Below are 72,089 nucleotides of genomic sequence, written 5' to 3'. Positions count from 1 at the left end.
AAGATTATCCTCGTTTTTCATCATTTTGGACCATGGGCTATAGCCCACATCGTACGGCATACAATAGCACGCCGTTTTTCATCATTTTTGAGGATTTGAAAAAAATGAAAAAAAACAATGGGTTATAGCCCATTGTTTTTTTGAAATTTTGAAAAAAAAATTATCCTCGTTTTTCATCATTTTGGACCATGGGCTATAGCCCATATCGTACGGCATACAATAGCACGCCGTTTTTCATCATTTTTGAGGATTTGAAAAAAATTAAAAAATTAAAAAAACAATGGGTTATAGCCCATTGTTTTTTTGAAATTTTGAAAAAAAAAATATCCTCGTTTTTCATCATTTTGGACCATGGGCTATAGCCCATATCGTACGGCATACAATAGCACGCCGTTTTTCATCATTTTTGAGGATTTGGAAAAAATGAAAAAATGAAAAAAACAATGGGTTATAGCCCATTGTTTTTTTGAAATTTTGAAAAAAAAATTATCCTCGTTTTTCATCATTTTGGACCATGGGCTATAGCCCATATCGTACGGCATACTATAGAACGCCGTTTTTCATCATTTTTGAGGATTTGAAAAAAATGAAAAAATGAAGAAAACAATGGGTTATAGCCCATTGTTTTTTTGAAAATTTGAAAAAAAGATTATCCTCGTTTTTCATCATTTTGGACAATGGGCTATAGCCCATATCGTACGGCATACAATAGCACGCCGTTTTTCATCATTTTTGAGGATTTGAAAAAAATGAAAAAATGAAAAAAACAATGGGTTATAGCCCATTGTTTTTTTGAAATTTTGAAAAAAAAATTATCCTCGTTTTTCATCATTTTGGACCATGGGCTATAGCCCATATCGTACGGCATACAATAGCACGCCGTTTTTCATCATTTTTGAGGATTTGAAAAAAATGAAAAAATGAAAAAAACAATGGGTTATAGCCCATTGTTTTTTTGAAATTTTGAAAAAAAAATTATCCTCGTTTTTCATCATTTTGGACCATGGGCTATAGCCCATATCGTACGGCATACTATAGAACGCCGTTTTTCATCATTTTTGAGGATTTGAAAAAAATGAAAAAATGAAGAAAACAATGGGTTATAGCCCATTGTTTTTTTGAAAATTTGAAAAAAAGATTATCCTCGTTTTTCATCATTTTGGACAATGGGCTATAGCCCATATCGTACGGCATACAATAGCACGCCGTTTTTCATCATTTTTGAGGATTTGAAAAAAATGAAAAAATGAAAAAAACAATGGGTTATAGCCCATTGTTTTTTTGAAATTTTGAAAAAAAGATTATCCTCGTTTTTCATCATTTTGGACCATGGGCTATAGCCCACATCGTACGGCATACAATAGCACGCCGTTTTTCATCATTTTTGAGGATTTGAAAAAAATGAAAAAATGAAAAAAACAATGGGTTATAGCCCATTGTTTTTTTTGAAATTTTGAAAAAAAAATTATCCTCGTTTTTCATCATTTTGGACCATGGGCTATAGCCCATATCGTACGGCATACAATAGCACGCCGTTTTTCATCATTTTTGAGGATTTGAAAAAAATTAAAAAATTAAAAAAACAATGGGTTATAGCCCATTGTTTTTTTGAAATTTTGAAAAAAAGATTATCCTCGTTTTTCATCATTTTGGACCATGGGCTATAGCCCATATCGTACGGCATACTATAGCACGCCGTTTTTCATCATTTTTGAGGATTTGAAAAAAATGAAAAAATGAAAAAAACAATGAGTTATAGCCCATTGTTTTTTTGAAATTTTGAAAAAAAGATTATCCTCGTTTTTCATCATTTTGGACCATGGGCTATAGCCCATATCGTACGGCATACAATAGCACGCCGTTTTTCATCATTTTTGAGGATTTGAAAAAAATGAAAAAATGAAAAAAACGATGGGTTATAGCCCATTGTTTTTTTGAAATTTTGAAAAAAAGATTATCCTCGTTTTTCATCATTTTGGACCATGGGCTATAGCCCACATCGTACGGCATACAATAGCACGCCGTTTTTCATCATTTTTGAGGATTTGAAAAAAATGAAAAAATGAAAAAAACAATGGGTTATAGCCCATTGTTTTTTTGAAATTTTGAAAAAAAGATTATCCTCGTTTTTCATCATTTTGGACCATGGGCTATAGCCCATATCGTACGGCATACTATAGAACGCCGTTTTTCATCATTTTTGAGGATTTGAAAAAAATGAAAAAATGAAAAAAACGATGGGTTATAGCCCATTGTTTTTTTGAAATTTTGAAAAAAAATTATCCTCGTTTTTCATCATTTTGGACCATGGGCTATAGCCCACATCGTACGGCATACAATAGCACGCCGTTTTTCATCATTTTTGAGGATTTGAAAAAAATGAAAAAATGAAAAAAACAATGGGTTATAGCCCATTGTTTTTTTGAAATTTTGAAAAAAAAATTATCCTCGTTTTTCATCATTTTGGACCATGGGCTATAGCCCACATCGTACGGCATACAATAGCACGCCGTTTTTCATCATTTTTGAGGATTTGAAAAAAATGAAAAAATGAAAAAAACAATGGGTTATAGCCCATTGTTTTTTTGAAATTTTGAAAAAAAAATTATCCTCGTTTTTCATCATTTTGGACCATGGGCTATAGCCCATATCGTACGGCATACAATAGCACGCCGTTTTTCATCATTTTTGAGGATTTGAAAAAAATTAAAAAATTAAAAAAACAATGGGTTATAGCCCATTGTTTTTTTGAAATTTTGAAAAAAAGATTATCCTCGTTTTTCATCATTTTGGACCATGGGCTATAGCCCATATCGTACGGCATACTATAGCACGCCGTTTTTCATCATTTTTGAGGATTTGAAAAAAATGAAAAAATGAAAAAAACAATGAGTTATAGCCCATTGTTTTTTTGAAATTTTGAAAAAAAGATTATCCTCGTTTTTCATCATTTTGGACCATGGGCTATAGCCCATATCGTACGGCATACAATAGCACGCCGTTTTTCATCATTTTTGAGGATTTGAAAAAAATGAAAAAATGAAAAAAACGATGGGTTATAGCCCATTGTTTTTTTGAAATTTTGAAAAAAAGATTATCCTCGTTTTTCATCATTTTGGACCATGGGCTATAGCCCACATCGTACGGCATACAATAGCACGCCGTTTTTCATCATTTTTGAGGATTTGAAAAAAATGAAAAAATGAAAAAAACAATGGGTTATAGCCCATTGTTTTTTTGAAATTTTGAAAAAAAGATTATCCTCGTTTTTCATCATTTTGGACCATGGGCTATAGCCCATATCGTACGGCATACTATAGAACGCCGTTTTTCATCATTTTTGAGGATTTGAAAAAAATGAAAAAATGAAAAAAACGATGGGTTATAGCCCATTGTTTTTTTGAAATTTTGAAAAAAAATTATCCTCGTTTTTCATCATTTTGGACCATGGGCTATAGCCCACATCGTACGGCATACAATAGCACGCCGTTTTTCATCATTTTTGAGGATTTGAAAAAAATGAAAAAATTAAAAAAACAATGGGTTAATTGTTTTTTTGAAATTTTGAAAAAAAAATTATCCTCGTTTTTCATCATTTTGGACCATGGGCTATAGCCCATATCGTACGGCATACAATAGCACGCCGTTTTTCATCATTTTTGAGGATTTGAAAAAAATGAAAAAATGAAGAAAACAATGGGTTATAGCCCATTGTTTTTTTGAAATTTTGAAAAAAAGATTATCCTCGTTTTTCATCATTTTGGACCATGGGCTATAGCCCATATCGTACGGCATACAATAGCACGCCGTTTTTCATCATTTTTGAGGATTTGAAAAAAATGAAAAAATGAAAAAAACAATGGGTTATAGCCCATTGTTTTTTTGAAATTTTGAAAAAAAGATTATCCTCGTTTTTCATCATTTTGGACCATGGGCTATAGCCCACATCGTACGGCATACAATAGCACGCCGTTTTTCATCATTTTTGAGGATTTGAAAAAAATGAAAAAATGAAAAAAAACAATGGGTTATAGCCCATTGTTTTTTTGAAATTTTGAAAAAAAAATTATCCTCGTTTTTCATCATTTTGGACCATGGGCTATAGCCCATATCGTACGGCATACTATAGCACGCCATTTTTCATCATTTTTGAGGATTTGAAAAAAATGAAAAAATGAAAAAAACAATGGGTTATAGCCCATTGTTTTTTTGAAATTTTGAAAAAAAGATTATCCTCGTTTTTCATCATTTTGGACCATGGGCTATAGCCCATATCGTACGGCATACTATAGCACGCCGTTTTTCATCATTTTTGAGGATTTGAAAAAAATGAAAAAATGAAAAAAACAATGGGTTATAGCCCATTGTTTTTTTGAAATTTTGAAAAAAAGATTATCCTCGTTTTTCATCATTTTGGACCATGGGCTATAGCCCACATCGTACGGCATACAATAGCACGCCGTTTTTCATCATTTTTGAGGATTTGAAAAAAATGAAAAAATGAAAAAAACAATGGGTTATAGCCCATTGTTTTTTTGAAATTTTGAAAAAAAGATTATCCTCGTTTTTCATCATTTTGGACCATGGGCTATAGCCCATATCGTACGGCATACAATAGCACGCCGTTTTTCATCATTTTTGAGGATTTGAAAAAAATGAAAAAATGAAAAAAACGATGGGTTATAGCCCATTGTTTTTTTGAAATTTTGAAAAAAAGATTATCCTCGTTTTTCATCATTTTGGACCATGGGCTATAGCCCACATCGTACGGCATACAATAGCACGCCGTTTTTCATCATTTTTGAGGATTTGAAAAAAATTAAAAAATGAAAAAAACAATGGGTTATAGCCCATTGTTTTTTTGAAATTTTGAAAAAAAGATTATCCTCGTTTTTCATCATTTTGGACCATGGGCTATAGCCCATATCGTACGGCATACTATAGCACGCCGTTTTTCATCATTTTTGAGGATTTGAAAAAAATGAAAAAATGAAAAAAACGATGGGTTATAGCCCATTGTTTTTTTGAAATTTTGAAAAAAAATTAACCTCGTTTTTCATCATTTTGGACCATGGGCTATAGCCCACATCGTACGGCATACAATAGCACGCCGTTTTTCATCATTTTTGAGGATTTGAAAAAAATGAAAAAATTAAAAAACAATGGGTTATAGCCCATTGTTTTTTTGAAATTTTGAAAAAAAATTATCCTCGTTTTTCATCATTTTGGACCATGGGCTATAGCCCATATCGTACGGCATACTATAGAACGCCGTTTTTCATCATTTTTGAGGATTTGAAAAAAATGAAAAAATGAAGAAAACAATGGGTTATAGCCCATTGTTTTTTTGAAATTTTGAAAAAAAGATTATCCTCGTTTTTCATCATTTTGGACCATGGGCTATAGCCCATATCGTACGGCATACTATAGCACGCCGTTTTTCATCATTTTTGAGGATTTGAAAAAAATGAAAAAATGAAAAAAACAATGGGTTATAGCCCATTGTTTTTTTGAAATTTTGAAAAAAAGATTATCCTCGTTTTTCATCATTTTGGACCATGGGCTATAGCCCATATCGTACGGCATACAATAGCACGCCGTTTTTCATCATTTTTGAGGATTTGAAAAAAATGAAAAAATGAAAAAAACGATGGGTTATAGCCCATTGTTTTTTTGAAATTTTGAAAAAAAGATTATCCTCGTTTTTCATCATTTTGGACCATGGGCTATAGCCCACATCGTACGGCATACAATAGCACGCCGTTTTTCATCATTTTTGAGGATTTGAAAAAAATTAAAAAATGAAAAAAACAATGGGTTATAGCCCATTGTTTTTTTGAAATTTTGAAAAAAAGATTATCCTCGTTTTTCATCATTTTGGACCATGGGCTATAGCCCACATCGTACGGCATACAATAGCACGCCGTTTTTCATAATTTTTGAGGATTTGAAAAAAATTAAAAAATGAAAAAAACAATGGGTTATAGCCCATTGTTTTTTTGAAATTTTGAAAAAAAGATTATCCTCGTTTTTCATCATTTTGGACCATGGGCTATAGCCCATATCGTACGGCATACTATAGCACGCCGTTTTTCATCATTTTTGAGGATTTGAAAAAAATGAAAAAATGAAAAAAACAATGGGTTATAGCCCATTGTTTTTTTGAAATTCTGAAAAAAAGATTATCCTCGTTTTTCATCATTTTGGACCATGGGCTATAGCCCATATCGTACGGCATACAATAGCACGCCGTTTTTCATCATTTTTGAGGATTTGAAAAAAATGAAAAAATGAAAAAAACAATGGGTTATAGCCCATTGTTTTTTTTGAAATTTTGAAAAAAAGATTATCCTCGTTTTTCATCATTTTGGACCATGGGCTATAGCCCATATCGTACGGCATACAATAGCACGCCGTTTTTCATCATTTTTGAGGATTTGAAAAAAATGAAAAAATGAAAAAAACGATGGGTTATAGCCCATTGTTTTTTTGAAATTTTGAAATTTTTTTAATCCTCGTTTTTCATCATTTTGGACCATGGGCTATAGCTCATATCGTACGGCATACTATAGCACGCCGTTTTTCATCATTTTTGAGGATTTGAAAAAAATGAAAAAATGAAAAAAACAATGGGTTATAGCCCATTGTTTTTTTTAAATTTTGAAAAAAGGATTATCCTCGTTTTTATCATTTTGGACCATGGGCTATAGCCCATATCGTACGGCATACTATAGCACGCCGTTTTTCATCATTTTTGAGGATTTGAAAAAAATGAAAAAATGAAAAAAACAATGGGTTATAGCCCATTGTTTTTTTGAAATTTTGAAAAAAAGATTATCCTCGTTTTTCATCATTTTGGACCATGGGCTATAGCCCATATCGTACGGCATAATATAGCACGCCGTTTTTCATCATTTTTGAGGATTTGAAAAAAATGAAAAAATGAAGAAAACAATGGGTTATAGCCCATTGTTTTTTTGAAATTTTGAAAAAAAGATTATCCTCGTTTTTCATCATTTTGGACCATGGGCTATAGCCCATATCGTACGGCATACTATAGCACGCCGTTTTTCATCATTTTTGAGGATTTGAAAAAAATGAAAAAATGAAAAAAACAATGGGTTATATCCCACTGTTTTTTTGAAATTTTGAAAAAAAGATTATCCTCGTTTTTCATCATTTTGGACCATGGGCTATAGCCCATATCGTACGGCATACAATAGCACGCCGTTTTTCATCATTTTTGAGGATTTGAAAAAAATAAAAAAATGAAAAAAACGATGGGTTATAGCCCATTGTTTTTTTGAAATTTTGAAAAAAAATTATCCTCGTTTTTCATCATTTTGGACCATGGGCTATAGCCCACATCGTACGGCATACAATAGCACGCCGTTTTTCATCATTTTTGAGGATTTGAAAAAAATGAAAAAATGAAAAAAACAATGGGTTATAGCCCATTGTTTTTTTGAAATTTTGAAAAAATAATTATCCTCGTTTTTCATCATTTTGGACCATGGGCTATAGCCCATATCGTACGGCATACTATAGAACGCCGTTTTTCATCATTTTTGAGGATTTGAAAAAAATGAAAAAATGAAGAAAACAATGGGTTATAGCCCATTGTTTTTTTGAAATTTTGAAAAAAACATTATCCTCGTTTTTCATCATTTTGGACCATGGGCTATAGCCCGTATCGTAAGGCATACTATAGAACGCCGTTTTTCATCATTTTTGAGGATTTGAAAAAAATGAAAAAATGAAAAAAACAATGGGTTATAGCCCATTGTTTTTTTGAAATTTTGAAAAAAAGATTATCCTCGTTTTTCATCATTTTGGACCATGGGCTATAGCCCATATCGTACGGCATACAATAGCACGCCGTTTTTCATCATTTTTGAGGATTTGAAAAAAATGAAAAAATGAAAAAAACAATGGGTTATAGCCCATTGTTTTTTTGAAATTTTGAAAAAAAGATTATCCTCGTTTTTCATCATTTTGGACCATGGGCTATAGCCCACATCGTACGGCATACAATAGCACGCCGTTTTTCATCATTTTTGAGGATTTGAAAAAAATGAAAAAAAACAATGGGTTATAGCCCATTGTTTTTTTTAAATTTTGAAAAAAAAAATATCCTCGTTTTTCATCATTTTGGACCATGGGCTATAGCCCATATCGTACGGCATACAATAGCACGCCGTTTTTCATCATTTTTGAGGATTTGAAAAAAATTAAAAAATGAAAAAAACAATGGGTTATAGCCCATTGTTTTTTTGAAATTTAAAAAAAAAAATTATCCTCGTTTTTCATCATTTTGGACCATGGGCTATAGCCCATATCGTACGGCATACAATAGCACGCCGTTTTTCATCATTTTTGAGGATTTGAAAAAAATGAAAAAATGAAAAAAACAATGGGTTATAGCCCATTGTTTTTTTGAAATTTTGAAAAAAAAATTATCCTCGTTTTTCATCATTTTGGACCATGGGCTATAGCCCATATCGTACGGCATACTATAGAACGCCGTTTTTCATCATTTTTGAGGATTTGAAAAAAATGAAAAAATGAAGAAAACAATGGGTTATAGCCCATTGTTTTTTTGAAAATTTGAAAAAAAGATTATCCTCGTTTTTCATCATTTTGGACCATGGGCTATAGCCCATATCGTACGGCATACAATAGCACGCCGTTTTTCATCATTTTTGAGGATTTGAAAAAAATTAAAAAATTAAAAAAACAATGGGTTATAGCCCATTGTTTTTTTGAAATTTTGAAAAAAAGATTATCCTCGTTTTTCATCATTTTGGACCATGGGCTATAGCCCATATCGTACGGCATACTATAGCACGCCGTTTTTCATCATTTTTGAGGATTTGAAAAAAATGAAAAAATGAAAAAAACAATGAGTTATAGCCCATTGTTTTTTTGAAATTTTGAAAAAAAGATTATCCTCGTTTTTCATCATTTTGGACCATGGGCTATAGCCCATATCGTACGGCATACAATAGCACGCCGTTTTTCATCATTTTTGAGGATTTGAAAAAAATGAAAAAATGAAAAAAACGATGGGTTATAGCCCATTGTTTTTTTGAAATTTTGAAAAAAAGATTATCCTCGTTTTTCATCATTTTGGACCATGGGCTATAGCCCACATCGTACGGCATACAATAGCACGCCGTTTTTCATCATTTTTGAGGATTTGAAAAAAATGAAAAAATGAAAAAAACAATGGGTTATAGCCCATTGTTTTTTTGAAATTTTGAAAAAAAGATTATCCTCGTTTTTCATCATTTTGGACCATGGGCTATAGCCCATATCGTACGGCATACTATAGAACGCCGTTTTTCATCATTTTTGAGGATTTGAAAAAAATGAAAAAATGAAAAAAACGATGGGTTATAGCCCATTGTTTTTTTGAAATTTTGAAAAAAAATTATCCTCGTTTTTCATCATTTTGGACCATGGGCTATAGCCCACATCGTACGGCATACAATAGCACGCCGTTTTTCATCATTTTTGAGGATTTGAAAAAAATGAAAAAATGAAAAAAACAATGGGTTATAGCCCATTGTTTTTTTGAAATTTTGAAAAAAAAATTATCCTCGTTTTTCATCATTTTGGACCATGGGCTATAGCCCACATCGTACGGCATACAATAGCACGCCGTTTTTCATCATTTTTGAGGATTTGAAAAAAATGAAAAAATGAAAAAAACAATGGGTTATAGCCCATTGTTTTTTTGAAATTTTGAAAAAAAAATTATCCTCGTTTTTCATCATTTTGGACCATGGGCTATAGCCCATATCGTACGGCATACAATAGCACGCCGTTTTTCATCATTTTTGAGGATTTGAAAAAAATTAAAAAATTAAAAAAACAATGGGTTATAGCCCATTGTTTTTTTGAAATTTTGAAAAAAAGATTATCCTCGTTTTTCATCATTTTGGACCATGGGCTATAGCCCATATCGTACGGCATACTATAGCACGCCGTTTTTCATCATTTTTGAGGATTTGAAAAAAATGAAAAAATGAAAAAAACAATGAGTTATAGCCCATTGTTTTTTTGAAATTTTGAAAAAAAGATTATCCTCGTTTTTCATCATTTTGGACCATGGGCTATAGCCCATATCGTACGGCATACAATAGCACGCCGTTTTTCATCATTTTTGAGGATTTGAAAAAAATGAAAAAATGAAAAAAACGATGGGTTATAGCCCATTGTTTTTTTGAAATTTTGAAAAAAAGATTATCCTCGTTTTTCATCATTTTGGACCATGGGCTATAGCCCACATCGTACGGCATACAATAGCACGCCGTTTTTCATCATTTTTGAGGATTTGAAAAAAATGAAAAAATGAAAAAAACAATGGGTTATAGCCCATTGTTTTTTTGAAATTTTGAAAAAAAGATTATCCTCGTTTTTCATCATTTTGGACCATGGGCTATAGCCCATATCGTACGGCATACTATAGAACGCCGTTTTTCATCATTTTTGAGGATTTGAAAAAAATGAAAAAATGAAAAAAACGATGGGTTATAGCCCATTGTTTTTTTGAAATTTTGAAAAAAAATTATCCTCGTTTTTCATCATTTTGGACCATGGGCTATAGCCCACATCGTACGGCATACAATAGCACGCCGTTTTTCATCATTTTTGAGGATTTGAAAAAAATGAAAAAATTAAAAAAACAATGGGTTAATTGTTTTTTTGAAATTTTGAAAAAAAAATTATCCTCGTTTTTCATCATTTTGGACCATGGGCTATAGCCCATATCGTACGGCATACAATAGCACGCCGTTTTTCATCATTTTTGAGGATTTGAAAAAAATGAAAAAATGAAGAAAACAATGGGTTATAGCCCATTGTTTTTTTGAAATTTTGAAAAAAAGATTATCCTCGTTTTTCATCATTTTGGACCATGGGCTATAGCCCATATCGTACGGCATACAATAGCACGCCGTTTTTCATCATTTTTGAGGATTTGAAAAAAATGAAAAAATGAAAAAAACAATGGGTTATAGCCCATTGTTTTTTTGAAATTTTGAAAAAAAGATTATCCTCGTTTTTCATCATTTTGGACCATGGGCTATAGCCCACATCGTACGGCATACAATAGCACGCCGTTTTTCATCATTTTTGAGGATTTGAAAAAAATGAAAAAATGAAAAAAAACAATGGGTTATAGCCCATTGTTTTTTTGAAATTTTGAAAAAAAAATTATCCTCGTTTTTCATCATTTTGGACCATGGGCTATAGCCCATATCGTACGGCATACTATAGCACGCCATTTTTCATCATTTTTGAGGATTTGAAAAAAATGAAAAAATGAAAAAAACAATGGGTTATAGCCCATTGTTTTTTTGAAATTTTGAAAAAAAGATTATCCTCGTTTTTCATCATTTTGGACCATGGGCTATAGCCCATATCGTACGGCATACTATAGCACGCCGTTTTTCATCATTTTTGAGGATTTGAAAAAAATGAAAAAATGAAAAAAACAATGGGTTATAGCCCATTGTTTTTTTGAAATTTTGAAAAAAAGATTATCCTCGTTTTTCATCATTTTGGACCATGGGCTATAGCCCACATCGTACGGCATACAATAGCACGCCGTTTTTCATCATTTTTGAGGATTTGAAAAAAATGAAAAAATGAAAAAAACAATGGGTTATAGCCCATTGTTTTTTTGAAATTTTGAAAAAAAGATTATCCTCGTTTTTCATCATTTTGGACCATGGGCTATAGCCCATATCGTACGGCATACAATAGCACGCCGTTTTTCATCATTTTTGAGGATTTGAAAAAAATGAAAAAATGAAAAAAACGATGGGTTATAGCCCATTGTTTTTTTGAAATTTTGAAAAAAAGATTATCCTCGTTTTTCATCATTTTGGACCATGGGCTATAGCCCACATCGTACGGCATACAATAGCACGCCGTTTTTCATCATTTTTGAGGATTTGAAAAAAATTAAAAAATGAAAAAAACAATGGGTTATAGCCCATTGTTTTTTTGAAATTTTGAAAAAAAGATTATCCTCGTTTTTCATCATTTTGGACCATGGGCTATAGCCCATATCGTACGGCATACTATAGCACGCCGTTTTTCATCATTTTTGAGGATTTGAAAAAAATGAAAAAATGAAAAAAACGATGGGTTATAGCCCATTGTTTTTTTGAAATTTTGAAAAAAAATTAACCTCGTTTTTCATCATTTTGGACCATGGGCTATAGCCCACATCGTACGGCATACAATAGCACGCCGTTTTTCATCATTTTTGAGGATTTGAAAAAAATGAAAAAATTAAAAAACAATGGGTTATAGCCCATTGTTTTTTTGAAATTTTGAAAAAAAATTATCCTCGTTTTTCATCATTTTGGACCATGGGCTATAGCCCATATCGTACGGCATACTATAGAACGCCGTTTTTCATCATTTTTGAGGATTTGAAAAAAATGAAAAAATGAAGAAAACAATGGGTTATAGCCCATTGTTTTTTTGAAATTTTGAAAAAAAGATTATCCTCGTTTTTCATCATTTTGGACCATGGGCTATAGCCCATATCGTACGGCATACTATAGCACGCCGTTTTTCATCATTTTTGAGGATTTGAAAAAAATGAAAAAATGAAAAAAACAATGGGTTATAGCCCATTGTTTTTTTGAAATTTTGAAAAAAAGATTATCCTCGTTTTTCATCATTTTGGACCATGGGCTATAGCCCATATCGTACGGCATACAATAGCACGCCGTTTTTCATCATTTTTGAGGATTTGAAAAAAATGAAAAAATGAAAAAAACGATGGGTTATAGCCCATTGTTTTTTTGAAATTTTGAAAAAAAGATTATCCTCGTTTTTCATCATTTTGGACCATGGGCTATAGCCCACATCGTACGGCATACAATAGCACGCCGTTTTTCATCATTTTTGAGGATTTGAAAAAAATTAAAAAATGAAAAAAACAATGGGTTATAGCCCATTGTTTTTTTGAAATTTTGAAAAAAAGATTATCCTCGTTTTTCATCATTTTGGACCATGGGCTATAGCCCACATCGTACGGCATACAATAGCACGCCGTTTTTCATAATTTTTGAGGATTTGAAAAAAATTAAAAAATGAAAAAAACAATGGGTTATAGCCCATTGTTTTTTTGAAATTTTGAAAAAAAGATTATCCTCGTTTTTCATCATTTTGGACCATGGGCTATAGCCCATATCGTACGGCATACTATAGCACGCCGTTTTTCATCATTTTTGAGGATTTGAAAAAAATGAAAAAATGAAAAAAACAATGGGTTATAGCCCATTGTTTTTTTGAAATTCTGAAAAAAAGATTATCCTCGTTTTTCATCATTTTGGACCATGGGCTATAGCCCATATCGTACGGCATACAATAGCACGCCGTTTTTCATCATTTTTGAGGATTTGAAAAAAATGAAAAAATGAAAAAAACAATGGGTTATAGCCCATTGTTTTTTTTGAAATTTTGAAAAAAAGATTATCCTCGTTTTTCATCATTTTGGACCATGGGCTATAGCCCATATCGTACGGCATACAATAGCACGCCGTTTTTCATCATTTTTGAGGATTTGAAAAAAATGAAAAAATGAAAAAAACGATGGGTTATAGCCCATTGTTTTTTTGAAATTTTGAAATTTTTTTAATCCTCGTTTTTCATCATTTTGGACCATGGGCTATAGCTCATATCGTACGGCATACTATAGCACGCCGTTTTTCATCATTTTTGAGGATTTGAAAAAAATGAAAAAATGAAAAAAACAATGGGTTATAGCCCATTGTTTTTTTTAAATTTTGAAAAAAGGATTATCCTCGTTTTTATCATTTTGGACCATGGGCTATAGCCCATATCGTACGGCATACTATAGCACGCCGTTTTTCATCATTTTTGAGGATTTGAAAAAAATGAAAAAATGAAAAAAACAATGGGTTATAGCCCATTGTTTTTTTGAAATTTTGAAAAAAAGATTATCCTCGTTTTTCATCATTTTGGACCATGGGCTATAGCCCATATCGTACGGCATAATATAGCACGCCGTTTTTCATCATTTTTGAGGATTTGAAAAAAATGAAAAAATGAAGAAAACAATGGGTTATAGCCCATTGTTTTTTTGAAATTTTGAAAAAAAGATTATCCTCGTTTTTCATCATTTTGGACCATGGGCTATAGCCCATATCGTACGGCATACTATAGCACGCCGTTTTTCATCATTTTTGAGGATTTGAAAAAAATGAAAAAATGAAAAAAACAATGGGTTATATCCCACTGTTTTTTTGAAATTTTGAAAAAAAGATTATCCTCGTTTTTCATCATTTTGGACCATGGGCTATAGCCCATATCGTACGGCATACAATAGCACGCCGTTTTTCATCATTTTTGAGGATTTGAAAAAAATAAAAAAATGAAAAAAACGATGGGTTATAGCCCATTGTTTTTTTGAAATTTTGAAAAAAAATTATCCTCGTTTTTCATCATTTTGGACCATGGGCTATAGCCCACATCGTACGGCATACAATAGCACGCCGTTTTTCATCATTTTTGAGGATTTGAAAAAAATGAAAAAATGAAAAAAACAATGGGTTATAGCCCATTGTTTTTTTGAAATTTTGAAAAAATAATTATCCTCGTTTTTCATCATTTTGGACCATGGGCTATAGCCCATATCGTACGGCATACTATAGAACGCCGTTTTTCATCATTTTTGAGGATTTGAAAAAAATGAAAAAATGAAGAAAACAATGGGTTATAGCCCATTGTTTTTTTGAAATTTTGAAAAAAACATTATCCTCGTTTTTCATCATTTTGGACCATGGGCTATAGCCCGTATCGTAAGGCATACTATAGAACGCCGTTTTTCATCATTTTTGAGGATTTGAAAAAAATGAAAAAATGAAAAAAACAATGGGTTATAGCCCATTGTTTTTTTGAAATTTTGAAAAAAAGATTATCCTCGTTTTTCATCATTTTGGACCATGGGCTATAGCCCATATCGTACGGCATACAATAGCACGCCGTTTTTCATCATTTTTGAGGATTTGAAAAAAATGAAAAAATGAAAAAAACAATGGGTTATAGCCCATTGTTTTTTTGAAATTTTGAAAAAAAGATTATCCTCGTTTTTCATCATTTTGGACCATGGGCTATAGCCCACATCGTACGGCATACAATAGCACGCCGTTTTTCATCATTTTTGAGGATTTGAAAAAAATGAAAAAAAACAATGGGTTATAGCCCATTGTTTTTTTTAAATTTTGAAAAAAAAAATATCCTCGTTTTTCATCATTTTGGACCATGGGCTATAGCCCATATCGTACGGCATACAATAGCACGCCGTTTTTCATCATTTTTGAGGATTTGAAAAAAATTAAAAAATGAAAAAAACAATGGGTTATAGCCCATTGTTTTTTTGAAATTTAAAAAAAAAAATTATCCTCGTTTTTCATCATTTTGGACCATGGGCTATAGCCCATATCGTACGGCATACAATAGCACGCCGTTTTTCATCATTTTTGAGGATTTGAAAAAAATGAAAAAATGAAAAAAACAATGGGTTATAGCCCATTGTTTTTTTGAAATTTTGAAAAAAAAATTATCCTCGTTTTTCATCATTTTGGACCATGGGCTATAGCCCATATCGTACGGCATACTATAGAACGCCGTTTTTCATCATTTTTGAGGATTTGAAAAAAATGAAAAAATGAAGAAAACAATGGGTTATAGCCCATTGTTTTTTTGAAAATTTGAAAAAAAGATTATCCTCGTTTTTCATCATTTTGGACCATGGGCTATAGCCCATATCGTACGGCATACAATAGCACGCCGTTTTTCATCATTTTTGAGGATTTGAAAAAAATGAAAAAATGAAAAAAACAATGGGTTATAGCCCATTGTTTTTTTGAAATTTTGAAAAAAAAATTATCCTCGTTTTTCATCATTTTGGACCATGGGCTATAGCCCACATCATACGGCATACAATAGCACGCCGTTTTTCATCATTTTTGAGGATTTGAAAAAAATGAAAAAATGAAAAAAAACAATGGGTTATAGCCCATTGTTTTTTTTTAAATTTTGAAAAAAAAATTATCCTCGTTTTTCATCATTTTGGACCATGGGCTATAGCCCATATCGTACGGCATACAATAGCACGCCGTTTTTCATCATTTTTGAGGATTTGAAAAAAATTTAAAAATGAAAAAAACAATGGGTTATAGCCCATTGTTTTTTTGAAATTTTGAAAAAAAAATTATCCTCGTTTTTCATCATTTTGGACCATGGGCTATAGCCCATATCGTACGGCATACTATAGCACGCCATTTTTCATCATTTTTGAGGATTTGAAAAAAATGAAAAAATGAAAAAAACAATGGGTTATAGCCCATTGTTTTTTTGAAATTTTGAAAAAAAGATTATCCTCGTTTTTCATCATTTTGGACCATGGGCTATAGCCCATATCGTACGGCATACTATAGCACGCCGTTTTTCATCATTTTTGAGGATTTGAAAAAAATGAAAAAATGAAAAAAACAATGGGTTATAGCCCATTGTTTTTTTGAAATTTTGAAAAAAAGATTATCCTCGTTTTTCATCATTTTGGACCATGGGCTATAGCCCATATCGTACGGCATACAATAGCACGCCGTTTTTCATCATTTTTGAGGATTTGAAAAAAATGAAAAAATGAAAAAAACGATGGGTTATATATAGCCCATTGTTTTTTTGAAATTTTGAAAAAAAGATTATCCTCGTTTTTCATCATTTTGGACCATGGGCTATAGCCCACATCGTACGGCATACAATAGCACGCCGTTTTTCATCATTTTTGAGGATTTGAAAAAAATTAAAAAATTAAAAAAACAATGGGTTATAGCCCATTGTTTTTTTGAAATTTTGAAAAAAAGATTATCCTTGTTTTTCATCATTTTGGACCATGGGCTATAGCCCACATCGTACGGCATACAATAGCACGCCGTTTTTCATAATTTTTGAGGATTTGAAAAAAATGAAAAAATGAAAAAAACAATGGGTTATAGCCCATTGTTTTTTTGAAATTTTGAAAAAAAGATTATCCTCGTTTTTCATCATTTTGGACCATGGGCTATAGCCCATATCGTACGGCATACTATAGCACGCCGTTTTTCATCATTTTTGAGGATTTGAAAAAAATGAAAAAATGAAAAAAACAATGGGTTATAGCCCATTGTTTTTTTGAAATTTTGAAAAAAAGATTATCCTCGTTTTTCATCATTTTGGACCATGGGCTATAGCCCATATCGTACGGCATACAATAGCACGCCGTTTTTCATCATTTTTGAGGATTTGAAAAAAATGAAAAAATGAAAAAAACAATGGGTTATAGCCCATTGTTTTTTTGAAATTTTGAAAAAAAGATTATCCTCGTTTTTCATCATTTTGGACCATGGGCTATAGCCCACATCGTACGGCATACAATAGCACGCCGTTTTTCATCATTTTTGAGGATTTGAAAAAAATGAAAAAATGAAAAAAACAATGGGTTATAGCCCATTGTTTTTTTGAAATTTTGAAAAAAACATTATCCTCGTTTTTCATCATTTTGGACCATGGGCTATAGCCCATATCGTACGGCATACTATAGAACGCCGTTTTTCATCATTTTTGAGGATTTGAAAAAAATGAAAAAATGAAAAAAACAATGGGTTATAGCCCATTGTTTTTTTGAAAATTTGAAAAAAAGATTATCCTCGTTTTTCATCATTTTGGACCATGGGCTATAGCCCATATCGTACGGCATACAATAGCACGCCGTTTTTCATCATTTTTGAGGATTTGAAAAAAATGAAAAAAACAATGGGTTATAGCCCATTGTTTTTTTGAAATTTTGAAAAAAAGATTATCCTCGTTTTTCATCATTTTGGACCATGGGCTATAGCCCACATCGTACGGCATTCAATAGCACGCCGTTTTTCATCATTTTTGAGGATTTGAAAAAAATGAAAAAAAACAATGGGTTATAGCCCATTGTTTTTTTGAAATTTTGAAAAAAAAATTATCCTCGTTTTTCATCATTTTGGACCATGGGCTATAGCCCATATCGTACGGCATACAATAGCACGCCGTTTTTCATCATTTTTGAGGATTTGAAAAAAATTAAAAAATTAAAAAAACAATGGGTTATAGCCCATTGTTTTTTTGAAATTTTGAAAAAAAAATTATCCTCGTTTTTCATCATTTTGGACCATGGGCTATAGCCCATATCGTACGGCATACTATAGCACGCCGTTTTTCATCATTTTTGAGGATTTGAAAAAAATGAAAAAATGAAAAAAACAATGGGTTATAGCCCATTGTTTTTTTGAAATTTTGAAAAAAAAAATATCCTCGTTTTTCATCATTTTGGACCATGGGCTATAGCCCATATCGTACGGCATACTATAGCACGCCGTTTTTCATCATTTTTGAGGATTTGAAAAAAATGAAAAAATGAAAAAAACAATGGGTTATAGCCCATTGTTTTTTTTAAATTTTGAAAAAAAGATTATCCTCGTTTTTCATCATTTTGGACCATGGGCTATAGCCCATATCGTACGGCATACAATAGCACGCCGTTTTTCATAATTTTTGAGGATTTGAAAAAAATGAAAAAATTAAAAAAACAATGGGTTATAGCCCATTGTTTTTTTGAAATTTTGAAAAAAAAATTATCCTTGTTTTTCATCATTTTGGACCATGGGCTATAGCCCATATCGTACGGCATACTATAGCACGCCGTTTTTCATCATTTTTGAGGGTTTGAAAAAAATGAAAAAAACGATGGGTTATAGCCCATTGTTTTTTTGAAATTTTGAAAAAAGAATTATCCTCGTTTTTCATCATTTTGGACCATGGGCTATAGCCCATATCGTATGGCATACAATAGCACGCCGTTTTTCATCATTTTTGAGGATTTGAAAAAAATGAAAAAATGAAAAAAACGATGGGTTATAGCCCATTGTTTTTTTTTTATTTTTAAAAAAAAATTATCCTCGTTTTTCATCATTTTGGACCATGGGCTATAGCCCATATCGTACGGCATACAATAGCACGCCGTTTTTCATCATTTTTGAGGATTTGGAAAAAATGAAAAAAACGATGGGTTATAGCCCATTGTTTTTTTGAAATTTTGAAAAAAAGATTATCCTCGTTTTTCATCATTTTGGACCATGGGCTATAGCCCATATCGTACGGCATACAATAGCACGCCGTTTTTCATCATTTTTGAGGATTTTAAAAAAATGAAAAAATGAAAAAAACAATGGGTTATAGCCCATTGTTTTTTTTGAAATTTTGAAAAAAAAATTATCCTCGTTTTTCATCATTTTGGACCATGGGCTATAGCCCATATCGTACGGCATACTATAGCACGCCGTTTTTCATCATTTTTGAGGATTTGAAAAAAATGAAAAAATGAAAAAAACAATGGGTTATAGCCCATTGTTTTTTTGAAATTTTGAAAAAAAATTATCCTCGTTTTTCATCATTTTGGACCATGGGCTATAGCCCATATCGTACGGCATACTATAGCACGCCGTTTTTCATCATTTTTGAGGGTTTGAAAAAAATGAAAAAATGAAAAAAACAATGGGTTATAGCCCATTGTTTTTTTGAAATTTTGAAAAAAAAATTATCCTCGTTTTTCATCATTTTGGACCATGGGCTATAGCCCATATCGTACGGCATACTATAGCACACCGTTTTTCATCATTTTTGAGGATTTGAAAAAAATTATAAAAATTCAAAAACATGGGTTATAGCCCATCGTTTTTTGAAATTTTGAACTTTTTTTTTTAACCTCGTTTTTCATCATTTTTGAACATGGGCTATAGCCCCTACCGTAGGGCATACTATAGCACGCTTTTTTTCATCATTTTTGAGGATTTGAAAAAAATTAAAAATTAAAAAAAACATGGGTTATAGCCCATCGTTTTTTGAAATTTTGAAAAAAAAAATTTACCTCGTTTTTCATCATTTTTGAACATGGGCTATAGCCCCTACCGTAGGGCATACTATAGCACGCCGTTTTTCATCATTTTTGAGGATTTGAAAAAAAATCAAAATTTCAAAAACATGGGTTATAGCTCATCGTTTTTTGAAATGTTGACTTTTTTTAACCTCGTTTTTAATCATTTTTGAACATGGGCTATAGCCCCTACCGTAGGGCATACTATAGCACGCCGTTTTTCAAAAAATCAAAAACATGGGTTATAGCCCATCGTTTATTGAAATTTTGAACTTTTTTTTGAAGATGAAGAATCGCGCACTATAGCGTGCCGCTCAATGACCTCTGAGACCATGGACCAATGAACCATGTAAATACAACACATTGAGCAGGGGACTGCAGGGAGTTGAACCCCGTTCCGGTAAACCAGAAGTACGACACCAGTGCCTTCGTTTTTGTGTCGTCCTTTACAGGTCCTTTCGTTGAAATGTAAATTTTACATTTCTCGATTTTCCATTTTCTCGATTTTCCGTTTTCTCGATTTTCCGTTTTCTCGATTTTCCGTTTTCCCTTTTCTCGGTTTTCGGTTTTTCGTTTTGGCTGGGGACCCCCTGAAACCCCAGAAGCACAATGACCGTGGAAAATCGAGAAAACTGAAAATCGAGAAAACTCCACGGTCATTGTGCTTCTGGGGTTTCAGGGGGTCCTTAGCCAAAACGGAAAACCGAGAAACTGGAAAACGGTAAATCGAGAAAACGGAAAATCGAGAAACGGAAAATCGAGAAAACGGAAAATGGAAAATCGAGAAAACGGAAAACAGAAAATCGAGAAAAAGAGAAAACGGAAAATCGAGAAAACGGAAAATCGAGAAACGGAAAATCGAGAAAATGGAAAATCGAGAAAACGGAAAATCGAGAAAACGGAAAACGGAAAATCGAGAAAACGGAAAATCGAGAAAACGGAAAATCGAGAAACGGAAAATCGAGTAAACGGAAAACGGAAAATCGAGAAAACGGAAAATCGAGAAAACGGAAAATCGAGAAAACGGTAAATCGAGAAAACGGAAAAAGGAAAATCGAGAAAACGGAAAATCGAGAAAACGGAAAATCGAGAAAACGGAAAATCGAGAAACGGAAAACGGAAAATCGAGAAAACGGAAAATCGAGGAAACGGAAAACGGAAAATCGAGAAAACGGAAAATCGAGAAAACGGAAAATCGAGAAAACGGAAAAAACGGAAAACGGGGAAAACGGAAAACGGAAAATCGAGAAAACGGAAAATCGGAAAATCGAGAAAACGGAAAACGGAAAATGGAAATGTAGATGTCTATTTTTAGACGTTTTGGGATAAAAAACGTCTAAAAATGGGATAAAAACGTCAAAAAATAGACGTCTAAAACACGTCTAAAAATAGACGTGTTTTAGACGTCTATTTTTTGACGTTTTTATCCCATTTTTAGACGCTTGTCTAATAGCCCATACCGTACGGCATACTATAGTATGCCGTTTTTCATCATTTTTGAGGATTAAAAAAAATAAAACATGTGTGTAGCCCATCGTTTTTTTCTTATTAGATTTTTTTTCAAATCCTCAAAAATGATGAAAAACGGCGTGAAAGTATGCCGTACGGTATGGGCTATAGCCCATGGTCAAAAATGGGATAAAAAACGTCTAAAAATAGACGTCTAAAACACGTCTATTTTTAGACGTGTTTTAGACGTCTATTTTTAGACGTTTTTATCCCATTTTTAGACGCTCGTCTAATAGCCCATAGCCTGACCCAGAGCGAGACATTTCTCGTCTAGAGGGGCGGGTCGCGCCTCAGAAATGCGCGCACCCTGATTGGATCTCATCGATCTGTCCGTCACCCCCGGCCCCTCCTCTCCCCCCTAGTGCAGCGCTACGTCACATCATTTAGAGCGACGCCCACCCGGAAGGGTTGACTCACACTTTTAGACTTGTTCAGCCCACGGCTTTTTCCAGGCTTTCATCTTTCGCGCAGACGAAATGAAAGCCTGGCTATCGAGGCTAAATAGCCCATATCATACGGCATACTGTAACACACCGTTTTTCATCATTTTTGAAGTTTTAAAAAAAATAAATAATAAAACGATGGGTTATAGCCCATCGTTTTTTGATTTTTTGAATTTTTTTTGAATTCTTGTTTTTCATCATTTTTGACCATCCCACTGAGCAATAGCCGGCTATTAGACGTGCGTTCTGTACTTTAGCTACATAGAAATGTCTATTTGTATGTCTCTAAATGTTTGTATGTCTTTAAATGTTTTGATGAATTGAACAATGTGGACCCTGTTGTAAACAAGTGTAATGCTTAATTGGGACAGTCTTTGTATTGAGTTTGTGCTTAAAATGTACTGTTCTATTCTACAAACTGTTAATAAATATTTCCATCAATCAAATCAATCGTTCAAAAATGGGATAAAAAAACGTCTAAAAATAGAAGTCTAAAACACGTCTATTTTTAGACGTGTTTTAGACGTCTATTTTTAGACGTTTTTTATCCCATTTTTAGACGCTTGTCTAATAGCCGATATCGTACGGCATACTGTAGCACACTGTTTTCATAATTTTTGAGGATTTGAAAAAAATGAAAAAAACAAACAAACGATGGGTTATAGCCCATCGTTTTTTTTTTTTTTATATATATATTTTAATCCTCGTTTTTCATCATTTTTGACCATCCCACTGAGCAATAGCCGGCTATAGACGTGCGTTTAAAAATGGGATAAAAACTTCTAAAAATAGACGTCTAAAAAACGTCTAAAAATAGACGCATCTATTTTTAGACGTCTAAAACACGTCTATTTTCAGACGTCTATTTTTTGACGTTTTTGATCCCATTTTTAGACGCTCGTCTAATAGCCCATATCGTACGGCATACTGTAGCACGCCGTTTTTCATCATTTTTGAGGAGTGGAAAAAAATTCTAAAAACGATGGATCGTTTTTTGAATTTTAGATTTTTCTTTTATCCTCGTTTTTCATCATTTTTGACCATGGGCTATAGCCCATACCGTACGGCATACTATAGCACGCCGTTTTTCATCATTTTTGAGGATTTGAAAAGAATGGAAAAAAAACGATGGGTTATAGCCCATCATTTTTAGAATTTTTTTTGAATCCTCGTTTTTCATCATTTTTGACCATCCCACTGAGCAATAGCCGGCTATTAGACGTGCGTTCAAAAATGGGATAAAAAACGTCTAAAAATAGACGTCTAAAAAAAGTCTAAAAAATTATGAAAAACGGCGTGCTATAGTATGCCGTACGATATGGGCTATAGCCCATGGTCCAAAATGATGACGTTCTCTCTACAGCAACATACTAAGTATAGCGGTGTATGAGAATGGGTGTTGCGGAGGATGAGAATCATTAGCATGTTTCGCTAACAACAGAGACGCCTACATACTTACACCTAGCAACCCAAATCTAGCCTACTTAGGTTCATCTTTGAAATGTTTCATAGTTTTAGAAATATAGTGCTTTCAAATTTGAGACTTTTAACATGGCAGATTTTGGCACTTCAAAAAATCACTTTCACCTAGAAACTCCATTCACACTTTTTATTATTCAGCTTACTGTGGAGACACATGCTGGAACGTTTTACTTTGAAATGTTTTGCAGTTTCTGAGTTATTTAACTTAAACGCCCAATGCATTCTCTATGGCAATAGCACAAACTTTGGCATGCTACTAGTCCTACATACTTAAACCTACCAACCCCATTCTAGCCTACTTAGGTTCATCTTACGGTGGACATGTTTGCCTGAAAAGGAATCTTTGAAAGGTGTCATAGTTTTAGAAATATAGTGCTTTCAAATTTGAGACTTTTAACATGGGGCTCAATGGCAGATTTTGGCACGTCATAAAATCACTTTCACCTAGAAACTCCATTCACACTTTTTATTATTCAGCTTACTGTGGAGACACATGCTGGAACATTTTACTTTGAAATGTTTTGTAGTTTCTGAGTTATTTAACTTAAACGCCCAATGCATTCTCTATGGGGTTAGGGTTAACCATGAAAAGAAAAAGGTTAGAAATAAAAATAAAAACATTCTCTCCAGCCACCCGAAATGCTCCTTGAGAGCGGTTTTCATCGGAAGGAAAACTCAAAGGGATTTTCTCTTGGCAATAGCTGTAGAGGTCGCAGTGGAGTCACTAAAGGTATTTTTTCTTCCTGTGAAAAGTTTTTATTTTCTGGCCACACACATTTTATACGTGTGGTGGGGGGCTCAGTGTGTCCACGGGGGGAAAGTAGGCTTTTTCGTCACAAAACATGTCTGTATTGGTGCGTGGACCAGAGCTAGTGGTCAATGTAAAAACTATTTTGGCCCAGGCCGTAGCGTAACGGTCTGGGCACCGGACTGGTGATCCAGTCGCGGTGTGCCGCGGGTTCGACTCCCGGACCCGACACGGCCTTTACCGCATGTCATCCCCCCATCTCTCTCCCGTTTCCTGTCAGCCTACTATCTGTCCCTTAAAAAATCAATAAAAGGCGTAAGCCGCAAAAAAAATATCTAAAAAAAAAAAAAAAAAAAAAAAAAAAATTATCAAACAAAGATTTGGCGGCCACCCTGTAATAACTCTGAGGACCCCCGAATTGAAGACCCCTGGTTTAAATGAACAAAGTGAAGGCTCCATACATTTAAAAACAATACAATTTATTCACAAGTATATTCAGTATTTCTCATGTTTATTCTTTGTATGTCCCCCCTCCCCCCAAGCTTTTTACACAGTGGACAATTAATCTAAATTCAGCCCAAAATCTACAGGCAATATACAACTTTCTCCATAGGGAAAAACATAATTATTATAAATAGTCATTTCAGAAAGTACTGTAACCCCTTTAGCAATAATCCATTTTGTTTTGATACATAATTATTAACTGTTTGCTTTAGATCTATCCAAAATATGATCCCCCCCCAAAAAAGTTACATGGATTTAGATTCTTCCACAAATTTGCATTTGAATACTTTGCAGACCTATAATAAAATAAAACATGAAGTGCCTGTTTTAATAACAGCACAGTAAAATGTTAAATAATAATAATATTACAGGGGTGGAATACTTTCCTAAATGACAGTGATATCAAAGTGGAAAGTGGTCTGTCATAGTTGACCCATATACAGTACTATACATGGTCCCAGAAAGCTATAGAATAAACAAAAGTGTACACAGGGAAAACTATTCCATATGCAGGTGAAACAGGCAACCATTATTGTATAAAACAAAAAAACATTTAAGTGTTAACCACTTAAACCCCAGCATCCGTATTGTGGGGAAAGCTTTCGTTGAACGTGTCACGCGCTGCAGCTATTTTCAGTAAAAGCTTTCCCAACGATAACATCACATAAAACAGAAAAGACACTAGCATAGATAGGGCCTCCGCACAACTATGGGGTTTAAGTGGTTAATGTATATTGTATACTTACACTTAACACAGGAAAAAGGAAAAGAAAACAAGTGCTCTTTTTGTATTCAGTCACAGATTTGATACATTCTGATCGACCACTTCCAAACCTGAATTCTCCGTTTTGTCATTATAGGCAAAACCTTTACTTAAAGCAGATAATCTACAAGCTTACAACACATCACAATGCAACGCGTTGTGAGCTTGTAGGCAGGCCATTTTCATAATGTTTCCAACCAATAATGTCACAAAATGTGGACATATCACTTGAAAACAGGGCATAAGGCTAAATCTTTTCATGTCCTGCAAAGGACTTTTCTACTGCAGAACTGTAAGTGAGGCGAGTCCCCCCTCCCATTTGAGTTTAACGCAATACCACTTGTCAATCAGTAGTTGTCCTACCTGAACATAGGATGTAAATGTGCTATTGTATTGTATTACCATAAAGATTGCAGCGTTTCCCAACCTGTGGTATATGCACCCCTAGGTGCGACATGACATCTTGGGCTATATCTTGCACCACCCCTTAACCCTTATCCCTAAACTTATTTGCCATGTTTTACTATTTAAAAAAAACATTTTAAAATAGTTCAACTTGCCTTTCTACAAGCTCACAACGTGTCGATCTAGATCGGCTAGTAGAACTATTTTAAATTTATTTTCAAAGTAGTAAACAATGGCAAATAAGTTTAGGCATAATGGATAAGGGTGGTGCAACATAGGGCCCCTTGTCTGTTTAGAGGTTTAGTCCCAAATTTTAAACATGTTGCATACAATCTAAAATAAAATTAAAAGTTGGAAATTGCGTACATAATGCATTTTACAAGATTTCTCTAAAATGTTTCAATAAGAGCAGAAATAGCTGTTCTACAACCCACATGTTCATTGTGACGTGTTGTGAGCTTGTAGATCGGCTATTTCTATCGTATGAGAAGTAAATAGTGCTTATTGCAGTTAACATGGTTGAAAAGAACAAGAGCGTGCGTGCATGTGGGGGGTCTCAGCTTTTGTCAGATATAAAAAAGGAGACTGGGAGGTTGGCAGTCACTGTTTTAAGCTAGGGGAGCCCTGCAGTTGTGACCTCTGTTTAGCTTCTCAAAATGGGGCTTTCAATTTATCACAGTGCTATAATTGTAAAGTTTCATGTCTAATACATAGAGATGGATAATTTCTCTCTGTGCCAGCTATTTCATTAGTTTTCAACGACTGGTCCTGACACTGGGCCAGACAGAACCACACCTAATAAAGTTCAGTGATAGCAGAGCTATTATAGGTCAGAAATCTTGTATGTCCAAAACTTTTCAGACTCAAAAAGAAAAGATAACCTGTGTTCCAATGGAACCAATGTAGTTGTAGTAGTCACAAGCTCCCTTGTTACTCTTTTGTCGATACTTTCCATTGGTTCAATATTTATAAACCCCACAGACAGACAACTCTTTCTTTTTAATGCTCCGTTTGTTGTTTTTGGTTTTATACGTCGTTTGTTGTTGAAACCTTTGTATTGCTACTACCCTGACTGGACACATCCTCCTCGAAAAATAAATGTTGTATTTCAGCAGAACCTTTACCTGTATAAAACGTGGCGATACAAGGTTTCTCTGCCCAACCAAATGTTGGCAAACCTCGCCTTCTGTAAGTAAACACAATGTAAGTAACATCAACTGCTGATGTGCAAGGATGAACCACATGGACATATTGACATACTAGTAACAGTGAGTAACATAGTGTGACATACAGTAGTGTCTCTTAGACATTTGACATGGACAAAGTACAAATACAGAGCATTATTTTTGTTGTGTAAGAAATGAGGAATTCACATCATAATGGCATGATTGTCTTTTAAGCATAACTCATATAGCCATCGCTAACTAGTAAATAACTGCCATTTTCTGTGTACAGCAGCACAGCGTCTTCCTTTTAATAAAATGATGATAGGGTTGTCGCCACTCGCCACCCGACTAGACTTGATATGGAACTTCATAGGCCCCTTCCAGACCTGAGCCGAAAAAGATTTTGCGCTGCCGACAGAAAAAGCTGCGCACACGTCGTGTGCGCAGCTGTTTTTAGACAGCTGGTGGATGGGAATTAAGCTCCACCTCCGCCGACGATGGAAGCTGAGGAGAGCGTCAGATGTAAGCTGGCCGTCGCGGAAGTCGTCCGCGGAAGTGGAGCATTTTCTCCATCCACCAGCTGTCTAAAAACCCGGTTTTTCGGCTGCCGACAGCCGAGACTGTCGGCAGCGCAAAACGGGTTTCTGCTCTGGTGTGGCAGTACCCATAGTGTCCACAGAACAGTTCAGTTATCAATAGTCTCCACATTTGTATGCAGATTAAATCAAATTCAAAGTGATCTAATGCAGTGGTTCTCAACAAACCTTTTTCCATTTTAATAAATAGTTTGACCACCCCATAACTCTGAGAGAGAGGGAACAAATGGAACCAAAGTTACCAAACGCACCTGTAAAGGGCCATTCACACAGGGCACTATTCTAGCATTGCATTCTTTTAGAGTTGGTTTGAACTCTGCCATCCACTTGGGTCCCTTTGGTTCCATTTGTACATTCTCAGATCAATAAGGGTCCATTTGGTTCCTAACAAACAACAATCATATCATATCTACCATAACTATCATATCTCAAAACAAATGTGGTGACATCAACTTCAAATAAGTATGAGCAGAAAAAAGAAAGGTTTACATTCATTTTTCTCCTCGTTTTTTTAGGCCATTGTGGCATTCTCACAGCAGGGGGTGCAAGTGCTGCATGATGCAGCATTACTGCATACTGTAGTGTAGGACTGTATACCACACAGCAGGGTTCAGAGAGAGAGAGAGAGAGAGAGAGAGAGCGAGAGCATATCATATCTATCATATCTCAAAACAAATGTGGTGACATCAACTTCAAATAAGTATGAGCAGAAAAAAGAAAAGTTTACATTCATTTTCCTCCTCGTTTTTTAGGCCATTGTGGCATTCTCACAGCAGGGGGTGCAAGTGCTGCATGATGCAGCATTACTGCATACTGTAGGGGGAGAGAGAGAGAGAGAGGGAGAGAGAGAGCGAGAGAGATAATTCCAATCCAGGCCCGGGTTTTCTTTCTCACCCGCCGGCCACGTGCCTCCACTGGAGAGGAGGAGGAGCTTGTGATCACATTTTCAGTGTGCTCTGTTATGGCGCCATGCACACCCTGGGCTGTATTTTGCGTGTCTTAAAGTACCAGGTCTTATTCCCTAACTTGAGAAAACTAAAGACCTGGAGGCGTGATCAATGCTCTTTGGCCACGCAGAATAGCCAAATGGCATTGATCACGCCTCCAGGTCTTTAGTTTACTCAAGTTAGGGAATAAGACCTGGTACTTAAGACACGCAAAATACAGCCCCCTAGCTGACTCTATGCTGTCACACCAACAACGGTCAATGTACACTTGGTTGTGCTCCGTGTTGCACCCATATACTCTAAGGTTACACCCAGAAAATATGTGAGCTTGTAGATCAGATATTTTCAGTGCATGACACCGGCGTGCAACGTTTAAGTATAAATCACCCTAACACAGTGTACAGACAGACTCAGGCTACTAGTACTACTGAATGACACACACACACACACATGGACGTGGATCTGTGCCAAATGAATGGTATCTAAACAGATATTGACATGCAAAGGGGCCGGTTTCTTCATGCCTCTGCTTTTGACATCCCCACCCTTCATTATGGCTTGTGGGGTTAAACGTTCGGTTTTTATCCCTGCTCAATATGGTTAGATAATTAATCTGAATTCAATACATGCATTTCCTTTCGCAAAATGTAGACGATGTTTGATATCTACGTTTGATAATATCATAATTTAAGTTAACGTGAACCACATTAACACCTCACAGCCAAAAGAGGAAAATCAAACCATTCTATAAAGTAGATTGGAGCTTGTAGATTGGCCATTATATTTTACAGGGATTAAAGTGGTTTAGAAAATGAATGAACAGTGGCAACAATTGGGTTTTGTTCAGAACTTGTCACAAGGCCAGCGGTGGTGCTAGCCATCCTCAATAGAAACGGAGCTCCAAATCGCTCTCGTCATTATAAACTGCTGCTCCAGTATCTGCAGCTGTACGTGGGGAGTGAGGGGGGGCACATGAGGATACCTTATCTCTATGCATCCTCGTGACACCAGCTAATACCTGGACACTCTCTACCGCCATGCATCCTACCACGTGATCACATGACCAGCGCAAGCCATCGGCCTCGCAGACACCCTCTCTGCTTCGGTATCCAGATTTGCATTCACCTCTTGAGAAAAACCACAGGGAAACAAACGTTGCAGAAACTGGTTTATGTGCGTCCTTTTGGAATGTTCCGAGTTTATCTTCAGCGGCGGTTAATGCTTTTCGAGTTGTAATGCAGTTAGTTCTGCGGATCGGCATGTCTCCTCTCCCCCCCCCTCTCTCTGTGGGCTCGGTGGCCGTCTTGGTTATGAGGGGCCTTGCGGTTTCCCCCACGGCCTGGAGGTGGGCACTTAACTGGGCGCGTCTTCGGCCCGCCTGCCTGGCGGCCTGGTTCTGAACAAGGCTGGGGTTCAGGCCAGCTTCAGGGTGCTGACGGGGTAGGAGGGCATGGTCACCATAGTCATAGTCTGACCCACCAGCTGTGGGTGGTGGGCCACCACCTGGGTGCCCACCGCCGCCTGCTTGCCCACCATGGTGGTCGTGAGCTGGCCAGGCACTGTGCCGTTCACTTGCGCGTGGGTGAGGGTGTGTGTGATGTGGCCCAGCATGGCCGGCAGCATGGCCGGCTGCAAGGCCGCCCCAGGCTGCGGGTACAGGGTGGGGAGATGCTGGCTCAGGTGGGCGACCGGTAGAGGGTGCACCGTGATGTGGCCGGCGGTCAGATGCACGCCACCGGCCGTGGCGGAAGGCACCAGTTGGGAGATGTGTTTAGGACCCCCAGCCTGGATGTAGGGGTGAAAAATCATTGATAATTGATAGTATAATACAACTAGAACAATGGTGCAATTATGGGGAATTGCCAAGTGTGGTTGCAATTTCCTTCGTACAGTACGATGATGAATGATGTATTGACCCACATGAGTTTATAAGGAATAGAAAAACGTAAAATAAAGTAATAAATAAAGTCAGGCAAATACTATAGTCTGGTTGCCTACTGCAACCACAATAATAAGCAATCCGTATTTTGGACATATCATATACACACAAATAAAAAAATAAAACATAAAGGTTCCACGAGGTTCCAACATGTCTCAAGCCTAAATCAGGCTAGTCCGGTGCATCTCAGAAGACACATAAAGTTGAATGGAGAAGGCACAGGGAGCAACTCAGATGATTGGAGCCTTTTTCTTTAATAGAGGGTATGTGCGTGACATCATCATACCCCGGCCATAAGTTATGCAGGAACACCTACTGAGTGTCATGAAAACGACTTTCTGGTCTTAACAGCCCACACATTTAAACAGAAAAATCATATCTGATTGCATTGAATGACGTTAAACAACATTAAAGGGACACTTCACCATTTTTGCAAAAAAATATATGTTAATGACGTTTAGAAGCTTTAGAACACTTTCCTGGAGATCTTTATGTGTGTAATATGTGGTTTTAGATATTTTAGATTGTAGCAGTGAGCCTGTTGTCTCTGATGTCATGGACACTGGGCTCACTTCCTTCCTGGACTACATGTTGTCTCAGTAAGACAGCTCTCCCCCTATCCACAAGGAGGAGCAGTGCACCAAAGAATTATGGGAATTGTAGTCCAGGAAGGTAGTGACTAGTGAGACCAGTGTCCATGACATCAGAGACAACAGGCTCACTGCTACAATCTAAAATAACTAAAACCACATATTACACACACAAAGACCCCCAGGAAAGTGATCTAAAGCTTCTAAACGTCATTAACATATATTTTTTTGCAAAAAGGGTGAAGTGTCCCTTTAAACTCACTTTGCCACTCGATTTGCCACTAACTAACGTTATGCGTGTGAATACCCTATATAGAACAGGGCACAAGGCAAGAATGACAGTGTTTGGATGTCTATTACATGATTCATCAAAGAACAGAACAGCTTTGACAAAATTAACCAGACAAATTAGCGTGTGTGGTGGTACCAGTACATGTCAACCGCCACAGAGTTTAGTGTTTCGATCTGCTACTTTTAATGCTTTTGAATTTGAATCCTGTAAAGTAACAGTTTTGGACATACTGTATGAGGTTTCCACCTCAATATATTTTTTTAGGTGACCTCCAATGCATTGCTTTCCAAAATGACGTCATAGCCAGCCTAAAGTCTATGGCCTTTAATGTTTGTCTAGGCCAGGGCAGTAAATGACGTAAGACGTCATCTGGTTGATATACATCTTGTAATAAATGTATTTAATTTTTAACAGACATGAGAACATCAACATGGACCCAAAAATCAAGGTGCCCGTCAATTCACACAAGTGTGATTTTTGTTATTTAAGCACAGATCAGAGTTTCATCATCTGAACAATGGACTCAACATAGGAACGTTTTGTTCTTTCATAGAACGGATGCAAGGCAAGAACACAGCGGTCCTATGTCTATTAAATCTAAATGTCAGGTCATCAAGACCCAGACAGCACCAATGATACGCAACTACTTGCAAGTAGTTACATGAAACCATTATCCCCAATGGCAGTTGCAAGGCATTGCATTGGTGTGGTTTGGGCCTAAAAGACATTGAAACATTGCCGTACTTGCCTTGTGCCCTGTTCTATTAAAGGAAAAAGGCTCCACTCATCTGAGTTGCTCCAGTGCCTTCTTTATTCAGCTTAAAAAGGTAAAAACTAAAGGTTTGTCAGTAATGAAGATAGCCGACTCATTGGAAGAAAAAAGGCGGATTCTCAGTTATTTGATTTATCTTAAAAAAGGACACAATGGATTATTTACAGCCCTTACCTGGATGACGTGGTTGACCGCTTGGATGACCGAGGTGTGGGAGGCTGCGGTGTGGGCGATGACGGTGGGCTGCAGGGTGGTGTGGGTGGGGAGCACGGCCTGGATGGGTGCTGGGGTGGAGGTGGGGGCTGCAGCGCTGGGGGTGTAGGGAGCGGTGGGCTTACTGGACAGGGGCTGCTGGGGAGAGAGTGTCACAGGCCGGGACGGTGGAGGCTGAAGAGGTTGGCGCTGGATGGAGACGTGCTGTGTGACCAGGGTGGTGGTGGTGGGTGGGATGGACATCAGGTTGGGGGCCACATATGGCTGCAAGGCTTGAGTGGTGGTACTTGGTAAGGCAATGGTGGTGCCAGGGGCGGGGGGCGGCACTCTGGGGGAGGGGGGCGGCACTCTGGGGGCAGGGGAAATCACTCTGGGGGCGGGGGGCGGCACTCTAGGGGAGGGGGGCTGCACTCTGGGTGCGGGGGAAATCATTCTGGGGGCGGGGGAAATCACTCTGGGGGCGGGGCTAATCACTCTGGGGGCGGGGCTAATCACTCTGGGGGCGGGGCTAATCACTCTGGGGGCGGGGCTAATCACTCTGGGGGAGGGGGGCGGCAGTCTGGGGGAGGGGAGCGGCAGTTTGGGGGCGGGGGAAATCACTCTGTGGGCGGGAGGCGGCACTCTGTGGGCGGTGGCATCGTCCAGGTCATCGTCCATGAGGTCTTCCCCTTCTGCAGGATGACAACCAGAGGTGGAAAAAGTATTTTTTTACTAGAAGTAAAAGTATCAATACTGCAATGTGACATATCGATGTACTCTGTAACAAGTAAAAGTTGAATAAAAGTACACATGTATTGGTATCAAAATGTACTTAAAGGTTTTATGACATTCATTTATTTTTCTTTTTTCTTTTAGGTTTTATGACCTCAATTACACCCAAAAAACCTGAACTTTCAACATTCAGTGGATTTTCTGTGGTCTGAAGTTTTCTTTGGGGTTTGGAAGCCTTTTGAGCTACAATGAAAACAGGCAACACAGTGAAAACAGTGACATCTGCTGGCAAATCCCATTGACATATATGGGATTTGCAGGATCTTACATCACAATCTGCCGGCAAATCAGAGCACCTGTTTGAGCCAGAAAACCCCAGATCACAGAAAATCTACTGAATGTTAAAAGTTCATGTTTTTTGGGTGCAATTGAGATTAGAAAACCTAAAAAAAAATAAGAACAATTCCAAAACCTTTTTTTTAATGTCACAATCCCTTTAATTAACGTGTATTTCATGAAATCCCAGGTGGCCAACGTCTTTTTGAGCTTTCTATTAATTAATAATCGTCTCGATCATATTTACCCTAATGCAGTCCCAGATCGGCAGCTCTGTGCTCAATTGGTTTTGCCTGTTTCAAGATGGCGGCCTGACACAATGCTGTTATCTCGAAATTACGGCTCAGATTGAGCTGGATAAAACAAACCACGCACCGATGTTAGCGGCTCAATAATAAATCCTGTTTACCGCACGTTTAAATTATTAATGCTTCTAAAGACTCTTAAGTACAAAAGTATAAAGTACTCATTATGCAGGACATCCCGTTTCACACATTTTCAAATGTACGGTATACAATGTCCAAAAATCGTTTGAAAAAAGCAGATCTACAAGCTCATAATGTGTCACATCGCAACGCATTGTGAGCTTGTAGATTAGCAATTTTCAAATGGCCGAAATATAGGGCTGAAGTGGTTCATATAATCAAAATCTGCAAAGTAACTAGTAAGTTGTCAAATAATTGTAGTGGAGTAAAAGTACAATATTTGCCTCTAACATGTAGTGGAGTAGAAGTAGTATAGTATAAAGTATTGGAAATTGTAAGTACTAATTGTACTTTACACCACTGACGATGACAACATCAACACATGACATATGGTCTGTAATAACATCTGTTTTCAACATACAAAGCACAAAGCTGTAGAACGGTGGTTCTAAATGTGGGGTTTCCAGGGGGTGGAAGTTAGGAACCAAATCGACCCTTAAAAGTTCTGCAAGTCCATGGCCTAATTCATACCTAACTTCTTTTTTCTTCTGATTATTATTATTATTATTATTTATTAAATACTTTTGGGAAATGTTGGAATTGTTTTTAATCTATGATAATGTGTGATTTCTTCTGAAATTATATATATATATATATACACACACATATACACAGTATAAATAAAGGTGTTACTTGTGACCCATAAACAGTGCGGTAGAAGGTAGAAGGTACCTGAGGCGGTGGAGGTGGAGGCCTGGTCCTCCTCAGGCTGCACCGTCTGGCGCAGCACGCGCTCCATCTCCATCACGTCCATCCACTGGCCCAGCTCGTTCTTCAGCTCGGCCAGACGCTGCTGCGTGGCAATCTTCTCGCGCGCCAGGCGCTCCATCTCGTGCTCATACTCCTTCTCCTTGCGCTTTAAGGTCTGTATAATAACACACAAAGCAGAGGGGGAAAAAAAAAACATCAGACAGGACATCAGAAAGTGATATGGGTTTTGGAGTGGACCAGCAGCATTGAAGAGTGATGTCTGAACGCTGACCACTAGCAGCCTGAGCTGGTAGTGGTCAGTTGTCCGTCCCTTTGTATGCCCTCTAACCCAGAGGTTCTTAAAGGACAACTTTAGATTTTTTCAACCAAGGTTCATGTTTTAGGTTGTTATTAGAGAAACTAAAAGATGAGTGTTATTTTTTTTTTCATTTGCTGCTTTCTTTAGTTTTAGGGATTTTAGCTGTTTTTGACAAGGGGGCTGGGGCATTCGAGCATGGGGCTTAATATGTATTTTTTTACAACATTTTATAGTGATTTATTTTTTAATTATTTACTATAGTCCTAATAAACCCCTGGAAATTTCATCTGGCCACAAAACATCACGAGATCTACTGAATGTGTCAAACTGACATTGAACCTATGACACACAGTGTGGCTTCCCCCCAGTAGGCTACCTTCACATTCAGTAGATCCTGTGATTTATTTGTGGCCAGATGTAATTTCCTGGGGTGTATTAGGGCTATAGTAAATAATAAATAAAAAAATCTCCATAATATTTTGTAAAAATAAATACATATTTAGCACCATGCTCGAAAACAGCTAAAATGCCTAAAATGAAAGAAAGCAGCAAATGGAAAAGAAATAACACTCATCTTTTACTTTCTCTAATAACAACCTAAAACATGAACCTTGGTTGAAAAAAACTAAAGTTGTCCTTTAAACATGTTCATGTCAAGGACGGCCAAATTGATCTGTATTTGGCCGCAACCCCACATCAACCTCCAGTCCACACAACCTCAAAACATGTCGCATCACAAGATGTTGAGCTTGTGAGCAGCTTGTAGATCGGCTATTTAGTATTAAATGGGGTTAAAGTGATTAAACTGCTTTTGATGCTATGTTAACAAACGTATAGGGAACCCCATGGCATCAAGGAACATCATTTGCTTTGCAAGGATTGTTTTTTAAGTCCCTTTTTTGGTGGTGGTGGTGGGAGGGGGGTTCTTGTCAGGTCAGAGGAAGAGGTTTTAATCTTCTCTCGTCCCTTTGTCAATATTCATAAGTTAACAATATTGTTGAGTGGCTCTCCTCTGCAATGACATTCATGATCATCCCCTTTGACTTTATGAATTAAAGCTCATAAGCTCTTATGAAAGCCACCAGCCAGCCAAAAGGACTCCACCAACAGTGCCTCTGAAATCTTCCTTTCTTCCGCCATTAACTCCTCGTTGGGGAAATATTTTTTTCCTATCCTATTTTGTAAATCCATGATAATCTGCTTTAACATAATCCATGTCGCAGCAGCCATGACACCATGTAAACATATTTTCATAACACCCTCGATGGAGAACACAGTTCTTCATGTCGCTGTTATCGGTGCAGAAACCTCACATCTCCATACTTTTTCTTTCTTAAATTAAAGACGGGGTATAACAGGTATTATGATTATAGGCTACTAGGAAGATTTATTTCAAAATAGTGTCACACACAGACAGACACACAAAGGCCAGGGATGAGGGCTTGTACAGTACAGTACAGTACAGTACAGTACAGTACAGTACAGTACAGTACAGTACAGTACAGTACAGTACAGTACAGTACAGTACAGTACAGTACAGTACAGTACAGTACAGTACAGTACAGTACAGTACAGTACAGTACTCACTTCATTGAGGCGGCCATGAAAACACGGACGGAACAGAGCATGTCCGTCTGATATGTGTGTACCGTGTACAGGGCCTTAGAATGACTTAACAGAATATGCCTGCTGGCTGAGGGAAGACATTACATTTTGACCTTCAAGCAATACCACATGTCAACCAGTAGTGGTCTAAATGTGTCAATAAATGAAAGAGCAGGGAGACCAAATACAACCGTTCATTACACTACATCAAGATACAGATTGGTCCAAATTAAACGTTTGTTCACCACTCTCTGTGGCGACTGTGGCTCAGGAGGTAGAGCAGGTCGTCCAATGATCCATGGGTCGGCGGTTCGAATCCCGGCTCCTCCTGTCTACATGTCGAAGTGTCCTTGGGCAAGACACTGAACCCCAAATTGCTCCCGATGTGCTGGTTGGTACCTTGCATGGCTTCCGCCGCAATCGGTGTATGAATGGGTGAATGTAATGCACAATCTATGTAAAGCGCCTTGGATAAAGGCGCTATATAAATGCACCATTTACCATTTACCATTTACTCTCTCAAGTAATGGATTTAAACAGATCATTATTAGACCACTTGAAGAGGGAAGGAGCAACATGTCTCTGTCGGGTGGAAACCTCGCAGTATGTCCAAAACTCTTACTTTTCAGGATTTTAATTCAATAACAGCAAAAGTATCAGATCTACAAGCTAGAAATGTGTCGCTTCGAGCTTGCCGATGTGCTACTTTTGCCATTTTTATGTGAGGCTGTACTGTAGTATGATCAAGTAAGGTGTTAATTTACGGGAAAAAACCCCACGAAAAGTTAAATATGGAGATAAGAGATTTCTAACCAGCAACAACGGACACCAAAACATTGACGTTATAAAACTCTGTCTCTGACTGAAACCAAAAAAGGGTTTTGCTACAAAAGCCCCAATTTGACGAGAGCAAAACAACAGACTCAGAGTAAACTGCACATGATGAGGAGGGCAGGGAGGTGGAGTCAAACATGGAAAGTGGGTGGATCTTCCAGGCAACAGCTCTCTGTGACCCAGTTTCCCGTAAGAGGTCAGCTGATACAGGAGATCCAAACAAACTGGTGTGTGTGTGTGTCTGTCTGTCTCTGTGTGTGTGTGTGTGTGTGTGTGTGTGTGTGTGTGTGTGTGTGTGTGTCTGTCTGTCTCTGTGTGTGTGTGTGTGTGTGTGTGTGTGTGTGTGTGTGTGTGTGTGTGTGTCGGTCGTTGTGGAACTCCCCTGCAGCAAAGCATGGGAGATGCAGTCCAACAAAACATTTAATAGAAAACTCAAACGGAACGGACCATTTCAAACATTGTGAAATCATAACAGAATGTATGACTTCACACAGCCAGATGAGTACAAGTTTGACCCGGGAAGTGAAACCTACTGTATACAGCTATTGCTGCCTTCAATCTTTTTCCCCTAAAAGTCCTCAGTGTGGCACTAGTGGTTAATTACAAAACAGCTGTCATTGATTGTGACTTTGTCCTCTAATGATAATCTATACAAACCATTGGGCTGAGCATCAGTTAGACTACTTGAGTCTTCTCCCTCCGGAATACTATAAGGAGGATGAACCTTTTACAGATTTTATTATTTTTTTCTCCCAAGATATACAAGGAAAAAGTCTAGAACGTCCTTGAAATCACAACCGTCCTCCTGTCTCTAGGCAGGGCTGTAATGTGTGAAATCATTGCTCTAGCTCTGTTTCCGGGCGGCTGAATGACTCACAAGACATAATAAAAGGCATTTACCCGAAGGCTGAACTTAAGACTTAAGAATGGATGAATGGTAAGATGAACAAGGAGTATGAGTCACACATGCTCATCTTTTCTAAACTGTTACTTTTCAGGATGCAAACATTTAAAAATAACAAAAGTAGCATATCTACGAGCTCAAAACGCACCACTTCGCGCCGCATTTGAAGCTTGTGGATCTGATACTATTGTGTGACGTTGTAGCATGATCAAGTAGGGCGTTAATATACCAGAGGAAAAAATAAATTAAAAAAAGAAAAAGAAAAAGAATAATAATAAACAAATAATCTGTGTTCAAATAAATCCAATGTAGATCATTAGGTAGTCATACCGTAATTAACGCTCTGGTTAATACTTTGAATTGGTTCAATATTTATAAAACCCACAGGCGACCACTTTCACTTTCAGAATAGTTCGAAAATAGCAAATATAGTCAACATAACTAAAGAAAAAAAGCCTGACACTGTTGTACGACAAAGTAGGTTATTAATCTACAAATAAATAATACAAAAATAAATAGCGTATGGAGATTAAAGGTTTCGCACAGCGACATCGACAACGTATAAATAGCCATGAGGGACAAAAGGCCCGACCCGCCTAATTCAGCACCTGTTTGTAGCCCTGATCCAGGATTAGAGTTAGTCCTGGACCCCGTCCCACTGGGACAGTAGTCACCAAAGCATGCAAACACAACATACTCCACAGGTACCACCTCGTACCACCCGTCTCAGTAACAGTTTTTACCCCCAGGCAGTCAGGCTGCTGAACAGCTGACCTTGAACTGTATTGCACTTCACTTCACTTGCACTTTTCTTTTCCTGTTTTTGTCTTTTCTTGCACTATAGATGTTTGTTTATGTCCTGTGTATGTAAGGCTGAGAGTGCTCTGAGCAAAATAAATTTCATTGTATGTATACTCTGTATCTATACAAATGACAAATAAACCTGAACCTGAACCTGAACCTGAGGTTTATGACAGCTCCTTGCTGTCGGGCATGTCTGTATTTGATCTTGAACAAAAGCAGCAAAACCAGCTGATCTCAAATCGTTTTGAGCTTAGCTGCCTGCATGGGGAACCACGCCCCCCCCCCACTTCCCAGTTTGTCCCCGGAACGATTCCAGGCCTGGCCAGCAATGTGTGGAATGTGACTGGTTGAACGAGACACATAACCCTAACTGCACTGCTCTCTGGGTTGAGCTGAAACCCAATTTCGTCCACATGAGCAAGTAGGTCAATACTACATTTTTTCTTATTTTTTTAACACATTCCCTCTCCGTTACCCTAGGTGGGATCGTGAGGCCAGTGAAATGTGAAACCAAAGAAGAAGCAGAGTAGTGTAGCCCTCCACAGCTGTAGTGTAGCCTAGGCTGTGGATGATCGCCCAGAGGATTGATGTTTTAGAAGCTCCCAAACATCGTACTTTGTCTCGTTTTGAGTAGAAAAACGACTAACAACGTGCTCGGCCGCGTGCACGTTGGATTTGGATGTAGGCTGTTTCTAAAAGTAAAAAATAAAATAAAAAATATTATTTTTAAGAAACCACACATGCACGCACGCACGTATGCATGCATGCCCGCCCAACCAACCACCCACCCCCGGCCCACACTACCCCCCACCACAACTTCTGTCTCCAACATGCCAAAAAAGCAGCTTCTGAGTTTCAGCAAATTAGGTAGTACTCAAGTCAAGTGGCACGTTTTGTTACTATGGCAACAGCTGAAACCCCTCAGTAGCTCTGATGACGTGCATGTATAGTACGACTTCTTCTTTTTTTCACGAAATTAGTTACGAGCATTTCACTGACTTAATTTATACTTGTGCATCGTGCACTGAGAAAAAACAAAGAAGCTGATCTGATTGTCCGCAACTAAGTATTAATGAGGCATTGCATACTAATTAACACACACACACACACACACACACACACACACACACACTCACCTAAAGAACCAGTGAAAGACTGCAGAAATACTGCAGAAAAGAAAAATGTTGGCCCATTGTGGATTCATGATACAGAAACAAGACTATCTCTCTCATCCTGAATGCCTTCACTGCTCTGCTCTCCTGCCCACATGGAACAAACAGCAGGCAGTGTGGCATTGTACACAGCTGTGAATGCCACCGACTATGAGTCATCAGGCATGACACACACACACACACACACACACACACACACACACACACACACACACACACACACACACACACACACACACACACACACACACACACACACACACACACACACACACACACACACACACACACACACACACACACACACACACACCCTTGCTGAGTTAAGTGCCATACTCTGACATTAGATTCTAAAGATTTGCAGGGCGAGACAGCAGGAGCGGAGGGGGGGGGGAGAAATGTATATGTACCATGACGTAAATAAAAGGTTGAAACTATGCATGGAGATTGGATATGTAGAAAGCGTGCGTGCACTCCTCACCCCAAACGCACGTGAAAATATGCTTCCGTTAGTATGCGTGTCATGGCCTTTAGCCACCCCCTTGCAGTCAGTGGCATGATGCTGCTGGGTCTGAGCTGAGCCAAACTATATTACACCGACCACACGTCTGCTTCATGTCCCGCTTTCAAACTGGGCGTCCCCTGCAAAACACTAACCCATTCTGACCTGAGATCAGATTCATACGAGGTTTCCGCCGGACACACACTGGTCTGATGAACCCATTCTGACCTGAGATCAGATTCTAAAAATGTCAGTCAGTCTCTTCGATTTTTCAAAAATAGCAGACCTACAAGCTCGTATCGCGCCACTCGGTGGCGCGATATGAGCTTGTAGATCTGCTATTTTAAATAGCTAAAGCATAACATGATGCTGACACCAAAATGGGTGCTAAACACAGTCAAGCTGGGCTTCCCAAGTCCATAAAAAAAATGTGATCCCAGTTTCTAACGTTCACTAGTCAATTGTCCCGGTTTTCACCATGTTGCTGGGTGTGTGTACTGTAGTGTACATACAGTAGATCATGTGTCATGTTGTGTTCTGGTGAAAGAAATGTGCATCTAAGTATTAAAGTAATTGCTCTCTATCCTGATGAAAACACCAGCAAGGCTATTTTTTGCTATTCGTCCCTGTCGGGGTGGAAACCGCAAATGTCCATAATTGTGACTTTTCAGGATAAAAAAACAGCAAAAGTAGCAGATCTACAAGCTCAAAACGCATCGCCTTGAGTCACTCTGCTACATTTCATGCTTTTGTGCGACGCTACTCTGATCAAGTAGGGCGTTAATTTATAAAAGAAACACAAAAAATAAAATATAGAGATTTCTGCCCAACAGCAACCAATTGTTGAAATCGGGTATTATTTCCAGAGTAGTAAAAGATGGGGGGGCCATAGTTTTGTAGTTTTGTATGTGTCCATGTCTATGGAGTTAACATTACTACTCTAATCTAAACCCAGGTATGGTTATAATATGCAAATATGTCTTCCCTGTGTATTTTTGGGTTCTTCCTGAAAGTTGAAAGCCTTTGAGTCAAAAGGCCTAATCGAAATACACCGCCCCTCCCCTTATTACCATACAACAGCTGTGGGTGAGGCTTAAAGGTATATTCAGTGATTTCACTTAATTCAAATATCACTTATTTTTTTGTTTTGTTGTAATAATCCTCCCTACTATAGAGTGTGCTGGCCATATAAGGAGTTCGAGTTCCTCCCTGTCCCCAGCTAACCCCTTAGGTTTAGTTTTTGACTCTCTATCCTGATTGGACGAAAGGCTGGGTCCCACAGCCAAAAATGAAACCTAAGGTTTTTTGAGTGAAATCACTGAATATACCTTTAAGTTCAGGTGGGTTGCGCTAAGGTGAAAAACAGCTATACTTAATGAACTGGTGGGTGTGGCCATGGGTGGGCCATGGGTGGGCCATGGGTGGGCCATGGGTGTGGCCATGGGTGTGGTCATTCGCGGCACCGCTGGTGGTGCATAAAGAAAGCCTCCGATTGGCCCCCTCCTACTAGTAGTAGTAGGGCAGTACAGGTAAGAAGCTATAGGTTATGTAGCGTGCATCAGCGGACACCTTGTTATGTAGGAGCCGAAGGAACAACGTGGGGGAAGTCATGTCATAGCAGGCAACGCTAGTATGAGAGGAGGCTCCAATTACCCTTTGTTTCCTCTTCATGGAAGAGAGAGAGGTGAGGAGGCACCGCCTAGAGATCCTGTTTGTGTTTGACAAGAAGTAGAGCAGTGCACGAGGACAGACTGCATCGTGTGTGTGTGTGTGTGTGTGTGTGTGTGTGTGTGTGTGTGTGTGTGTGTGCGTGCTGTGCTGTGCTACTATACTTGTGAGGACCAAATGTACACCATAAAGCATAGTACCAGAATTTGAGGAATAGACATTCGGACACATGATTTCACAGTCCTCACAATTGTAGGATTCCACACTTGATTGAGGTATATCGTGCACCAGAAATAGCCGATCTACAAGTTCACAACAGGAGGTCGCAGCAGCACGATGCGCTGGGTAGCTTTCAAAACAGATTTTGGCTTCAAAGTTCAAGTTTTATTTTAAAAGAGGTAAAACCTATTATTATTATTGTCTTAATTTATTTTTTATTTTTTATACATATTATTCTTTTATTATTATTATTATTTGTTTGCATACTTCTATTAGTCTTCTATTATGTCTATGTATATTTGTATGTGCCTTTTATTTCATATGGTGCAAGATACCGGGGTTGTGGCTCTTTCAGAGCGGGAACTCTGGGGGAGGGGAGGGAAAAAAGGGGAAGAAAATGTTCGAAAAATGTTGTATAATATTTTCGTGTGAACATTAATAAAAAAAACTTTGATCAAAAAAAAAATAGGTAAAACTTTTTACTAAATAAGAAAAAAAGGGGGAAAAAACATTCATTCATAAAATCATCGCCGTCTTAACATGTTGCTGTCCTCACAAGTATAGTAACACAAACGTGTGTGTGTGTGTGTGTGTGTGTGTTAGGTAAACACTGTTCAGGCACCATCTCGCATTGGGAGTGCTGAGCACATGGCCCCGCAGGGGGGGGGGGGGGGGGGGGGGGGGGGTGGGGGAGGGGGGGCAGCCTGAACACGCTGTACTCACTGACTCACAACTGCAGCAGCCAGAGACACACTGCGCTAGGCGGGGGGGGGGCTTTCTTAAAGGGCCGGCGGCAGCCAAAAAGCCACGTTGCAGACATTTTTACAAATGCATTGCAGGGTAGCCCGCCCCCCCCCCCCCCCACCACCATCCTCTGGGGTGAATCATATTACTTTATTTTTTATTTTTTACACATTATAAGTATAGGTCACAATCACATAACTGTACTGTACTGTACTGTACGTGTACGACCTACAAAAGCCTCTCATTGACCCGCACGCACACACATATATGAATTATATATATTTTCATGGGCATTCCACGTGGTCTAGGAGTGGAGTAGACGTTGCACGTACACGTACACATTGCAGACATTTTACAAATGCATTGCAGGGTAGCCCCCCCCCCCCCCCCCCCCCCCATCCTCTGGGGTGAATCATATTACTTTCTTTTTTTTTTTACACATTATAAGTATAGGTCACACAATCACATAACTGTACTGTACTGTACTGTACGTGTACGACCTACAAAAGCCTCTCATTGACCCACACACACACACACACACACACACACACACACACACACACGCATATATGAATTATATATATTTTCATGGGCATTCCACGTGGTCTACCTACTGTACCGGCACAGCCTTCTTGATCTACTGTAGATCACAATCTACATTTTGGGCATCCCTGCCATAGGTGATATTTAAGTGATATGAGCGCTCCTTCATATTTTAATATATATATATATATATAGTTGTTGTTTTTCAAACTGGCATCCCCTATTTTGAATGAGTCATTAAAAAGGTGAAAGTTATCCAATATATATACACACCGGTATATATATTTAAAAAAATTACTTATTTTTTAGTGCTTCTTTTTTATACAATATACATGTTATAAAATAGCGCTTTAAAAGGTGGTGAAAGTGATATTTCTGGTGGTCCAAACCGTATAGTAATCATTGCTTTAGAGTTTGTTCAGTAACAACTAGCAGGCGTCTCCCCATCTCTCCAGCTCTTTAGTAAACAGAAAATAAATAATAAATATATTGGGATACCAATTTTATCCAATAAAAAACCCATTTAATAACTCCTCAGAGTTATGAAACTTTGCACACATGCACGCACACACACACACACACACACACACACACACACACACACACACACACACACACACACACACACACACACACACACACACACACAAGAAATGAGAAGCCTTTCTCCTTACATAAAAACAAATAAACTGCTTGATGATTATCAAGCATTAATAAAGATGTAGATGTAATAATGTCTCAACCTTGCCATTAATGATCACTGGCATAACTTATAGTGGTTGTATTTTGTCATCCCGCTCTTCTATTAAGACATTTAGATTGGGTCAAAGGTCATGCCCCCCCCCCCCAAAAACACAGGATCTGACACCAATTTTGACATGAAGGTCAAAATTCAATGTATCCCCAGGCAGGCTGTTAGCTCAATGGTAAAACAGAATACTGCAGATTACCATGTTTTAATATCCGGGTTAGGGCCGATTCATACTCCTATTTTACCGCTGTTTCGGCACTGTAGTGCCGAAATGATTTCGGCTCGTCAGAAATTTTCAGTAGCACCGAAGAGCCGACTTTAGGATGGTACCCGCCCCCCGAACCTCAAATGACGTCAAATTGTAGGCTCTACAGCGCCGAACCGACTTTTATTCGGCTTTAAAATAGGAGTATGAATCGGCCCTTACTCACTCACAGGAAACTGTGATTCCGATCGCGGAAGTGGCTTATGTGTCGGCTCAATAAAATAAATCATGGGACTATTTCAAGCGGATTTTCCTCATAAAGAGGTAGAATTACGACGCTTTGATGCTTCAAAGGTAATTGTAAACACTGGCAGTAAGCGTAACATGTCATTTACACTATAAAGCACGGTAACATTTTTCTTGCTACTGCTACCGACACAGCTATATCATTTAAATGTATCATTTAATGTGTCAAACTAAGATTTGTTTGTTTTATAGAGAATATTGTTTACTCTGTTAATCGTTGGTCCCAGAACGCCATAACAAAAAAGCCATAACCCCAGGTTGAGGTCGAAGACAAACTAAGTCTTTGTTCATTGTGAACATCAAAAGTAGCAGATTCACAAGCTTGAAACACTGCACAAACCAACGCGTTTCAGGCTGGTCGAATTTGAATCTTCAGATTTGGACATGGTTTCCACCCGACATAGACGATATCTAGCTCTCATGGATCTTACAGACCAGATTATTCAGGCATTAGACTAGTATAGAGCTTGAAGCTCACTCCAGGCTCACACAGCTGCCATCATGCTATTCTGCTGGCCTGACCAGCCGGACGGCTGCATGCACGTCTTGTGACTGCTGCTAACCATAAACCCTTGTATTACTGTGCCTCCAAGCTGCAACAGAGAACTGACCCAACAATCAAATATTTGTCCGTAAAACTGTTTTGGGGTCATGTGTGAACATCAACATGTCTTCATTAGTTTCTCCAATTATGTGTTCTTGGTTGAGTAAGTGATCCTAACGTTCCTTTGGTCTGGATGTTGCTAGAGCTAAAAGTTCTATTTGACAGACTCTGTAGCTAATAACAAAACTCTTTCAATCATGCCATTTTATGCCTTACGGCGGTGATATTGTGGCATGAGCGGTCCTTTATATTTTAATAACTCCTCAGAGTTATGCAACTTTGCTCCTTACGTGCGCACACACAAACAACTAAATGCGTGTGATTATTGATGCAACAATGTCTGAGGAACCATATCAAAATAATTGTACTTGGGCTATGTAATCGTGCGTATGTATTTGTACACCGATATGCAACGATAATAATCTTGAATCAATCATTTGTTTCTAAGAATGAACAAGAAAACAGCAAGACTCTGAAGAGACAATACTTTTAGTAGTATGTCAGGGCTGGTTAATACAGTCGTTATTAACCCATACTTACACACACAATTCAATCCTTCAGTTAAGCTTCAGTTATTATGACTTCTCTTATTCCGGCCTCAATCACTTTCCACTGAATAAGAAGATGACCCACTTACTTCCACGCCTGCCTACCAGGGATTCAAAACCCTGTAGTTGCTCCGTCACGACCCTGGTTCCCAATGAAATATGTTGTATAACCTACAACCCTATAACCCTCTACAACCACCCTTCATTTCCCAGTTGAATAGCACTTTTTCCTCCCCCGCTTTCAGACTGAATGTCAGAAAATGTCAAGCTATCAGTACTTTAGTGTAATTTAGTATTCAGGGTAACCAGGCCACTTGGGACTAGGCATGAATGAGATACGGTAATAATCAATTTTCAACCAGACGCAATGATCAAAATAACTAGGTTACACACTTACACAGTATATAGTTGTTGTTTTTCAAACTGGCATCCCCTATTTTGAATGAGTCATTAAAAAGGTGAAAGTTATCCATGCAATATATATATACACCGGTATATATATTTTAAAAAATTACTTATTTTTTAGTGCTTCTTTTTTATACAATATACATGTTATAAAATAGCGCTTTAAAAGGTGGTGAAAGTGATATTTCTGGTGGTCCAAACCGAGCCTCTATATTAGTATAGTAATCATTGCTTTAGAGTTTGTTCAGTAACAACTAGCAGGGGTCTCCCCATCTCTCCAGCTCTTTAGTAAACAGAAAATAAATAATAAATATATTGGGATACCAATTTTATCCAATTAAAAAACCCATTCATCAGTTTCAGTGTTGTGGTGTTTCAGTTCCAATTTTGAGTTATCTCTACCGATTGGATGAAATCGTTATCCTAACCTGAAAGTTTATTTTCACAGCTAGACTGTAAACTGTGAAAATAAATATTCAAGTAAGGCTAGAGAGAAGGAGAGACCCCTGTTACTGAACAAACATACTATAACAACAGCATAGAGCGCTATTTAACACTGATGCCCCGCGTGTCCACTGATGCTGCCGTGTCTGCTTATTATAAGCCACTTTTACCTTTTTTTCCCCTTCTCTGTAAAGTTTCTTGTATGTAAATATTGATAATTGGACTTTCTTCCTAAATGTTGTTTAAACCAGTGGTTCTCTAACATTTCCATGTTAAGGAATGTCAATGTATTTGTCCGTGTACTCCCATTTGAAAATATATTGTCTTTTGTCTTTTTTTTCTTTTAAATAGCAGATGCGCCGATGTGACATGTTGCGAGCTTGCTATTTTCAAATAACCGATGCACATAAGGTTGAAAGTGCTCAAGTGACCTATAACAGCCGCTCCTTTGTTTTCATAGACCTGGGTTGCTTATTTATCCCGGGAAACCTGGCAACGCGGCCAGCCCCATGCCTCAGTCTCCGTCTACTCAGGGGGAGGGGGGAGTGGAGGGGGTGGAGGGGGTGGGGTGGGGGGTGACGTCACGCGGCTCAGGCTAGCCATGTGCTTGCTGCTCATGTGGCCGGGGTGAGAGAGATAGACAGGAGGAGGAGCTCTAGTAGGACAGCATGGCCTCAGTCAGCCCCGGCTTCACTCCTGCAGTTCTCAATGAGGACAAGAGCCGCGGAAGAACAGTCCGTAGTAAAAAAACAAATACACAAATAAATAAAAACCTTGCAGGTTTAAAATGTTTTAGAGCCATTGGAGACTGATCTATCGGCCATTATTTTGATGACATCGGTATTGGCAATTATGCTGAAGACACCCCTCCCGACTCATTACAAATCTTCCCGAAATAGCCCTATCTATAAGCTCCAATATTGGTTATATTTGAATTAGGGCTTAAGTGGTGTGTGAGATTACTGAAGACATTTCCCCTTCTTGTTTTTCGTGCGTTTGTGCGGTTTGCAGTGCAGCCCAGCGCAATAATTTGCTGAGTCATTCCCTTCCACGAAATTGCACGAAACCAGGAAGGAATAAAACAAGGAAACAGGACTTAAAAAAAAAAAAAAAAAAAAAACACGTGGCCGCTTGGCCGAGGCATGGGGCCCGGGCCCTCTCTGGGTGGGAGTCGGATAGAATCCAGGATTTCCCATGAGCCCCGGGGGTTGCACTCAGAGACCCTCTCCTCGCTCGCAGAAGAGCACAGAACTTAGGTAGGACGAATCAAATCAAATAAAATGTTACGCTCAGCCTAAAGCTGCTTGTTCAAGCCTCTCCTTTGGTCAACTGCATAGACCCTGATCCCCCCAACCTAAAAGGGAGGGTGGGTGTGTGTGTGTGTCACGTGTGTGTGTGTGTGTGTGTGTGTGTGTGTGTGTGTGTGTGTGTGTGTGTCTGTGTGTGTGTGTGTGTGTGTGTGTGTGTGTGTGTGTGTGCGCATCAGCCCCGGGACCACAGAGTAGAACAGAACAGGATGTGCTTCTGCGTTCCTCTTTCCTCAAAGCGTTGCTTCTCTCACAGTAGTGCCACAAGCATCAGACTGACCACTATACGGAGGCAGCATGGGAGTGAACATGTGACACCAGTTAAATGTGTGATCTCATCTCAACACTACAGCCTGTAACCAAGTAGTAACCAGTTAGCCGAGAAACACGGCGGGTGCACGGCTGCAGTGCACACACACACACACACACACACACACACACACACACACACACACACACACACACGAGATCGTAAACAATACAGCATGTAATTATGTCCCAACCACAATTCACTTCTAATCACATTTTCCACAAACCTGCCCTATTCTATTGTACCATGCTGCCCTACAAAGCCAAAGTGCAGATACTATACGCAAATATTTTAAAAGTGTTTCAATTGGTCGGCGAAATGGGTTATCATGCATGTAAGTGATATTATAGAAATGTTCTTGAGGTAATTGTGCACCCTCCAAAATCACGATGGCCAATTTGACCTTTGGGAGACACAAATAAGTCCGTGTGTTCAAAAACATAGTTGCTGCAGAACAGCAGAAGTCTCCAAAAATGCCTTAACATACAAATGCCACCATCAACTAGGCCAGTTTCTATTTTAAATCTACAAATATAAAACAAATGTGACACATTGTTGTGAGCATATAGATTGCCTTTTTTTTTTGTTTAGGTTACAAATTGGGAAACATTTCCCACATAACTGCAGATACCGGATGCCATTAAAAAAAAAAGGCAAATAATGGCCGACAGATCAGTCAGGCTCTAAAGCATTTTATGGCATGTTTGGTTGGTCTGTTTGTCGTTTGTTTCCCAGCCAATGTGCTTTAAGTACACTTAAGTCCTGCTCAGGTGTTGATGGTGTGGGGCCGAGGCTGACGTGCCATTTGATCACGACACAGTGAACTTTGCTGGGGTGGGGGGGGGGGGGGGGGGGGGTGTCCTAGTTTCCTTCTGGCGCCCCACGCACACAGGGATAACCTACTCTCTCTGAGGAGTTCCAAACAGCATTGTGTTTGTCTGGGTAGCTTATGTCCATTTACACTGTATGGTCACTTAATGTCCTACTTAATCATACTGCAGCGTCATACAAAATCTGCTACTTTTGCTGTTTTAGACATATGTGGTTTCCACCCGACAGAGACACTATGTAAGGGATTGTGCACAGTGAGCCAGTCATTATTTAAAAATAAACGCGTTCAGGTTTATTTTCCCAATCAAGTCCGGCACACTGTACAGTAACCCACTTATTACATGGTCATTGATGTACAAAAGTCAATAATTTGGCATGAAATATTTGTTTCAGCAACATAACACAACATAACATAAGGGACAAGAGAGTTGTTTGGACATAGCGGATCACATAAAGCCTTGAGTGGCGAATCAGAATACAGTCTTCAAAATCTGTGTAATAAATATGTATAACGCTGAATGAAATTACACAAATTTCCCTCCCATCTAGAAGAAAGTCATTCATTTACCCCAATGTGAAAGAAAGGGGGTAATTTACAATGTACAACTTTTCAAGCGATGTGCAATAAACATACCACTAATGCATTGACTGCAGCACAGCATTGCAGTTGAACGTAACTACGCTGGCTACATCATTGGAGGTGTTGCATCAGGCCAATGACGGACCTTTGTACCAACAATTTACTAGGCTTGTTTACAGTGACGTGATCCAACAAATGAGTCATTTACTCATACATTCCAAAATGTTGCCAAAACACTGTAATGTAATTACAGTGTTTTCTACAGTTCTTCTACTTGTGCTTCTACTAGTCACATTAAAAACAGCCCCACTAATGAAGAATGACAGATTTGCAGGTGTGCAGGGAAGAGCAGAATGGAAAAAAAAGAAAGGAAGGAAATATTGTGGAAGAAAAATAGGAAAATAGGGAATCGGCATAAAATTTATGGGGATATCAGGTCGAAAAACACATTGTAAAGGCAGAAACTAGAATGAGCCCACATCAAGTGTAAGTGTACTACAGCTGTGCCATAGGTCTTCCTAACCCCAAGACCTTATTGGCAAGCAGCTCGATCAGCCCTGACTGAACTGAACGTTAGCAATCTAGTTTGGCAACCTTTTGCAATCTTTTGTTGAGCAGTGTTTTGGACTTTATGGACGATAGAAATATGTCCAAAAATACTCCTTGACATGAAACAGTGTATTTAAGTTTATCGCCTGTCCTTACTGTGTTAGACCGCGGTGACAGTCAGATCTGAGTGACCTGGAGCTTCCTGGAGGAATGGTCTAAAAGTTCCACATTACTGTGAGGTGCAATACTGTTACACGCTTGGAACACAAACAAAAGAATACTGTAGACCAACAGTTCCCAAACCTTTCATGGTTGCGACCCCCCATAATAATCATATTTGAACTTATGAGGACCCCCCCAAACACACACACACACACCCTGACAAGCACAATTCTTGTTTTAGTTTGTGAGCTTGTAGATCGGGTATTTTCACAATGTTTGCCTCCGTCTTATAATATTTGACAATTTGGCAGATTTGTTATTTGTCTTAAGTCATTTGTCACTTTCAAAATGTGCAGAAACCCTGTACACGTTTCACAGTATGTTGGTTTGTTTACTGTTGAGTGAGAAAACTATGTTGCACATTATGCTAGTCATCTGGGGACCCCTCCGAATAATTTGGGTCCCGACCCTCAGTTTGGGAACCACTGCTGCAGATACTGAAGAGCTGATTGGTTACCTGGATGTACCTGAGGGCGCTCCTCAGAACGCTCAGGTTGGAGGTCTTCTTCTCATCCACGTTGGGGATGTTCTTCTTCAGCGTCTCAAAGCAATCCTTCAGGTGAGCTCGCCTACGGAACACAAGGTACACAGGGTCCATATCGCTGTTGTCGGGCAGATATCTCCCTTTTTTTTATACAACCACAGCCTATAGGAAAACAGTTGTGTCAGTGTGTGTCCTTCCCCTCCTTTGCCTCCTGAAGCATAATGAAGCTGGGTGAACTTGATTTAAATAAAAGCCCACGATTAAATTACAAGTACAATGCAATGGCCTTGTATCTGGTTTTGTACTTCCCACGAGTCCAGGTCAGATCCTGCCTGAATAGATCCTTTTCATGCGGTTTCATACTTTTCAAAAATATATGTACAGTATTATGTTTGATGTACGGCTTGCATTTAGATTATGCTGTATGAATTTAATCGGCATAATGTCACTGCTAAAATGGATGAGATACCGTACATATCGTACGTCTCTGTCGGGGGGTAACCCCTCATATGTCCAAAACTGTTAATTTGCAGATCTACAAGCTCAAAACGCTTGCAGATCTGCTGCTTTTGCTACTTCTGTGATGCTGTAGTATGGCCACTGGTCAACTAGGGCGTTAATTTATGAAAAAGACAAAATGTCTGCCCGACAGCAATGAGTATACATCTTCCCCTGGTCTAACGGCATGATGCAGTGTGTGAGGGATAACTATCAATATTTACATGCACATTGCACACATACTTGAAAGTATAGTTCCTTAATATATTCCTCCACTATTTAACCATAGAAGAGTCGAATTATGAGATCTATCAAAAATAAACAAATAAATGTCCAGCCTATTTGCACAGAATCTGCTCTATCTGAAAGAGAACATGTTCACTTAATCTCATCTTAACTCTTACTCGCCAGCATTTTTTTAATTTGAGCTCTTATTTTGAAAAGCCACAGTTCAAGTCTACCCGGAAGTAGCTTATCCTAGGACGCTCGACGGAGCCGAGACAGGCTTTGTTTACATGATCGATCTATGCCGATGCACTGGAGAGCTCCACATCGCCGGCTCTGTGCCGTCAAAGAAACGCCGTTTTGACCAAAATGTCATCTGGGACAAGGAATAGGAGATACAGGCGATTGAAAGAAACGGATAGAATGGATTATTATGGCGACGACGATCTAAGATGGGCGATCCAGTGCTGTGCTAACAACACAGCTAGCTAACCGGCTAACGTAAGTAGCATTATGGGTCGATCCATCAAATGCACTATAAAAGCGCAATTGCCATTAATCTTCGGCAATGGCGTTAAGCGTCAGTATAAAAATTAGGCTTCAATTGAACACGATCTTCGTCAATGGCGCTATAAGAGTTAACTTCTCTGTGCAAAACGATCAGATCTCCACTTAAAGGTAGGGTAAGTGACATTTGTTTTTGTTCAAATAAGTGATAAATAGCCCTATATTCTGATAGTACTCATTGTTATAGACTAGAGTGTTTGTTCAGTAACAGGTATCTCCATGTCTCTCCAGCTCTTTATTAAACAGAAAGTGCATTTTCAGGGCAGGATATACATTTCATCCAATCAGGGGAGAGAACTCACAGGATACAGCTTTAACTAGAACTGCACTCTGTCGAGTGCCTACTTGCTAGATGCACACAAGTAGGCCATAAATGGCCTACTAGTGCGCTAGCAGAGCGCGCAAGTACCGCTGACCGCTACAAACTGTCAAATCTCAGCTGGTAACGAATATGTCGATCAGTGTCGGGTGGATTAAAGGAAATGCCTCCATGTATATGTATATGTAATTTGTAAGTTGATTAGCGGTATACTGTGGTTACTTTGTGTATGCCCCGTTTGATGTGTATGTATCGTAGCAGCATATGACGTCAGGGTATAACTGGTACAACTAGCTCTCAATGATGACGTAATAAAGATGTGGATTAAAGGACCCAATGCCAGGGTGTAATTGGTTTTCGATGGTGACGTAATGACGATATGTTTTAGTGTCGGGAGGATTAAAGGTAATGCCCCTATGTATACATGTATGTAATCTGACACCACTGCCATATCAAGCACAAGTAGTCATTACGTCATACGCTGGCATGGCGCATACGCATCAAACGGCGACATACGCATCGAAGCACTGGACGAATATTACTTGCGCGCTCTGCTTGCGCAAGTAACAAGTGAAATTGGAAGGGATGACACAAAGAAATGAGCAGACAAAAATTGGAACTGGAACACTATAAAAGTATTTGCGCACTACAAATATACAACCTATCGACCTATGAAAAAGTATTTTCTGTTTATTAAAGAGCTGAAGAATGAAAATATGGAATTTTCTGTTTATTAAAGCGCTGGAGAAACAGGGAGACCCCCGTTACTGAACAAACACTATATAGCAATGATTACTATCAGAATATAGTGACTTAACCTTTGAACAAAATGTTTGTTTAACCAAAATATATCACTTACCCTACCTTTAAAGTAAAGGCGACACAGGAGAGAGGCTGCACCCACCTGTTCTTCTCAAGCTTGTTATGTACTTCTCTTGTGCCCGCCCTGTAAAAGCACAGATTGGTGCACATTAAGGAATCTAATATCCAAATTATCCAAACAAGAACGGCAATCAAACCAAGTAAAACGAAAACATGAACCCTAGCAACCCTATTCTGTGAGCACTATTTCCAGCAAAGAGCTTGGTGTGGAGGGAAGCAAGGGAGTGGACCAAGTATAGAACCCTGGGGGACTCCGGTCAACTATATAGGTCTAAGATATATCTGATTATTTTCATTATTTAAATTTGCTTTTTATTCATGGGCTAATTAAGCGCCAACTAGCGGCGTAATGCTTTTGACTGATGCTATATCAGCTTTTCACCTCACCTGCACTTCTGCATCCAATTGCCTGCCATGAACTTACACACTAAACAGATGTCGTACTGTACTACCACACTCAGAGTCATAATTAAACATGGCTGACTCAATCCAAAGAGATAACAACAAAACACTTACCCTCCCGGCCTCTTCTTGTTGTCCAGGTGACGCCCGTCGTCAGGCGGGCTCCCCCGGCTGACGGGGCTGGTCTGTGGGGGCAGGGCCTGGGGGAGCTGGGCGACTAAGGCATGCGGCTGGGGGGCGGAAACGATGGTTCCGGGGTAACGCTGCTGAACCAGCTGCTGGGGCTGCTGCTGTTGTGTTTGTTGTGTTTTAGCGTTGGCGGATGGAGAAGCCACCAGCTGTAGGTGGTGCTGGTGGTGCAGGTTCTGTGGCTGATTGTGGTTCACCGCCAATGCCGAGGGCGAGAGTTTGGGCTGACGTGGCGGAGAGAGGGTGACACCGCTCTGGTGGTCCTGAGGGGAGTGGGGGTCCCGCTTGGGGGAGGCTAGGAGTGTCGCCACTGGGTGATGATGTCGAGAGTGTAAGCCCGTTGTGTGGTTGGAGGAGGTGACCACTGGGATCATGGGGATGACGGTGATGGGTATGGCGGGGGGAGGCGCCGGCGGCGGGATGGGGGCCGGCCGGTGATGCTGGCTGTGGGGCTCCAACTCCGCTTTGAACACATGGTTGGTGTAGTGCAGTGGCTGTGACGAGTAGCTGATGCTGTGCTCGGCCAGCTGCTCCAGACGCAGCTTGTCCCTCAACTCATTCTCCTCTGTGGAACAGACCAGGTTGTGATCAGGACAGCACCACACAGAGGGAAATAGTATAAACACATGACTAGTATCCTCTTGTCTAAACTCTGTTAGCACACATTGACCCTGGCTGGCGTCCCCATTTTGGCCATGTTATTAGGTGAAAATGTAACAAAAGCAAAAACGCATGAATACAGCTTGAGTGGTTAATAATGTCAATTATTTCTTCATAGGTGGGAAATTGTTAGATGTTCAGTTCATAGAGAATAATTGCAACGTCTACGTTTTGAAAAATGATGATGATTATAAAGACAGCAGTAATTGCTGCAGTTACTGACTGGCTAATGTGAGAGTGAGGTAGATAACAAGGATTAAGGTCTAGTGACATTATTCACAATGGTCACCATTACCACTACGACTGAAAGACAAAAAGAAGAAAAGCAGCAGTATACTCTTGCAGGGCTCACAATAATACCACCATGCACACCGGCTTGAGTTACTGTGCCGTTGTAAAGGTCTGAAAGGAAACTCGACTCCTTGGAAGCGCCACCCACCCCCATAAAACTACAGTCAGGGATGCAGACTTTGCTCCAGCCTCTGATGCTCGACATGAATCGATGCATAATGCACAACCAACCGCCGGCCTCAAATGATGTGCTGCAATCTTCTGCACATTGTGTTCAACTTGTCAACCGACTGACCCGGCTGACTGGTCCTTCATTTAGTTTTTTAGTTCTCAACCTTTTCAGGCCGCGAAACCCCCAAAATAATCATATCTGAACTGGGGATTGTAGGAGTTGAGGCATTACATTTTGTTGACTCAGTTCCACAGATTAAAAAAAATCAAAAATAGCCGATTTCGTCACATTTTTAGCCAGGTTGCTATACTGTCGAGTGTCGATGTTGACTGTTGACTAGTGAGGAGTCGGACCCAGAGCCAGAGAGTAAGACAGAGCTACGACATTGAGGGGGCAAGAAAACTGAGTGCTCGAAATACATTGTTTTCAACAAGGGCGGCGCAAATATCAGCAATTTTTGGCATGTGTGCAACATGACAACTGTTTAAAGTATTGTACAGTGACAACTGAAGTCTCTGTAATGTTTATGTTGTACTATTACTAAAAAAACTATCTAAAATAAAGGGATTTAAGATCATTAAAGCTGGGCTGTTGCCTTAGTCCAGTGCATTCTGCCAGCTTCCGGTCAAGGACATTGTCACTCTTGGCAATAGAAGTCTATGTAGAAGAGAAGAGTCGTAACTCTGTCTTACTCTATGGCTCTGTGAGGACTTAGTGGACACTTTCATGATTGGCTGCCTCTAGCGCAGGGCTGCCCAAAAGGTGATCTACCAGGCTGTGCAGGTAGATCACGTGACATGCCCCTAAAGAGTATTTAATTTAACCCATTCTGACCTGAGATCAGATTCATACGAGGTTTCCGCCGGGGACACACACTGGTCTGATTAACCCATTCTGACCTGAGATCAGATTCAAAAAATGTCAGTCGCTCTTTGATTTTTCAAAAATAGCAGACCTACAAGCTCGTATCGCGCCACTCGGTGGCGCGATATGAGCTTGTAGATCTGCTATTTTTAAATAGCTAAAGCATAACATGATGCTGACACCAAAATGGGTGCCCGGTCAGAATACTATTTTTGGCATCTGCCACTTGAATTAAATGTGACTTGATTGATTGACATCAAAAAGTGCCTGTGAGCTCAAATCCATAATGCAATATTTTGTTTGCTGTGCACAAACGTCGGTAGCATTATGAAATACAAAAAAAACCTATACCCCTACCCTTCCATTTCTCCCCCTCTATTTCCCATTCCAAGTGCACCACTATTCTAAAGCCTACATATTTAAACTATTTTCAGCAATGGAAGGTAGATTGTTGAGCTGGTCATTTTGAATGTAGCTCTCAAGTAAAAAAAAGTGTGGCCACCCCTGCTCTATCGCCTCTAAGCCAATGTGATACCTATAGTCTGAACGCTGCAACATGAAGCCGTATCCTCCAAGTCTAAGCCAATGGGAGATAAAACCCATAGGCCTCCATCTTGCGCCACCCTTATCCCTTAAGTAATTTGCCTTTTTTTTACTATTTAAAAAAAACCTTTTAAAATAGTTCAACTAGCCGATCTACATTGAGACATTGTGAGCTTGTAGATCGGCTAGTTGAACTAGTTTAAAAGGTTTTTTTAACCCATTCTGAACGGGCACCCATTTTGGTGTCAGGATCATGTTATGCTTTAGCTATTTAAAAATAGCAGATCTACAAGCTCATATCGCGCCACCGAGTGGCGCGATACGAGCTTGTAGGTCTGCTATTTTTGAAAAATCGAAGAGCGACTGACATTTTTAGAATCTGATCTCAGGTCAGAATGGGTTCATCAGACCAGTGTGTGTCCGGCGGAAACCTCGTATGAATCTGATCTCAGGTCAGAATGGGTTAAATAGTAAAACATGGCAAATTAGTTTAGGGATAAGGGATAAGGGGTGGCGCAAGATATAGCCAATAGTCTCTTTGCTGCACCTGGCAATTATGACGCGAGTCATTCTTGTTAGTTAATATTTGGCTTTTTTGTTTTGTAAAGTTTTTTTGTTGATTACTTTTGAAATTCATTCCAGGCGTTAATAATGTCTTAACAGGCCCAGGCCGTAGCGTAACGGTCTGGGCACCGGACTGGTGATCCAGTCGCAGTGTGCCGCGGGTTCGACTCCCGGACCCGACACGGCCTTTACTGCATGTCATCCCCCCATCTCTCTCCCGTTTCCTGTCAGCCTACTGTCTGTCCCTTCAAAAATCAATAAAAAGGCTTAAGCCGCAAAAAAATATCTTAAAAAAAAAAAGAAAATGTCTTAACAGTTCTTAAAGGTCCTTAAATTGTCAACTGTTAACAATCTGCAGTCCCACGGGCGGGACCTCTGCGGTTTTTGCATTTTTCAGACAAACAAGTGTACAAAAGTGTGTCTCACCTACCTAGGCAAGCTATATACTATTTTTTAAAGATCTTATGATTAAAATGATGCATCAAAACTGTCACTACAATCAACGCCGAAGTCTGACATACACAACAAAAACAAACATTCACAAAGCTTTAGCTGTACTGTTGAGTGAGAAAACTATGTTGCATAATTCATTATGCTAATCATCTGGGCCCCCCCTGTGGGTCCCGACCCACAGGTTGAGAACCACTGCATTAGTCCGTGTCATTCTGGTAGAATCGGCACAGAAAGTTGTTATAGGAACAGCTCACACCGATACATACAGTATAACATTTCCCTTATCATTATCAGCAGTGTGGCGGGACAGACAGAGCAGCATTCACCTCACGTTCTTGGGTCATTCGTGGTCGAGCCTAAGACACCAAAAACACACTGTTAGCACAGTGGAGGAGAGACAGCGCACGCAACAAGAAATCTTTTGTGTTAAGATGGGAAATCCTATCAGCAGTGGGGCCTGTCTTGATATCCGAGTTGGCTGCCACACAAACATCTATGAACTTGGTAACACTCTTGGATCCGCTAGTACAGATGGGCGGTGAGCTTGGCACCAGACACAGACAGCTTGCCAAGCTAAGGGGAGTGCAGTCTTTTCAGCTCCAAAGTGTACTCAAGGACAAGGAACGGCTCTAAGGAAAGAAATAGCTATGTTTGCTCCGTAATGCCCCAGACAAAGCCTCTTTCTGGAAGGAGAACATTCATCGGCATGTACCTATATTCGGGGTTGTAAAGGACATAATTTGATGCGTACGGTAGAGAAAGAACAAGTCACACTTATTTTACACAGCAGTGAGGCTAATTGAATGTCTGAAAGATGTGACAGATCTGTACTATCATCACGTTGATGATAGCACAGGATTTTATGAGCATTCCCATAACTTGCATATCGGTCGACATACTGAGTACCGATCCGATACCAGTGTGTAATTTAAAAAAGCACACCTGTGTGAACTGAGTGGTGCAACTCCCCCCCCCCCCCCCCCCTCTCATTAGCAGGCAACAGTGCAGCACTCTCTCTCTCTCTGTTTCTGGCACAACAGCGCCCCTACTGGTACTAATAGTCATACTCGTGCTCATTAACGTCACACATAGGTGAACACATAGGTGAACACGGACATTGCTGTTCCTTGGAGTGGTTGCACCACTCAAAAGTCTAGGACAGTGGTTCCCAAAGTGGGGTCCAGGGGCTATCTGGGTTCCTTGAGGTGGTTCCAAATGGTCCCTTACACAGGTCTGTTACTCTCAGAGGGTGGGGGTCCTTGAAATTAAAAGGTTTGAGAACCACTGATCTAGAAATAAATAATAGAAAACGTGCAGCTCCAAGTGAGTAAAATATGTACGTAATCTTGTTACAGTAAGAATATGAAATAGTAGTGCAACATCAATTCTAAAATAATATTACTGTAAATTAAATCTCATCATGTGATAAATTACATGTATCGGCAGCTTTTCCCATACTGAAATCAGTATCGGAAAAACTCTACATTAAGGCCCTCGTCAATTACCTCTATTCGGGGCTGTAAAGGACATCATTTGATCAGGGGTCATCAACATGCCGGCTTGTTATGATGGACATTTTCTTTTGCCACGGACATACAAAATGAGTGGTCAATAATATTACCATAAATACTAATAGTTAGTTGCTGCGAGAGTGAGGTCTAGCCAACACCAACTCGGGATTCCTGGATCGCTGCCCTCCACAAATTCCTATCCAACATCAGGTTCTTGAGCCCCTACTGGTACTAATAGTCATGCTCATAGTAACATAGGTGCATGGGTGGGTGGGTTAACGTCGGGGACATTGCTGTTCCTTGGAGTGGTTGCACCACTCAAAAACAAAAGAAGTCACACTCACGCAGCAGGGAGGCAAATTAAATGTCTGAAATATGCGTCAGATCTGTGCTATCATTCACGTTTGAGGACTTTTGCATCGAATAACCTCTGGGTCTCCTTGGAACATGGCTTGGTATTAATCACGAAATGACTATTTTCTTCAAAGGTCTTTGGTTGAGAGGGAAAAAGGAGGCGTCCAAGTACAACAGACCCCTGGGGGACCCCGGTCAACGAAGTATGTAGGGTTTTAAGCACTTAATAAAAAAAGATATATCATGGCTGGCTAATTGCCTGGATATGATGAAGACAAGGAAATGCACTGCACTAACGTGTTTGTGTCTTTTGACTAAAGAGGGGAGTGGATGATCGCTGGGTCCCATCAACGGCTGTGATATCCAATCACATACAAGAACATTACTCCCCCTTTCCAACAGCACGTGATCCCCCCCCCCCCCCCCCCCCCCTCCACTCTATGTGTGGATGCTGGGGGAGGAAGGGGTCGTCCTGTTGCTATGGCAGCAGTAATGTTAGATCTGTCAATTACAAGGGAGCCATCTTTTACTTGCACGTGGGCTGAAGGAGCCAAGACATTTCAGCATATTAGCCTACTGCACAAAAGGTTATTTTCCATGCAGCAGACTTCCAAGCCATTTATAGGTTCCTGGATGATATATTTGGGATATGGGAACATAGCAAAGAAGAATTCCAGGAATTCATTGATGTGTTAAATAGCCATCATAGATCCATAACGATAAAATGTGTGACACACACAGAAAGGATTGACTTTCTTGATGTAACAATCTTCAAGGGCCCAAACTTTAACACAAACGGGAAACTAGATTTAAAAGTCTTCTTTAAAGAAACGGACACGCACGCCTTACTACACAAAACGTCATTCCACCCGGCACACTCCTACACAGGAATAGTCAAATCACAACTACTAAGATTCCATAGGATTTGCACGCAAAGAAGTGATTTCAAAATAGCTTGTAAAACGCTATTTAATGCCCTCAGACTAAGAGGATACACGAGGACATTCCTCCGGAAAGCTCACAATACCTTTTTAGAAGTAAAGAGTGCGGGATCCAGGCCCCAAATTAGCCCTGATAACCAGTTATTCCACACAGAGCAGACTAGCCAACAACAGAATAAAAAGGAATTTTGAGAACCGAACGGATGATCTTCTAAAAGATTATAAAATTATATCGGCATACAGAAAAAACTAAAATCTTAAAGACTATCTAGTACACAGCAAGCTAAAAGAAATCAACACACCAGCACGCCAGGGAACAGAATACTTCAAACCCAAACAATTAGTCAAAAATAGAACTACAAAACGCGTGTTGGAGATTAAACAACATTAACAGCCAGAACCAGCACCAAACTGCATTTATTTAATTACATGTGAAAAATGTGGTTTACAATATGTCGAAGAAACGGGTAAAACAATAGCTACAAGGCTGGGACAACACAGATACAATATTAACAGCAAAAAAGACAACCACAAGGTTGGTTCAACATTTCATGGCTCACGGAATTGAAGCCCTAAAAGGCACTGGACTTCAACACAATCCCAACTGGACAGTTTTAGGACAAAGACGTTTTAATGAAAAACACTGGATTAAGAACCTCAACACGGATTTTCCTGGAGGCTTAAACATGCCTAAAATCAGATCTTGAATACAACAAAACTTAAACTCAGGATTAAACTGGAGTAAATCTAAAAGTGATTGGACCAGACTTCCTTCAGATACATGGCGAATGCATTATTCATTCCTTGCATTGTGCCTACACATGTTGCGACCTCCACTCTATGTGTGGACGCTGGGGGGGGGAAGGGGTCGTCCTGTTGCTATGGCAGCAGTAATGTTAGATCTGTCAATTACAAGACAACCTTTTACTTGCCAAGACATTTCAGCATATTACTGCACAAAAGGTTATTTTCCTTGCAGCAGACTTCCAAGCCATTTAGGCCAATTCCACAAATACCTTCTAAATCAGTAGTTCAACCTTTTTCGTGACAAAGACCCCCACCTGAAAATGTTTTGTGCCAGGGACCCCCCAGAAGAGATGTAGTTTTCTGTAAAAAGATGGAGTGCCACAATTTTTGTATTTTTCCCCCTCTATACATATTTTTTAAATATGACAACCTCTGTGGGCGGAGCTGCCTGCCACATACACACGTGTGAACTGAACGGCGCAGCCAGCCAGTTTGCTGCTCTGTGTCTAACTGTGTGGCAGATTTTCAAACAGTCATTTCACACATTACCAGTTCACAGCAGAGCAGACTGTTTTTTTCCCCACAGTTTTTGTCACACGCACTCGAGCCATATGTCAAAACGACGGGCTACATCGGGAATCGTGTGCTTGTATTTTGCTAAGACATTTGTTGGATAATTTAATTGATATGAATTAATTAAATTTCCCCATAGACATGAATGGGAAAATGCAAAAACTCACTTTCAAGTATGTTTTCCTCTGAGACCGTAAGGGCTATACTTACAAGTAAAAGATAAGATAATTTTTTTTAAATAAATATATAAAACCCTTATTCCAACAAAGGCTGTCCCTCCTATTTGTTTTTAGTCTCGCCAGTCGCTACGAGTTGGAATAAATGATGGATATACAGTACCAAACGAACTACTCCAAGAAGTACTTGAAGAAATTTGTCGAATACGTACGGCACATGGGTAGGCCCTACAATTATGATACCCTTGATCGTGGGGAATTATTTTACAGACTACAACATGACGCACGTTATCATCCGCTCCCGACCGGATCAGAAACCCGAAAATGGTTGGTATGCCTCCCAGGTTACTGCACTAGAGACGAACAGCCATCGTGCCTCTCCTCCAACGAACCTAAACAACACTGCTTTCACTGTGTGCTGCAGCAGAGATTAATTCAGGTCAAAACAAAGTGCACATGAGGTGGTATGAATGGCAGCAGCTGGAGGTTTAAAATACACATACCAAAACATGTCCTCATGTACAAGCCTGGCAGCTATTTATCATCACAGTGTACATTAATGATTAAGCTAAGGCCCTGCCAGGTCATTCATCTTAAAGAAACTGAATGAGCACTCCTTAAAGCAGTGGTTCTCAACATGTGGGTCGGATGACAGTGAAGTGTCAATTTTAAGGGCTTTAAAGACCTTTTTAATACCTAAAGAAATAGAAGGAAATAGAAAAAGATCATTACTGCATGAAAAGTAATCAAACATTGGCCAAATTGTCACAAAAGGTGATGTGAACTTGTAGTCTTGTAGACCTGCCATTTTCACAATATTCATCTGTGGAACCGAGTCAAACTAACTCCTACATTCCAAGCTTGTCAGGGTGGGGGATCCCCACCCAGTTCACATGGGGAGTCACATGCTGAAAGGTTTGGGAGATCTACAAGCTCATAGCGCACGACCAAGTGGCACGCTACGAGCTTGTAGGTCTGCTGTTTTTGTGAATTTGAAAATGTGGCACAAATGTCAGGATTTAGAAGACATTTTAGAAATTTCGACGTCAGGCCTACTGGCAGTGTATGTACACAAGAAATGGGGTGCTGATGATCGGTCCAGCGGATTGTGAGAAAACACACACACACACACACACACACACACACACACACACACACACACACACACACACACACACACACACCCCTACTAATCTAGACTCCTGCAGAGGCAATAGAGTGACAATCGCAGGGAAATGCATGCAGTCATAATAATAATAAAACATCTCTCGCACCATGGCTAAAAATCAGCAAGTGCTTTAATCAGAGGAAATCACAGACATTCCCTGGAGATTAAAAAAAGCAATAAGCACGTGATGTCCGGCTCATTTTTCACTCTGTATAGCAGCCGACTGCTTCCTTTCCGCTCGCATTAAATCCCTTCTGATATACATTGAATAACCCCTCCCTGAGAGAAGCGTGTGAAACATTGACAAAAACAAGGGGGCTTAAAAGCCTTATATAACTGCAGCAGTAGGCTACAGAGAGCCCAGGCTGGGAGGAGAAAACCATGGCCTACATTACTACCACTGACTGGCCTCCTCCAGACTAGAGCTGTGGGCCAGGTCCCCACATCATGTTTGGGGTGTCCCCAGCCAGGTGACAGTGAAGTGACAATAAGGAGTCAGGACTTTTAATTAATTAGTGCATCAAAAGTAATCAATAAGCTATAGGCCTACTATAAAAACTGGTGAAACATTGCACCAAATTGTCAAATAATATAAGAAAGATGCAAACAATGTGAAAATAATAGCTGACAAAAGTAACAGAAAGGAGCAGCAGACCAACAAGCTTAATTGTGTATCTGCTATTTTATCGATTTTTGAAATGTGAATCCCTGGCCTGCATGCATACCCTTTCGGAACTAATACCTACTACTACCTTAGTTGTATTTGTGTACCCCCCCCGCTGCCCCAACCCAAGTACCCAACCCCACTTTGAGAACCATGCAGTGCCCATCATGCAGTAAGGTGTGTGTAGTGTGTGTGTGTGTGTGTGTTGGGGGGGGGGGGGTTGCCCAGCACACACGTGGTGAACGGGGGCGTTTACAGACGGCGGGGCGTGGTTCCCCCTGCGCACGTCACCGACAGACGCTCAAAGGATTCTTGTGCTGGCAACAGACCGAGCCCCATGTCATGATAACTGTGTGTGCAGATTACTGCATAGGTAGAGATAAACACGCCTGGTACATAATAAAGCACAGCAGTCAGCGGTAAGACCGGTTCACGGCCAGTCCCCCGAGGAGCCCGAGGTGGCATGATGAGACTGTCTGACGGGGAAGCCCGATCATGATTTGACGTCATTTGATCCCGCGGCTGTCTGTCTGACTGACGGTTTTACATTATCATGTAAAACATTCCCGTCGTCGCCACCGCCCTTTATTTACACGTCACACAAATGTAGTGTTTTATTTGTATTAAATAAACTGTGTAGCCCAGTACTCAAGCAGTGGCATTAATTAATATGGGTGTTCACTAGCTAGTGCTAGTGTTCATGGAGACATGAACACAAGCGGCAGTTTATTATCATGTAAAAACGTAATATTTGTAGGCAGCTTACTTTAGGGATAGAGAACTGAACGTTATTAGGCTACTGTGTGCGCGTCAATGCAGTCAATCATCACCATGACTGTCACCATCTCCATGCAGCGCATTATGAAGGTGCAATATTAGTGGATGAAAAAGGTTCAATCATGTCATTCTGTCTGGTGATTCTGCAGCAACAACACGATACAGAAAGTAAAACTAAACGAAAAGGCATTGCGGCTGAAAATGAAATTATATCTCACGGAATAAAACAGCAATGTAGGCTACACCACGTTATTGTGTTACTACTGTACATTAAATATAACATAACGTTGTGTAGGGAGGATTGTAGGAACGTCCCGGAGGATTGTTGAGAAAATGAACAATTCCAACAGTTGCCCCAGTCTCTCTCTCTCTCTCACACACACACACGCACACACATACTTATGTGTAAATCCTACCACTTACCACGTGCTTTCTGTTGTTGCTGGGCTTGCAATTCCAAAAACTTAGCCGCTTCCAAAAGCGTTTCGATGCTCATGTCTGTCAACGTTCAGTTCAGGAGAGACTGTGATTTACAACAGAGAACAGAACCGGGCGGAGGACGTGATCTTTACTAGGGTGAGGTCGTCCCTGCGTGTGTATGTGTGTGTGTGTGGAGGTTGGAAGGTGTAATCTGACACCCCCCCCCTCTCTCTCTCTCTCTCTCTCTCTCTCTCTCTCTCTCTCTCGACACAAACTCTTCCACAGACATAGAAGAGTTGCAACAAGATGGCGATGAGAGTCAGACTCAGAGTAGTAGCCTAAAGGAAGCAAATGAGCTTTAGCACATTGTGACCGCCCACACACACACACACACACACACACACACACACACACACACACACACACACACACACACACACACACACACACACACACACACACACACACACACTCACACACACACACACACACTTCCATGTGCACTGGGGTGGCTGGGTGGGGGAGGCAAAACGTGGACTGGATTGGAGATAGCAGGAACTCTCATTTACACTTACACGTTAATAGACTAGCCTTAGATAGATAGATGTATTTGATCCAGTGTGACCTTTACTTTCGTATCTGACTACAATTTGATAAAAGTATTTTTGTTCCAAGGCTAACCTTTAGACGGGTTTAAACAAGTTCACGCACTGTGCTCCTTGTGTGTGTTGTGCGTAGGGTTTCCATGAGTCACCACCATGGCATGACACGATGCCATGGGGCAGTGGGCTGTGGGCAACTGCCAAATGGCCGGGCATACATAATATGACTAATATCTATCCATCCGTCCATCTATCCGAGTATCCGCAGATGACAAGGCATTAAGACATGTGAATCCTGCAATTCGATTGCCCCCCCTTTGTTTTCCCTCTCACTGTATACGTTTCTTTTCCCTTTTTACCTCCTTTATGATGAATTCCTGTTCTGTTCTTTGGCTATATACTCTCACAGTTAACAGTCTTTGTATTGAGTTTGAATGCTTGAAATGTACTGTAATTCTGCAAACTGTTAATAAATATTTAAATCAATCAAAGGAACCATTCAATCACTGCACTACTGCAGTAAACTTACATCCCAGCCTACAATCACCCTATACGTTTTCAACGTTTTTAACTTTCAAGGTCAAGGACACACACAGTTTACATAGGCTACACCTCCCATGTAACAAATGGAACCAAAGGACCCTGAGTCTATATAAGGTCCAGCATTCACAGCATGTCAGGGCTCTATAGGGTCAAGCATTCACAGCATGTCAGGGCTCTATAGGGTCAAGCATTAACAGCATGTCAGGGCTCTATAGGGTCCAGCATTCACAGCATGTCAGGGCTCTATAGGGTCAAGCATTAACAGCATGTCAGGGCTCTATAGGGTCCAGCATTCACAGCATGTCAGGGCTCTATAGGGTCCAGCATTCACAGCATGTCAGGGCTCTATAGGGTCCAGCATTAACAGCATGTCAGGGCTCTATAGGGTCCAGCATTCACAGCATGTCAGGGCTCTATAGGGTCCAGCATTCACAGCATGTCAGGGCTCTATAGGGTCCAGCATTAACAGCATGTCAGGGCTCTATAGGGTCCAGCATTCACAGCATGTCAGGGCTCTATAGGGTCAAGCATTAACAGCATGTCAGGGCTCTATAGGGTCCAGCATTCACAGCATGTCAGGGCTCTATAGGGTCCAGCATTAACAGCATGTCAGGGCTCTATAGGGTCCAGCATTAACAGCATGTCAGGGCTCTATATGGTCCAGCATTAACAGCATGTCAGGGCTCTATGGGGTCCAGCATTAACAGCATGTCAGGGCTCTATAGGGTCAAGCATTAACAGCATGTCAGGGCTCTATGGGGTCCAGCATTCACAGCATGTCAGGGCTCTATAGGGTCCAGCATTAACAGCATGTCAGGGCTCTATAGGGTCCAGCATTCACAGCATGTCAGGGCTCTATAGGGTCCAGCATTCACAGCATGTCAGGGCTCTATAGGGTCCAGCATTCACAGCATGTCAGGGCTCTATAGGGTCCAGCATTCACAGCATGTCAGGGCTCTATAGGGTCCAGCATTCACAGCATGTCAGGGCTCTATAGGGTCCAGCATTCACAGCATGTCAGGGCTCTATAGGGTCCAGCATTCACAGCATTTCAGGGTAGGTATAATACCAATAATGAAAGTCAATTATGTAGTGACAGCTGTGTACGTAAACATGTGTGAGCATGCTTGCAGTCCACGACTGCATGGTTGCACCGCTCCGGCTCTCATGAAGTCAAATTTCGTCCAATGTGGCCAATGAGTTTGACATCCCTGCTATAGGGTTTGGTTTCATTTATTTGTTACACGCTTAGAGTTAAAGGGTCCATTTGGTTCCATTTGTTACAGAGTTACAGACCCCTAAGGGTCCATTTGGTTCCCATCAATAATTTAACAGTGGACTGTTAAATGGAATGTCCTTAACCCATTCTGACCGGGCACCCATTTTGGTGTCAGCATCATGTTATGCTTTAGCTATTGAAAAATAGCAGATCTACAAGCTCATATCGCGCCACCGAGTGGCGCGATACGAGCTTGTAGGTCTGCTATTTTTGAAAGAAATCGAAGAACGACTGACATTTTTAGAATCTGATCTCAGGTCAGAATGGGTTCATCAGACCAGTGTGTGTCCGGCGGAAACCTCGTATGAATCTGATCTCAGGTCAGAATGGGTTAAATGGAATGTCCTCAAGGACCCCTGGCCTGGGGTCCCTATAGACCGGGACTGGCACACTAGTAAATAGTCATACAGGATTTGAATATGACTCACTAGTCACTACTGGCCTCTTTACACAAGCCTGTGGGAACTGGTTCATAACCATGCAACAATATTGCATGGTTAGAACAGTGTTCCTAAAAGTGAGTGAGCTAAGGGGGTCCCCCAGTGAAAGGAACAATTTTCTTTTACCATCATTTCACCGGCTAGATGTTAGCCCACTGAGAATGTATATGAATGTATGTATTCATAATCTTAGGTTTCACAAAATCCTTAATATTAACAACAAAAATCCTCTCTCAATCATGGGGGTCCCTGACACAAAGTGAGTCATTTCAAATGCGGGGGTTCGTGGCCTAATAATATGTACAGTATCAATTTGGGGGTTCCTTGATATGAAAATGTTTAAGAACCAAAATCCCTAATTGAGAGTGCAGGCCTAACAAGACACCACAGCTCATGAAATATAGGCTGCATGGCTAACAGGGCTTAGTGCTTACCCTACCATCTCTCTCCTTTCTCTGACTATGACTTATCCACCCATGAACAATTGAATATTGTTGCGAACGCAATGAGCACTAACTATGAGACCCTGCAGATCATGTCTGTGTGTCCGTGTGTCTGTCTGTCCCGCTGTTACACCACCCGCCCGCCACCAGAGGGCGCAGCTGTATCACACAAAACACACACACGCACGCACGCACTCACACACACACACACACACACACACACACACACACACACACACACACACACACAACTTAACTTAAAATGAAAAAGAAAAAACTTAACTTAAAAAAACAACTTTAAAAACACTTAACTTCAAAAAACTTAACTTAAAAATAAAATCTTAAAAAAACAAAAAAACTTAAAAAAAACTTTAAAAACACTTAACTTAAAAAAAACTTAACTTAAAAAAACAAAAAAGAGAACTTTAAAAAGAAAACCTTAAAAAAGTATGTAATTTATTCTAATTGTTATTGCCATTTACGAGCTGCGTTCGCTTCCCGCATTTGCGCGTCTTACTTGTATATATATAGCTTGCTGCTTAGCAGAAAAGGAAATAAAACAATAAAATTTAAAGAGATTTTAAAATATATTTTCCTGAACGGAAATAGCATCTTCCATTACTCGGAGGTGTAGTTCCAGACTCTATATAGCATTTGGAGATTGTGGAAGTTGTCTGGCTGCCGCTACGCGAGAGCGGCGAGACTATGGGTATTGTAGGAATTCAGCAATCCAGTCAAACACACAGACTTAATTATTTTCTTTTGCCATTAGGGTGCAAATTTCAAATTGTGCAACTGTTATCTACTTCAAATACTATTAACATTGAGTGACTGCAGTTTCTTCCAGCAGTGAAATGTCCCTTTAATGTGAAGGTAATCAAAGTGCACACTGCTGTGGGGTGAAGGCCAGTATTTCCATCAATGGAAATAAATAGCCTCCAACAGAGAGGCTAGAGCTCGTTGAAGGACACTTCCTCTGCCTGTTGTATGTAATGCAGCGTGTTGACTGTTCACCACCTGAGGAAGTCTACGTGGGTAGGCTAAACAAAAAAATCAATTATTGATCTTGGGTCACAAGCTTTGTGTGGTGTTGATGGTGAATCACGACGGTTTTAAAGTATTGTAGGCTTGTGGTGGACTACTGGTTTGTTGCAGATCCAGGGTCAGTGTCTCTCCCCCCAAAATCACATGATTCTCACACACACGTAGGCTGATGGGAAAGTCAAAGTCCTGACTTCACAAACCGCTGCGAGAAGGAAGTCAAACATGTCTATTTTGAGATAAAAATTGTCACGTGCACTATGTGCGCACACACAAACACACTTCTCCAACCAGGGAGGAGGGGGGGTCTCACAATTTCTTAATTGCTCAAGCCCTGCTCATGTCACACCTTGATGCATTGGGAGAGATATTTCTGAACCAAAGATTTAAAATGTTTAAGATTATAATTATACCCTAACCAAAATTTTCCATTTGAATTAAATATAGATATTAACAAACATAGCAGGGTGTACATTTTATTTCCCAAAGGGAAATGCATTTTATTTAGTGGGCCGAAAAGCAGTTATTCAAACATATCCCGATTCCGGATTCCCCACCACTTATAACAACACATGAATGGCCAGGAGGTATCAAAAGTGAAGGCATGGATTCAATGCAAGTCTAAAAGCCTGTCTCCAACAATGAACGAACACGTGCACACACATGGTTCTGGGTCTGCTTTCCTGTTATTCACTCAACTCTAGTCAGGATGGAAGTATGTCAGCCATGACCTAATAATGGTACTAGTGCAGACTCTCTAGGTACAGGAAACACAGTGGGGGTCTAGGCAGGGACAGCCTGCATTATGGCCTGTATGTTGAGCTTGAAAAAAAAGAAAGAAAAGAACATTAGCACCGAATCAATCTAGGTCCACTCTGTGATTACCTGTGACCGTACAACTATTAGCTGACACATTCTCTTGGTAAAACAAGTCATTGGAAGTGCTTTACCATCATAACACAGCTCATGACAAATGGGAATAAGGCACATGGTGTAGGACAGGTCCTCTTGTGGCCATTTAAAGAATGCAATCTAAAATGTCATGATAGTCAGGGAACTTCACCATGCCACTACTAGTATGGATAAGATAGAATACGGATAAAATAAATGAGAATACGGAAAGCTATCATAATATATAGTAAGAGTAACAAAAACATTTATTACATTTTGTTTTTTATTACAAATTTGATCGGAGAGAATACAAACTTCAGTGCTACCTTGAAAACAGTCACTATTATTATTATGAACACTGTTGAGATGAAAAGTGCACTTTCCTTTTCATACAGTAAATTACAGACAAACTGACGTGATGTGATATAAGGGGGTGAGATATTTGTTTGGCTAAAATACTGTCAAATACTATATTCAGAGTGTTCGTTCAGTAACAGCCGCCCGTCTCGTCTCTCCAGCTGTTGAGTAAGTAATCAGAAAAACATGTTTCAGATCGAGGTACGGATGTTTACCAAAAAGGCGAGAGAACTGAAATTAGAAGTTGTGAATGAAACAAAACAAAAAGGAACTGGAACACTGTAAAACAAATAACAAATGATTTCTCACCTGATTAGACTGGTAGATGAGAAAGGAATTCACTGAAAAACTGTTTACTTATTTATTAACATTAAAATAAGATCACTGACAAGAAAAAAACAGACACCAGTTGCTTCATGATCTGCCAGACTCACAGACAGGTGGCGAGAGCCGCCTGGAATTGACATGCACCCCAGGTGTGCTCAACAGCTTTCTACAGGAACAGAGACGTTTTAAAATGAGGTGCTCCCTCCGATACAAACGAGGGAACTTGCAACTCCACCTTCCTGGACTTTGTATCCTGAACTGAAAATGTTCACTGTTTACTAAAGAGATCTCTTAGTCTTACTGAACTGAAATGATTACTATCACAATATAGAGCATTAACTAAAAAAATGCAAAAAAAAAAATCAATTACACCTTCTTTAACTGTGAAGACCATAAAAACAAAACAAATAAAACAAAACATTCTCTGCACTGGTAGTCTTCCAAAATTATGCTCTAAAAATGAATTTTGTCACATTCTACCTGCCCTCCATTAACACCATTGGTCAAAGACTGTTCTTCTCATGTCCATACCGTGGTTTAGGGCCTCGACACCATCTTCAGGAGAGTGTTCTTCAGATACGTGCACAGCTGATTCATCAGGTCTTTACTCTGTCCTTCCACCCAGTGGATCTCCACCCCCACGCCGGCGTCCTCCTCCAGCATGACATTCAGGTCGCATTTAAACAGGAAGTGCTCCACTGAAGCGGGGCTCTGTGGACGCTTGGTTGGCACTACGTCCTGCGAGGTGGTGCCCTTGGC

General features: G+C 39.4%; 2 protein-coding genes across 4 annotated transcripts in view; both read right to left on the bottom strand.

The window, feature by feature from the left end:
• Positions 1-28,793: 28,793 nt before the first annotated feature.
• LOC310864276 (max-binding protein MNT-like) lies at positions 28,794-65,613 on the bottom strand. 3 transcript variants are annotated; one of them, XM_083772905.1, is made up of 7 exons: positions 65,411-65,613; positions 54,455-55,094; positions 53,916-54,002; positions 51,421-51,532; positions 34,570-34,762; positions 32,327-33,036; positions 28,794-30,344 (listed from the first exon to the last, which is right to left on the bottom strand). In XM_083772905.1, the coding sequence occupies exons 1-7, from the start codon at positions 65,481-65,483 to the stop codon at positions 29,973-29,975; spliced, it is 2,187 nt and encodes a 728-aa protein (XP_083629031.1). In that variant the 5' UTR covers positions 65,484-65,613; the 3' UTR covers positions 28,794-29,972. The 3 variants fall into 3 exon arrangements, with proteins under 3 accessions (XP_083629031.1, XP_083629032.1, XP_083629033.1); XM_083772906.1 differs by having other exon boundaries at positions 53,961-54,002; XM_083772907.1 differs by lacking the exon at positions 53,916-54,002.
• A 5,308-nt stretch (positions 65,614-70,921) lies between these two features.
• The window catches only part of mettl16 (methyltransferase 16, N6-methyladenosine), a 48,308-nt gene continuing 47,140 nt past the window's right edge, over positions 70,922-72,089 (bottom strand). The window contains exon 11 of the mRNA XM_083773689.1: positions 70,922-72,089. This exon is cut by the window's right edge and continues 156 nt beyond it. Within this exon, the coding sequence (XP_083629815.1) occupies positions 71,868-72,089 (222 nt within the window). The 3' untranslated portion in view covers positions 70,922-71,867.

The sequence above is a fragment of the Protomyctophum parallelum genome (genome assembly GCF_964188405.1).
Source record: "Protomyctophum parallelum genome assembly, chromosome: 9".
Lineage (NCBI taxonomy): Eukaryota > Metazoa > Chordata > Actinopteri > Myctophiformes > Myctophidae > Protomyctophum > Protomyctophum parallelum.
The sequence above is the reverse complement of the archived record's forward strand: the minus strand, read 5'-3'. Positions and strand labels throughout refer to the sequence as shown.

Bases quoted from the DNA above. Each gene is read 5' to 3' on its own strand.
- LOC310864276 (XM_083772905.1), bottom strand. From the start codon at position 65,483: ATGAGCATCGAAACGCTTTTGGAAGCGGCTAAGTTTTTGGAATTGCAA. The intron at 33,037-34,569 runs GTACCTTCTACC...GTCATCCTGCAG, and splicing joins CTCCACCTCCACCGCCTCAG to AAGGGGAAGACCTCATGGAC. The intron at 30,345-32,326 runs GTAAGGGCTGTA...CCCTACATCCAG, and splicing joins CGGTCAACCACGTCATCCAG to GCTGGGGGTCCTAAACACAT.